Source organism: Centroberyx affinis, unplaced genomic scaffold (assembly GCF_046629955.1).
Source record: "Centroberyx affinis isolate AG114_WGS23_722 - 3 ecotype Tasmania unplaced genomic scaffold, CSIRO-AGI_Caff_v1 ptg000117l_1, whole genome shotgun sequence".
NCBI lineage: Eukaryota > Metazoa > Chordata > Actinopteri > Beryciformes > Berycidae > Centroberyx > Centroberyx affinis.
The window spans coordinates 97,501-165,000 of record NW_027278818.1 but is presented as its reverse complement, the minus strand read 5'-3'; the positions used below and the strand labels follow the sequence as shown (position 1 = coordinate 165,000).

General features: G+C 40.8%; 4 protein-coding genes across 8 annotated transcripts; 3 read left to right on the top strand and 1 right to left on the bottom strand.

The window, feature by feature from the left end:
- The first annotated feature begins 21,670 nt into the window (after nucleotides 1-21,670).
- Nucleotides 21,671-25,539, top strand: alkbh7 (alkB homolog 7). Its single transcript, XM_071527868.1, has 4 exons — nucleotides 21,671-22,073; nucleotides 22,748-22,921; nucleotides 23,560-23,684; nucleotides 24,530-25,539. Exons 1-4 carry the CDS (start codon nucleotides 21,786-21,788, stop codon nucleotides 24,648-24,650), a joined length of 708 nt encoding a protein of 235 aa, XP_071383969.1. The 5' UTR covers nucleotides 21,671-21,785; the 3' UTR covers nucleotides 24,651-25,539.
- An 86-nt stretch (nucleotides 25,540-25,625) lies between these two features.
- Nucleotides 25,626-34,570, top strand: LOC139651015 (GDP-L-fucose synthase-like). 3 transcript variants are annotated; one of them, XM_071527857.1, is made up of 11 exons: nucleotides 25,626-26,022; nucleotides 26,336-26,518; nucleotides 28,080-28,132; nucleotides 28,332-28,489; nucleotides 29,298-29,371; nucleotides 29,799-29,932; nucleotides 30,064-30,128; nucleotides 32,012-32,078; nucleotides 32,615-32,694; nucleotides 33,652-33,751; nucleotides 34,261-34,570. In XM_071527857.1, the coding sequence occupies exons 2-11, from the start codon at nucleotides 26,364-26,366 to the stop codon at nucleotides 34,314-34,316; spliced, it is 942 nt and encodes a 313-aa protein (XP_071383958.1). In that variant the 5' UTR covers nucleotides 25,626-26,022; nucleotides 26,336-26,363; the 3' UTR covers nucleotides 34,317-34,570. The 3 variants fall into 3 exon arrangements, with proteins under 3 accessions (XP_071383958.1, XP_071383950.1, XP_071383943.1); XM_071527849.1 differs by having other exon boundaries at nucleotides 25,632-26,022; nucleotides 26,346-26,518; nucleotides 28,018-28,132; nucleotides 28,361-28,489; XM_071527842.1 differs by having other exon boundaries at nucleotides 25,632-26,022; nucleotides 28,018-28,132; nucleotides 28,361-28,489.
- Nucleotides 34,571-34,954: 384 nt separating this feature from the next.
- gtf2f1 (general transcription factor IIF, polypeptide 1) lies at nucleotides 34,955-45,906 on the bottom strand. Of its 3 annotated transcripts, none has more exons than XM_071527892.1 (14): nucleotides 43,617-43,685; nucleotides 42,830-42,900; nucleotides 42,511-42,557; nucleotides 41,636-41,708; nucleotides 39,849-40,042; nucleotides 39,126-39,296; nucleotides 38,334-38,542; nucleotides 37,869-38,025; nucleotides 37,684-37,739; nucleotides 37,075-37,206; nucleotides 36,854-36,927; nucleotides 36,247-36,388; nucleotides 35,909-36,047; nucleotides 34,955-35,703 (listed from the first exon to the last, which is right to left on the bottom strand). In XM_071527892.1, exons 2-14 carry the CDS (start codon nucleotides 42,839-42,841, stop codon nucleotides 35,499-35,501), a joined length of 1,611 nt encoding a protein of 536 aa, XP_071383993.1. In that variant the 5' UTR covers nucleotides 42,842-42,900; nucleotides 43,617-43,685; the 3' UTR covers nucleotides 34,955-35,498. The 3 variants fall into 3 exon arrangements, with proteins under 3 accessions (XP_071383993.1, XP_071384001.1, XP_071384009.1); XM_071527900.1 differs by having other exon boundaries at nucleotides 36,857-36,927; XM_071527908.1 differs by lacking the exons at nucleotides 42,830-42,900; nucleotides 43,617-43,685 and adding an exon at nucleotides 45,886-45,906 and having other exon boundaries at nucleotides 36,857-36,927.
- Nucleotides 45,907-46,388: 482 nt separating this feature from the next.
- Nucleotides 46,389-60,610, top strand: LOC139651048 (adhesion G protein-coupled receptor E2-like). Its single transcript, XM_071527880.1, has 23 exons — nucleotides 46,389-46,404; nucleotides 46,524-46,562; nucleotides 46,671-47,039; nucleotides 47,220-47,351; nucleotides 47,524-47,670; nucleotides 47,826-47,951; nucleotides 49,420-49,563; nucleotides 50,390-50,536; nucleotides 50,685-50,831; nucleotides 50,921-50,958; nucleotides 51,587-51,667; nucleotides 51,941-51,970; nucleotides 52,115-52,280; nucleotides 52,728-52,841; nucleotides 52,944-53,119; nucleotides 53,261-53,473; nucleotides 53,626-53,829; nucleotides 54,701-54,942; nucleotides 55,054-55,120; nucleotides 55,679-55,770; nucleotides 58,284-58,443; nucleotides 58,694-58,759; nucleotides 59,095-60,610. Exons 1-23 carry the CDS (start codon nucleotides 46,389-46,391, stop codon nucleotides 59,140-59,142), a joined length of 2,964 nt encoding a protein of 987 aa, XP_071383981.1. The 3' UTR covers nucleotides 59,143-60,610.
- Nucleotides 60,611-67,500: the final 6,890 nt, after the last annotated feature.

The window sequence follows — 67,500 nt, the reverse complement described above, 5'->3', positions numbered from 1 at the left end:
GTCATGCAAAAATGTTCAAGAGTGAGCTTTGTATTTATTTTGATTGGTAGTACAGCAGACAGGCATGAGTTTGGTGGATGTGAGAACTTTAGGTTTTGCTCTTTCTAGATGTATTTGTCTATCAGCGCATATATTCGTCTAACAACATTAATTGTTTCATATTCTGTACCTTAGACTGAACTAAAATCATTCACCACCAGTGGCGGTTCATTAATGCGGGGCGCTTGGGCGCCGCCCCCCTCCAACTAGAGAAGAAAGTCTACTTAAACATGTTAAACATAAATTAATTAGATAATGCAAAATAATTATAAAATAAAAATTGTTTACTCGTACAATGCGCCTGGTAGTTTGTCAGCGCCTGTCAGCATTCATTAAAAATTGGTTCCAAATTGTATCTGTGTGAATACATATACTTCCTGGGTCGCCGGCCAAATGAGTGTGTATGTAAGTCCTTCAACTTTTGGCAAGCAGGTGACCTGAGGCTGCTCTCTAATTGGTTGCTTCAGATTTTCCATGGGACGCAGCTCTCTGCGCCCCAGACTTCACTTTTATTCGCAGCGAATTGGTATTGTCTTTATGTTTTTTGATCTGATGCGATTAGACAATTCTCTATGCTATCTTTCATGTTCACACCCGCCATTAATATAACTACAGGAAAAGCTTTATACCAAGCAGCTTGGCCCGGACAGACCCGATATCAGCATCAAACAGACAGAGGGAGAGCTACACCTGAGTATTCTGCAGAAGCAGGTATGAAAACAAGCACAGATCCTGTAGAGACCCACGGCGCGCGTGTACAATTCAACTCAGTTCAATTCAATGCATGAAGCACTGCGACACTGTTATCGGATAAATAATTCCGCTAACGTTACTTAAATACCACAAGGTAAAAACGGTACCTACTGTTAAAGCGTGTAGGGCAGCAGACGAGCTTTCAAGTTACTGTTGTTTACAAATCCGTTACTAACTAATCATGTGTGGCTGCTCCATTCACAATGCAGCATTTTGTTTCCGTTCCTCTGCTGATGGCCAAGGTGACAGGTTGTGGACTGTCTTTTTTTAATTTTGTAAAAAGTACACTGTCTGCCCAGCCCTTGGTTAGATTGCTAGTTGGTTTGGTGGCAGCCCACTCGCACCTATGGATATGTGCTTCCATTGATTTTATTGCCTCCATCATTTATTTAAAATATATGTTAAGAGTTTTCCTATAATAATTAAATCGCCAATTAGGAAATATGACTTAATTTCGCTATATTAAACTCAGAGTGAATTTATAATTTAGACTAATACGTACTAGTAGTTTGTATTATTGTATATGTTTTGTCAATCAATGAGAGCCATATAGTCCCGCCCCACTCAGTCAGCCGATTACTGGCCGCCACTGTTCACCACCTACTCCTACAGATACACTAAGGGCACGGATGCAGCATAGCTCTATGGGTGCAAGACACTGTGGTAGGACTATCAATATTGCAACAAGGCTTTAAACACCGCCTCCCATATTCCATCTTGTGCATAAAATATTACATTGCATGCATCTATGAAGGTACATGTCATTTTTTTGCTGTGATATGTGTAGCTTTACTGAAAACCAAATACACTGACATGGTTAACGTCATGGGAGGCTATAAAACAAGCTACTGTAAATACACATAGTTTTGGATGGGAATCATGGATGGGGACCAGTGTGTACCCAATTAATGTGTAGCTGTCACATGCTGTCTTTTGTGTTTTTGCTCTGCCTATCTGTCCCAACTGTCTTCTGTTTAATATAATACTTTATGGATTGAGCAAGCTTTAACCTTAGAAAGCATGAGACCCATATCAAAAATGCATGGTGGCTACATCTCATAAAGTATGGTGTATCTTAATCCCCGAAAAGCGGTGTACAAGGATAAGATCTGTAAGACACAGCAGAGGGAGGTTGACTGGCCAGAGCAACAGCTGACTCCGGATATTGAAGCCAATAGTCCTGAATGGTCATTTGATCTCTCATTGATTCTCGGTCATATAGGAATGGATATGGAACTAGGGGATTAGGGCACTTTTACACACACACACACACACACACACACAAACACAGCACATATCAACTAATGGCATGCTCAAAGATTATGTTGAATGAACACACACACACACATATACACACACATACTATACTACTACTATACACTTAGACCCTGTTTTTCCATGATTCCGCAATCATAGAATTTTTCATGGAAATCAAGCTGCATCACTGAAAATGGGTTGTGCCACAGAAAAACTGTAAAGTCAAGGAATCATGCAGAACATCGTCCACTATCACTGTCTCTATAAATTAAATATTTATCACACATTATAGGCCATTTCAACTTAAAAATGTGTTTATTATTATTATTTCTATATCTTTTGATGGATTTACTGATTCATCAAACAAAATTCATAACCTATGATAAATGAATGTGTTCAACCTGCATTTCATGAAATTTTGTGTTTACCTTTTTTCTAAAGACCACAGAATATTACAGAATTTTTTTTTTTTTCTAAATGCACATTTTTTACAGGTAACCCATGGATTGTGATTATTTTTTTCTATGGAAAGCAGGACAATATAACATATAAAACACATTACGTGTATTGTATTTCATAATGAGCTCATTGTTACTATAGATAGCTGGAAGATTTATCGACTTCCTCTCCATTTACAACAGCAGGGGAAAAACACGCTATAATGGACATTGATGACGCAGACAACACCATATGGTGTGTGTACGTGTGTGTGTGTGTGTATGTGTGTGTGTGTGTGTGTGTGTGTGTGTGTGTGTAGTGTAGTGTACATGCTTATGAGTGTTTGTATTGAAATTAGTGTCCTGTATATATATAGGGGTCTAAACAATTAACTTAGCCGATACGTATACGAAGTCACATAGAAACAACTGAATACAAGACAATGCACTTACAGTAAACATGCACACACTGTCATATGCACACACATACCACCGCCTAAGGTTTTCAGTAACTCGAGTGTATGACACCAGATATGGGGTTGGCAGGATCACAAGGGGGAGTTAAGGTCAAAGGTCAGTAAGACAGTCGATCCGGGACAGATTCCATCTCTGAGGTCACACAGGATGGAGACAGAATTGGCCATAATTAGAAAAAAATAAATATATTAATAAATACAAAAATAAATGAATGCATAAAAGAAATGCAGAGAAATCTGTCAATAACAAAATGAAAAAATAAAAGTGAACATAATTCAATAAATAAATGAGTAAAACAATGCGGAAATATTTCCCTACTCATTTATTTCAATATTTGTTTCTGTATTTCAATAAGATTTTTCAGTGGCCGTGGTGTCAGACACTCACTGCCTCTACAGGGAAAAGCATGTAATCAGGGGAAGCGTTGTTGTCCTCTGCAGTAGCAGCTGAATCTGTTGATTCTCTGGATATCACAAGGTTAATCATCGCAGCATTTGGCCTGGCCAGTCTGCTTGGCAGCGGCCAACTTATAGCCTAATTGTGAAGTTATGTCCACGATGCGGCGGGACATGAAGTTTGTTGCAGACAAACTTGCTTTGTTGTCAGCCAAGTAAGGCAAATTCAATATATTTATTTATTTTTTAATTATTATTATTTATTTATTTATTTTTATTTATTCCTGATTACGGCCAATTCTGTCCTCCATAGACATTCATCTCGTTTCAACTTCCCCTAAAAACTGCCAGCAAGATTTATTTAGTCAGTCCATGAGAAAATATTCTGATAATGTGACTTAACATGTTACTTATAAGCACAAGTACACTAAGAGCACATGATAATCATTATGAATCAAAAGTGATATAACATGCTGTAATCCAAAAAATGTAAAAATTCTGGGGGCTGAATACTTTATGGAGCAGCTGTATAGCTAATAACAAGCTCATAATACTCTCATAACAGATATGTCATGACAGATTATAATACATGTACTTTTTCTGACAGGATTATGATGTAGGGATGGTGAATATAAACTTTGAATAATCATATAAAGTAAATAGGATGCTTCACAATGTATTTCAAGTGTTCTGTATACAGTACAGTGTTGTTCATCAGAACTTCAGACTTCTGAACTGACCAGTCTATCAAATGGGTGTAATAAGCTAAAAAAAAAAAAAATACAATGCAGAATTTCAGAATGTGTGCGTGTGCATGTTTCATGTTGGGTCCAAACTTTGATCCAGAAATTAAATGTATTCCAAATGACACCCACTCTCAAGGTGCTTGGATGAACACGGGATAAATAAGGTTCTTAGTATAACTGAACTACGCCTGTACCACAAAATACTCTTCCAAATTTGCTCAGGTATATTGCATGGTATTATTTCTGCAATTATAGACAAGGAAAAAATACTGCACACTCAAAGAAGCCGCTCCAAAAATAATACTTTTTTGAAAGGCAATATGGCCAAAACATTGGTATGAGCATTAAATCTTTCTTCATTAAGCTGTTTCTTTGAGTGTGCAGCATTTTTTTTTCCCATTTCTATAGTAACTTTGCCACTAGCAGCACCTCACTCGGACACCAGTGTGCGTTTATCTTTCTTTCAATTGATTATTTCAGTAACTGTCATTGAATTAGGTATATCTATCCATGCACATTAAATCTTACCAAAATGCGTTTCTGAGACTTGATTAATTCTTTATTCATATCTGAAAACACATTTGTCGAACAATAATGCTGTATATGGGCCTACTTTAAAATTCAATAGATTTACCCACACCCACAGTCAGTGAGAAAGGTAAATGCTGGTATATATCTTATTTGAAAAAGGCACAGTTTGTCTGGTAGGTTTAGGGGCTTGGTTTCAAACACGAAATGTACAGTCACAGACTTGAACTCTGCAATGCTAATTCTAATTAAACAGCCAAATATCTGTGTACTGTATCTAAATGTGGATGTGAGAGAATAGTTATTTATATGATACTCCCATGGGCCCAGAGTCAGTTCACAACTAAATAAAGCCGCAGGTCATAAATCTGCTGAATAGTAAATCCACTGAGACTCATAAATCTGGTGAATCAAGCAGTTATTTCAATCCCCATTCACTGAAACATCAGTCAGTTTAGCCATAAATCCACCAAATCAACTGCACAAATTAATCTGGCAAATCATCTTGGCAGATGATCTAATGAATCAACTATCAAAAATTCTTCAAATCATTGCTTATTACATTATACAGTTCTAGCAACTGCCATGAATGACCATGTCAGCACAGCACAGCACAGCTCAGCTCAGTTCGGTCTGGTTTGAGCCAGCAGTGTGAAAGCACCCCAGCTGATGAGACACCGGAAACCTTCACACAGTCGCATCCACTGTGGTGCAGTGGGGTCTGGAGTTACCTGAGATGACCTTATGATTGATAGGTGAATCAGTGGCGTTACTATACCGGCTCTAGCAGAGGGAGGATTCACTCAACTGACTCACGGTTTAGCACATAGACAATTTAGCAAGACCTAATCCTGTCGATGGGCAATTAAACATGAATCAGGCAAGTATGACTCAATCATTCACAATAAATGGGTGACATTATAAGTGGTTATTAACTATCTCAAGACCTTTACTGGCAAAATTAATATTTCAGAAGATGCAGTGACTTTCATTTTTTAAATATCTATTGATGTCAATTGATGATTCAGGTTAAAAAAAATCTCAAAATAGCATTTTATAACGAAATCCATTTTGTGTCTCAATCTAACCTCAGCTTGGTTATTTGTCATTTCCCACATGATGCTGTACAATATACCAAGATAGCCTTTGTCTCAAACGTACTCAAGGTTGCCCACAATGGACTAGTCAATGTGTTGGTGTTGGGACTTAATAGCGCCTGGAGAACAATGAAAATTTCCCTGATAGGCACATTATGGAAATAGCCTACTGAAAGAGAGAACAAGGACACAAGGGAGTAAGAGAACGAGAAAGAGAGAGAAGAAAAAGACATCAATTGGATATAGGAGAAAGAAAGAAATTAAGAGAAAGGGGAAAGGAGACCGCGATGGAGTGGCACATAAAAGAAAAGGGTGACAGGAGGTAGAAATGTATGGACAGATTCAGAGAAAAACATAGATAATATAAAACCCCTTCTATAAAGCTTTTCAGACCATCAGAGACCAATCATCATGTTTCCACAAACACACTCAATAATCTCAGCAGAGCAGGAACGTTACACATCATCCAAAAGTCGTCAACCACTACTGTTTTAGCAATTAAATTACACGCCATTGCAACGTATGGTGATTAGATAAGATTTGAAGAAATAGTCTTCTGAAATCTTAAATTTGACCAATATGCATGTTTCAATGTCTGAAAGCTTCTCAATACAACCTAAGAAATTACTAACAGAAGACATCTAAACCTATCCATTTCACAGCCACTGAAGCCACTGAAGCATTGCACAATACACCTAAATACATACACACACATGCACACACACACACTCACACACACACACGTCATACTTGCATACAATATAGTACCATCAAAATGATTCTTCCAATTAAGTGTATGATGTACACCCACCATACACACAAACAACACACACACAGAGACACACAAGCAAGTATGGGCATTTGGCTTATGCGCATATGGGCATACATTTTATGTTCAAAAATGAGAAATCCACCACTTGAAAATAATTTTACAAAATGATTGGCAGCACTAAGTTTAAACAAATTATGGTACTTTTTTAAAGGATGAAAAAGCAATTTAAGTCTTAGGTTGACAAAATGACATCTTACAGTATAGATCATCTATATATTACAGATATTTAATGGATACATAGTGCTTTGGAAATGAACTCTTCAAATATACAAAATCAGATTTCCTTACACACAATCTCTCTCTCTGTCTGCCTCTGTCTCTCCCTCTCTCACTAACACACAAGTCTGTATTTAGATAGTGAATAGAAATGATTGAGAGGCACTATAAGTAGCTCCTGCATTTCACCAGAGCAGTCCAATTAGTGTGTGTAGTTATGTCACGGCTCAAGGATCAGGATGGATCAATACAATCATTACTCCGATTTCCTCTCTCATCATTAACACTCTCTCACATGCAAACGCACATGCACGTGTGCATGCATTCACACACACACACGCAATTCTCGGAACAGAAAATGGAGAAATCACTCTCCATTTCTCCCCAGAATGGTGCAATGTGCTGGAATCTGAAAGATGAAATTGCAGTGGCATGCTGGGATTTTAACATTGTCACACATAGTGGTTGGAGCGTGTGCACACACACAAGCTTCCATGGATGCATCTTTGAATGTACTTAACTACACACACACACACACACACGCACACACACACAATTTTAAATGATGGCACATTCATTCAATGACGCCTGCATCCAGTATGATTAAGAGGAGTAGTCTCCAAAATAGAAAACATGGAAATACTGTCGATGAGGAAGTTAATGTAACCTACAAACACCCACACAAACATACTTGTTCACACACACACACACACACACACACACACACACACACACACACACACACACACACACACAAAAGCTCCCATATCAGCATGATGCAGGTGTCTTTCCAGATATGGTGTGTGTGTGTGCGCCACTAATGGGACACACACACACACACACACACACACACACACAACCAAATAGTATAGCTTCTCTCTCGCTCTCTCTCTTTCCCTCTTGCTCTCTCGCACCTTTCCTCCCCTCCCCCTCTTCTCTCCTATTTCTCTCTCTTCTCCCGCGTGAGGCGCTGGGCCTACACTGCACATGCTGACATCAGCAACCAGCAGCGCGCCCCCCCCCCCCCCCCCCCCCCCCCCCCCCCCCCCCCCACACACACACACACACACACATACGATATGCGCGCAAGAAATGTATCAAGCTTGTCACACGTTATCGTGACAGCGAATTACCGTAACAACTGTGATTGATAGTGATAAACAGCCTCATAATGGGGGCTGGTTCATAGGCCTGTGGTGGTAGTACCAGTAATTGGTCAACCGCCATTCATTAACGTCCCAATACTATAAATAACATGCAGCAGCCTATTTCGTCTATCGCCTCCGCCTATAGCTTAACTTACATGCCACTTGTCATTATGACTTTCTGTAAGGCCTCCCACCCATGGAATAAGAAAAAAATATGAACCATTCAATCAAACAGTTGTCTGCACAGTAAGCCTACCTGTTCCCCCGGCAAGGCCTACTGTAGCAGTGTCTTACTCACTGTACACCAATGACAGAAAAGGATATGGCCATTCGGTGATCTTTTTGGCGTATTTTCTCACGAAGTTGTCCTCGCTGAAGATGAACAGCGAGCGGTTGACGGTGAAACAGTTCTGGCGCACCGGGATGGGGTTATAGAGGGCCATAGTCCGGGCTCTCTGCGCCATAGACTGCTTGTACATTCTCTGGGTCCCGGGCCCTCCGGGAGGACCGTGGCCATGGCCGTGGCCGTGGCCGTGGCCGTGACCGTGTCCGTGGGGTCCTCCTTGCCTGCTACCACCGCGGCCGCCCGGGCCCCCTCCGCCGGGCCCTCCGCCATACCTGGCCGGCACTTCATCTCCGAACCGCGCCATTCTCTGGACACCGAAAGCCAATCTTCACGAAGCAGCGGAGAAGGAGACCAATGCTCAGCAGTGCAGCCACACAACATTACATCCCATCTGGATCAGGACGGTTCATATGCACAACGGGTTGCCTTGTAAGCTTATGCTGAACACCTGCACCCGACGAGTGGAGGGCAGTAAGATGCGGCCCCTGGCTCTAGCAGACGAGGACGCCCATGTACCGTCTCGTTCTCTGTGCGTCTCTGCCAGCGGCCAATTGTGGGTGTGAGAAAATTAAATGTGCGGTCGGTTGGCTGGCTGGTTGCACTGTAGGCTAGTGCTGTGGGGTTTCGGGATCTACTTTCTTAGTCCGTTCTTATGTCCATAAAAACCAGCAATCGCCCCAACATACAATCATGGGGAGACTGTAGCGAGTTAACATCAATGTTTCATGTTCTCCATGGTTCATGCCTGTATCACCAGCGCGCACCACAGCCTCCTGCACCTTGCTGGGCGATTCAATTTTTTACTGTCATGACAGCATGTAATGACAATACAAACGCCCCCAACAACACACAGGCCTCACTAAATCAAACTGTCAACTGTCGAAAATAAATCTCAAAATGATAAAATAAATAGCCTACCTACGCGGCGGTCAGTGCCGTTCAACTTGGCATTTTAGAATTAGACGCGTTTCTGAAGACTTAAAAAGGCAGTGAAAATGAAAAAGCTACTATTATTTATTTATTTTGAAACATCCGCAATGTTTGGTACAGTGTGTGGCGATAATGTGGCTCCTGCCACCTAACAGTCGTTTTACCAATGCGCTCTGACAAGCCTCGACACCAGGAAAATTGTGACATTTGCTGATAAGCCTTATTTCAGAGCGCACAATCTCGAGTAGAAAAGAGACAGAAAAAATACCGTTTTCCTCTCAATTGTCGGTGTCAACGCAGTCGAGCGCTGTAGATGAAACAATTTTCTCAAACGAATTCAATGGCATCCCCCCTCGCTACAACCATCATCTTCTCTCCGTCACCTGCGCGGCCATCCAGAAGCTGAGCAAGGGACACATGGACGGCATCGTCAAAGACGAGGATATGACGGCCGCTTCTCCGCCGTCTCACACCCTCTCATGATCTCCGTTTGGCTGTTCGAGGTGCGGTGCCGACAAAGTCCCTCACCATCCCCGCCCCGCAAAGTCTACCTTCGTCCGCACTGAAAAGCCCAAATGTCCTGGCAGAGCGTCCTTTCTGTCTCTCTCCTTGGAAAAGTGCGTTCCTCTCGGCCTCCTCTCTCTCTCCGTCCAGCGGCCCCTAGGGGAGGAGAAGAAGGACGGATGGATGGATAGATGGATGGATGGATGAATGGAAGGATGGATGGAGAGAGAAATGAAAGGGAGGGGATGGGCTGTTTCTTTGGAATTCAGGCAGGCGTCTGCCTATAAATCAAATAAGCGGACCGAGCGTGAAATCGTTGTCTTTCAGCTTGTGGTGTGACCTATAATGAGAGCCAGATCGGTTCTGCAGCCGCAGCACATGACGCACGCAGCCCGTCCAACTTCCAGACGTATGCACTCCCCTGCCACGGACGGAGGCATCGTCTAACGCCTGTTTATTTTAAGGAGCTTCAGGCTACAGCCCTACCCAAATGGACTCGACCTCTCCCAACCATAGCTTATCCATCTCCGAATCAAACGCAAATAATGCGTAAAAAATATAGGCGACACACCGCATGCATGGCACAATTTGATGAGGTGAAATCGGCAAGTGTGTGTGTGTGTGTGTTTCCTTTCCTCCCCCCTGTGTGAATCTGTTTTTCATGAAGACTTAGCAAGTATTTGCTTGTCATAGCCAGATGCGCGTGTGTGTGTGTGTGTGTGTGTGTGTGTGTGTGTGTGTGTGTGTGTGCGTGTGCGTGTGCGTGTGTGTGTGTGTGTGTGTATGCAAAGATACAGCTGCAACCCCAGCTGAGAATGACTGCGCGTGTACGGGCGTGTGCGCTAAAGTAGATGCACGGCAGACTGTCTATGTACACGCGCACGTCTGCGTGTGTTTGTCAGGGAAGAGAGAGGGGGGTGCAGGCTATTCTTAGCAACAGACATTTGGAAATTAATGGACGGAGAGAGCTCTCTCCTCCCTCCCTACCCGAAACCGAGTCGAGGCTCTTCTTCCCTGGCTCCCTCCCTCCTATAGCGGCTCCTCTCATCGGTCCAGCAAAACACTGGAGCCTGGTCAAGGTGCGACCACAGTCTGCTTCCTCTGATCCCAAAGCAGCGCATAGATGCTCAGTGGCATAACACACACAGGCAACACTGAAAGGCAACGTAGATGGGCAATTTCGCTAAAAATTAAGACCAGCAGTATTGTGCTAATATTTTGTTGCTTATGCTTATCCATAGCCTATTAATTCCGTACCAGTTGTTGTCAGTCCTGTCATTTATTTTTGAGATAATAGTATCCATCTTTATTTTTTATTTTATTATTATTATTATTATTATTATTATTGCTTCTAATGGTAATTTGTCTGGGCGGTTTCAGTCAGAATACACAAATTTGCATTTGCTTCATCATTTTAAATGTTAATTTTACCAGATTACCTGATTTATATCTGAATAATAAGATGGCAAAGAGTAGTCTGATATTCGAGGTATGTCTTGAGTCAAACCCAAACACACGATGGTGAATACAGTAGCCTATCCCATGCCACTTAGTCCGCTGAACCACGGAGTAGGCTTCCCCACAGGTGAAGATGTGAAGAGGAGGCAGTACGGTCGCCCTGCCACCCATGTGTGTGTTAGCCTGCCCCCGACGGCACAGAACAACATTCTCTTCATATATTATGTGTTCTAATTGATTGACTCCAGAAATAGCCGCCTCTGTGAATGGGAAATGATCATACAGGCACAGATTTAAGGGTGACCGGGCAAATTAGTTCACCTTTTTAAGACATCCAGTCAAAAGAGAAGCCTTCCAAGTGCGAACGCCGATCGATAACAGCACGACCTTAAACGTCTATCCGATATCTCAGGAATGGATCGTTTGCTTTCAGAGTCCACTTAAGCAAGACTTCCTGCCACGAGACTGAGACTGACCCCACACAAAGGGCAAGAATTTTAATTTCTGATCATAAACTGAACTTCAGTGATAGATAGATAGATAGATAGATAGATAGATAGATAGATAGATAGATAGATAGATAGAGCACTTTCACTTCCTCTCCTTTTGCATGTGGGACATTCCAGCACCACGGACAGCTCCAACTGCAGTCTGCCCAGTCCCAGTAGTGTAGACAGCATATTACCATCGTACCAGCATCGCATCAGTCCCAAGGACAGATGCCACACCAACACCATATCAGCACCACCTTATTTTATTACCACTGCCAATGTGAGCATATCAGCAAACCACTGATATCCGAAAAACATGAGCATTATGGAAAGTATCATACCACTAATCTTAACATCACATCAGGACCATGGACAGCACCATGCCACCAACCATAACATCACTGTATGACAGCATCATGTCAGCACCATGGACAGCACCACATCAGGACAATATCAGCACCATGTCAGCACTGCAGACAGTCCAATACCACCAGCCATGTCAGCACCATATTGCCAGCTTCTCCAGCATCATGTCAGCACTTTAGCCAATACTAAATCAGAACCACAGACCTTATAAAGACCAATCGCACATGCCCAGTACCATAACAATAACCACATCAGCACCACAGCTGGTATCATAATGAAACAGATACAGTGCAACTCTCTGTCTACATGACTGAACTGTGTGTGGGGCGGCGGGGTGGGAAGGGGGAATCTGAGCTTCGGGGGGAGACTCACATGCTTTACATGCCTCTCGCTCACAGTTCCTGGATGAGAGATGTCAGCTCAGGCAAAGTGGTATGTCAGCAAGACCCACCTTGGTTCCACTGGTTTCTCTGCCTCCTCAGGTGGCTGGTGCATGCCTGTCGTATCCAGTTGTTGTCGTGTCTAGCCCCCCCCCCCCCCCCCAGCCATGCTTGCCTGATGCTAAAGACATTGCACGCGCTTCAGCAGCCATGTCCCATTGATGGAACATAGAATGGGATAACTGTCAAATTCTACGACTTTTTACCACCAAGACTGGTACCAAGACTGCAACTTCAGGCCTATATTGGTTAGTGGTGTGAAGGTAATGTTATGATAAACTGTGTGTGTGTGTGTGTGTGTGTGCGTGTGTGTGTGAGAGAGAGAGAGAAAGGGAGAGAGAGAGAGAGAGAGAGAGAGAGAGAGAGAGAGAGAGAGAGGGTGTGCATGTACATGTTTGTGCAAATACTGTATGCACATGCGTATGATTGTTTATATCTTGTGTATGTATGTGTATGTATTCACAAGTGTGTGTGTGTGTGTGTGTTTACACCAGAGTGTGATGATCTGTGAAATTATCTATTGCCCTTCAGAGTTGGAGCCTTTGAAGAGGAGAAGCAGCCTTCTGTCCAAACCCCATGATTCCACACAGCCAGCCCATAATGCAATAAAACTAAATGTAATAAACATAATAATGTAATACAAATCTGATAATGAAATAAAAATCTCGAACTAATAATCTATTAACAGTTTTGGTTGAATAATATAACCTCAACTAATGTAATAACACTCTGAAATCTCTTCAGATGTTTTTTTTTTTGTTATTTATGTATTTGTTTATGTTTTATCCATTGCACATCAATTACTTCAGCCTTTTTGCCTTTGTAAATAAAGGTTCAAACTCTCATCCAACATTTATAGCCCCTTTTTTCCAGCTGAAAGTTAAATTGTCTCCTCTAGTTTCCTCTAGCCAAATCATCAGTTTGGCTGTTAGATGATCAGAGCTGGCTGATATTCATGTGGTATTTTGGCTTACATTGGGCTTTGTAAATGTTCTTTTAACAGCACACACACATTACATACATTCAAACTGTTCTCAGAAGAAATGTTAGGAGAAAAAGTGTGTGTGTGTGTGTCTGTGTGTGTGTGTGTGACTCTATGAAACAGCAATGAAACTGATTTGTCATATGAGCCACTGCATGTATATACTGACTGATGGCCTCCATCAAGTTTAAGTTTAATTTCTTATTCTGATACACACTGAAACAACTGCACCAACAGCCATGCAGGGTGGAATATACTACTGTCACATGAACAGACTAAACTGAACCACGTTATGACACTGTCCAGCCAGCTAGCCTATCTAGTTACAGTAGTATAGTAATCTAGCAAGAACACGAACCTGAAGGAACTTAACATACTGCATGGACACTGGTCCATGCAGTATGTTAAGTGATAGCAATGATGTCTTTATGGAAAGGCATGAAATCTAATGCATTGTATTGTGATCATTCAACACAATATACATTCTTCCTCTACATTTTCACATCTAGAGCATTTTGTGAGAAATGAATGAGAGACCTTGCAAATCACACACACACACACACACACACACACACACACACACACACACACACACAAACACACACATAGAGCAGAGACTCTGATAGTATAGCCTCTAACCCACAATGACTGGGAGACATATTTTGTGGATACATCATACTTTTTCTCTAGACTATAGCAAGAGGTTTTGGATTGTATCTGTTATTTTAAAATTGTACAATTCTGTCCTATTTGCTGCAAGTGTCTAATATCAGATTAATGCAACAAATGTAAGATGGACTTTACCTCAGAATACTTAAGCATAGTAAGGAACCATGGTTAACCAGAAAGTCTCAGTGGTTGTCAACTAATTCTGCATATTTTAGGTCCCATAAACTGTCAGTCCGTCCCTATTTACTTAACAGCCTTTACCCCTCTCCTAGAATAATCTCCTAGATAAATAACAAAACCTTTGGTTAGCAAAGACACTTGTACATGTGTATGATAACATATAAGCCTGACCACAACTCCATTTGAGAATAGCAGAGTTAATTTCAGATTACTTAATTATTATCAAAATTAGGATTAGGATTTTATTAGGATCCCCATTAGCTGATGCAGAACATCAGCTACTCTTCCTGGTGTCCACACAAAACATAAAAGCATGACAACAGATAAGACACTTACAGACAAAACAACCAAATGATATTAAAATCAGAAAAGTACAACTAACAATATTCTTTCTCACAAACATATTACTATACATATTCTTCTTCATATACACTTATATATATATATATATATATATATATATATATATATATATATTAATATGCACTAAATTCATAAGCACTGAATATACATACTAAGTGAAATCTTACAACATATTTATATACATATTGATATTCCTATCCAAAAGAAAAAAATATACAAAATGTGGTTACAGGCGTAGGGCTATTAGGTATTGCTTAAATTATTTATTTATTGTGTGCTTTAGCAGTCTGAGCTGGAAGTGAGTTCCATGCAACCATGGCTCGATACAATACTGTGCGTTGCTTTGATTGTGTTCTAGATTTAGGAACTCTGTAGAGACCCCTGGTGGCATGTCTGGTGGGGTAGGTATGTATGTTAGAGCTGAATGTGACTTGACTATACAAACAATTAGGAATTTTCAATACATTAATGTTTCTAACAAAAGCAAAGAGTGATGCTGTCAGCCTCTCCTCAACTTTCAACCAGGAGAGATTGACATGCATGTTGTTTACCTTAGACCTTAGTGTGTATCGAAGGGCAAGACGAGCTGCTTTGTTCTGAGCCAGCTACAGTTTTCCTAGATCCTTCTTTGCAGCACCTGACCATATCATTAAGCAACAGTCTAGATGTGATAAAACTAGAGTCTGCAGGACTTCTTTGGTCAAGTGTGGTGTTAGAAAAGCAGAGCACCTCTTTATAACAGATATATTCCTCCCCATCTTTACAACAAGAGAATCTATATGCCTTGTCCATGACAGTTTACAATCTAAAATAATACCAAGAAGCTTTGTTTCCTCTACTTGCTCAACAGCTACATTGCTCAGCATCAGATTCAGCTGGGGTCTAGAGCTCAAGCAGTGATTTGTACCAAATACAATGCTATTAGTCTTTGATATGTTTGATATGTTTAAATGAAATTAAATGAAAGACTTTAGTCCAAATTATTATTACTGGCAAGATTCATCAGCATTTATTTTATGGTTATTTCACATCATGTGCAAATATTAAGAAACATTTGAAGAGATTTCAGAGAGCTATTACATTATTGGTTTGAGTTATTACTTTATTCAGCCAAAAAATAGCTAACAAGTCAATAATGTAAACGCTGTTATTACATTATTAGTTCAATATTTTTTTATTTAATTATCATTTGTATTATATTATCAGCTTTATTACATTTGGTGTCATGACATTATCAGCCACTATTTCATTATCGGTAACTATTACATTATTGGCCTCTATACATGCCTTACTATAGGACAAATACACTGTGTCTATATTACGAGATAAAGAGGTACCTACTAACCCGGTGGTTTACAGGTGGGCTGAGAAAAGAAGGAAAGGAAGAAAAGAAGAAAAAGAAGAAAAAGAAGAAAAGAAGAAAATTATGTTAAAAATTATCTTTATAAAAGGAAACACATGTTGACACCTATTAACACTTTTACAGACTATTTCAGAAATATTGTGTGATGAACTTCAGGTAATGTTGTCATTTGTGTTTTTACACTGAACTCTTAATCTGTAGAGGGAGCAGTAGAGATGACAACCACCTCGTCTAAGTGGGGCTCAAAAAAAGTAACATCAATGATTCAGCACAGCAGGATGGGGAAAGGAATTAAGAATGATCAGGCATCTTAGTAACACCATATTCAATGTGTACACCTATTCCCCTTGTTTGTTAAACACTTAATGGTGTAAGCAAAGTGCAAAGTCAAAGGGGCTAATGATTTAACGAAAAATCACACAAATAATTTGATACTCTCCTACAAGCTACATGATGTTCAAGACTTGGACTCTTGAGGCCTACACCTATATTTTGTGGTTTTCACAAAAGGACAACCATGGGTGCCATTGCAGGTTTCAAACATGCTTATTCACTCCATCTTTAGAAGTTAAAAGTGAAGCGGCTTGGTCTCTGTGTTGTTTTTCTTTCTCTGTCAAATGTTCAAACTGTGGGTGCCTGTGCGGCTGGAGCTCTGAGGCGAGGGCCTAAAAAGGAGTGTCGTGACTCAATGATTCATAAGGCTGAATAATTCAATGGCTGGATGCATGTAGAGCACTCCGCCCCTGGTGAACCCGGTCCTCCACAGACCCACTGCAAAGCTAAACATCTGCAAGACTGGTCCACATATACACACACACACTGACTTGGGTCACTGTGGTTTACATATCCAAAGTTAAGATAATGAGATATTTTGGGTCAAAACATGTGTTCCTGTTGCCCTAACATGTCCCTTCATATAACTGAAGAGTGACAAGTAAGGTGGATGAAGATTCAAGTGTCCAGCCACAGAAATTGGGTCAGAATGTCATTGGTTGAAACATTGGCCAAACTTCAAAAGGCAGTGAGTGTAATGGACGGTTTGTGGCAAACTCATTACAGCAAAATGTATGTTTACTTTGAAAACATTACAGCAAAATATATGTTTACCTATTACCTTGAAAGGTTAACAAGAACATCCTGGTGGCTCACTGGAATTGGGCACATATCATGAATCTGGAACTGCTGCATTTACCCCTCACCCCCCTCTCTTTCATGTCAGTCTCCACTATCTAATAATGCAGAAACAAATTATTTGAAAGAAAACTATATTTTGTAATAAATATTCTAATAGGCTGACTGAAAAGCTAACTGAATGCACACCAGAATGCCTAACTCATCAGTCCTTATCACAGGTGTGCAGCAATAGCAGACAACCACACCGGGTTCCACTCCTGTACCTTATAAACTGGCCACTGCGAGTATTTTCCTATTGACACTCATACTTATTGTATGATTCAACAGAAGCCATAATGATGCCCGCAGGACTTGCTGACCAATGACAACGCAGCGAATCGTAGAAGCTTTGAATGAGCGCACCAACTGGGAATTAGAATATGAACCCAAACGCTCATCATGGCTGGATGAGTGGAATGCTGGGGGCAGCAATATGGCATCCAACAATGAAATGGGCATCATTGCACTTGCTACCCTTTCTGTGTGTGTGTGTGTGTGTGTGTGTGTGTGTGTGTGTGTACGTGTGTTGGGGAAGAGGGTATTTGAGTAAGTTTTGTTGTGGATGCTCACTGACCGAGACCCGCAGCATGCTCACAGAAGGACTACTAATCCTTGTATCTGCAGTGTGTGTGTGCGTGTGTGTACGTGTGTGTGTGTGCATGTGTGTGTATGTTAAATGTACTTAGTTTCATGTAGGGTTGGGCGATGTCTACCAAATTGGCATATGACGATGTCCACAGTTAAACATTGCGATGGACGATGATATCGTTGTTGTTGGGGGGGGGGGGGATTTTATAGACGAACAAGAAAAGATGTTCTTCCATACAAGGCTCTCATGTGAGCTGCTCTGGTACTAAAATTTGTATATATACTTTCTTTTATACTTTGTATGTATGTAGCCCATGTTGGATATTAATTACTATTTCTATCGGACCAACCCTAGTTTCATGCTTATTTGTATCATAAGTAAAATTTGTGTGTGTCTGTGTCTGCATGTAAGTGTGGTAGATAAGCAATAGCGCGGCACACACATATAAGTACACACACACAGCCAGTAGTCATGCTGCTGATATAAGCACAATACATTTTTAAACATCTAGAATTATTAACCTACTCATAAGTAGGGTACCGCAGCTGGTCCTGCACAAGCAGATTCCTCTCTTTCTCTGTCTGTTTCTCTATCTCCTCCTGGCTCTCTCCCGTCTATCCTTTTAAATCTGAACCGTCTCATACTGACATCAAACAACAGCAGCTACATTTTTTTTAAGGTTCACACGTTTCTTGTGAGAGCAAAGGCAGTGCTTCCCTTTTCAATTATTCCTACATTGGACACGCAGAAGGTCAGCCTTTGCTTCCACAAAGCAAAAGAGGGAGAGGACACGAGAGAGAGAGAGAGAGGGTGGCTAACCTGTCCTTAGTGGTAAGTAGGCCAACTGTTTCGCTGGGGGAATCTCTGGTGGGGATGAAGTCACCACTTTATCTGTTCTCAGAACTCCCCTCCTCCTTTTTTCATCCTCCATTTTTCTCTCAACCTCATTTACTCCTCCACCCCCCACAGGCTCCCATGTTCTCTCTGTCTTTATTCATCCCTTCAAGTTCGGTTTGTGGATAGTGGTGCAAAAGTGTCAGTATGGGCCAACTGAAAATTGTATTATACACATTTTTAATTGCACAATAAAGGATTGATAAAACGCAAACTATTCATCCTTTCAAATATTTCCCTCTTCTAACCTTCGCAATTAGCATTCACTATCAATCATTATATCATCAACACGAAGATTGAGACAAGTGTGTAAGTCTGCATTTGTGTGTGAATGAGCAGAGATTTAAGAAATTTCTGTTCTCGTCAAGACAGCCCGTATACAGATGGCTTTATTTACATATATAGATATGTCACTATGAAATGTCACTTTGTATTTTTCTTCTATCCCTTTCCTTCCCTCTAACTCTTTCCAACCCCTTGGCCCTTGGTCCTAATTTACGTAAAAAAAATATTTCTATACTCTCAAGTTTTCTTGTACTTCATTCCTGTTTCATTCATTGTTGAGAATCATTTCATTCATTGAGGAGAATCACTACCAACCAATTTAATGTTATAACCTCTTTGCCAAGAAACTTCTCCAAACAATATTTCTCCTCAATCTTTTCTACTTTTTCCTAACCACCTTCATCCAATCATTCCTTCATTCCTCTCTACCTCTATTCCAATTTGTAGGTTTCTCTTAAATTGTGTCTAACCTAGAAAATAAAACAAAGCTCAAATCAAATAAGAAGCAGTGAGGAGCATCAGATTCTTTGCAAACGGGGGCTGAGCGTCCTGGATCCACAGTGTACCTTACAATCAATACGGTAACACTTGTCACCTTGTCAGCATTCTGACACAGCACACACTTCCTGTTCACCCCTAGGTGGATAAACCAAGTAGGGGTCGGGCAGCATCACAACAGCAGATGCTACAGAATGTAAACAAATTCATGGCGCCCGTGAAGAGCTCCGATATGGAGATTAACAGTCAGGTTTTATGCTACCGGTTAATAAATCAAGTGCCGCAGTGACTTGAATAGTGTTGAAATAGTTACACTCTTACAAGTGAACTATCTAGGTGATTTTTCGTTTTTTTTCTGTCAGACTTATTGGCCATATACAGTATATGTACATTAAGATCTCAATGTTATTTACCTCTATTCATTCTGACCAGAATTTTGGTCCAATGTGCAGGAATCCTTTTGTAGGAATGATGGGCACATAGCAACCTCTCTCCTTGTTTATCCCTGCAATGAAGAACAATTGAAACAAGGATGGGTCAATTGTGTCATAGCCAATAGGGACTAAGGGTATGGCACATACTCAGGGAGAATGAGATTGCACTTGTGCAGCTTCTTGTGGGTGAGACGTTGCAAACTCATATGCTGCATGTTGTATCACCAATTTGGACTGACTGTGGTGATACTGACCCCTACTTGTTCTTCCCCTTAGATCCACCCATAACTCTGGTGCAACCTTGGAGCTATCAGTCATAACTCCATTGAGAAAAGGCCTGCAAGGGAAGAACTTATGTGGCGGCTGGCCAATGAGAGCAGCTGAGGAGACAGAGGGAAGGGTGGTGGTGAGGCATGAAACCCAGTCGGTCAGGCAAACAGTGGGTGACCTCTCCTTCCCTCTCTGCTCTCCCCTCCTTTATTATCCCTTCTCCTCTTTCACCTACCCACTTCCCCTCACTGCACATCGCTTTCTCTTCACATCTGTTCCTGTCTGGTCTGCACTCACTCTCTCTTTCCTTATTCTTGCCGCTCTTCTCCCTCTCTTTGTGTGTATGTATCCCAAAGCTATGAGAGCAGTAGCCTAGGCGGCAGGCTTGGGCTGAGTGAGCCTCCTTTGTGGCTGTGCATAGCGTGCAGGCCTGGATATATATACACACACGCGCACACACACACACACTGTAGCCAGCTGCTGGATAATATAATTGAAAACTGCCGCCACTGTCCACTGTCATCTGTTCTTCTAACCTTCACAATTAGCATTGATCACTATCATTATATTATCAACGCAGAGATTGAATGAGTGTGTAACTCTGTGTAGCAATGAGTGTGTAAGTCTGTATTGGTGTGTGAATGAGCTGGAGAACAGAGATTTAACAAATGTCTGTTCTCACCGAGACAGCTTGTATACAGATACAGATGGCTTAATACCAAAATCAAAATATGAAATACAAGTCAGGTCAGACAGGGAGAGGGAGAGAGGGAGAGGGAGGGAGAGAGGGAGAGAGAGATAGATACTGAGAAAAGAAGGATGAGGTAGGGAAGTAACTCACTTCCCTTTTAATCATGTGAATATATAATTCATGTTAGTGGGATTCTCACATACAAGCCTCCTGCTATATAGGCTACCATCATTTAAATGGTATAAAGGTATCAGGATATGACAAGAAAATAGTTCAGTCTCACAGCAGACCATTTTGGCATCTAACAATATATTTTTGAATGGGTTAAATATGCCTGAGCGCCATGAAAATGATCCTTCTCCTTCATCTAAGACAATATCACAAAAGGTACGTGTAACACTGTAGTGACACCTAGAGTCTAACAGGAGTATAGCCTAGCATGGTTTGGCACTCACCTCCTCTTTGCCAGGCTACTCTGTATCCCATACTGTGTGCCTATTTTTAGGCAAAATTTTGGGCTTTTCAGTAAAGGTTGTAACGTTGTAGTTAACATTACCTTTTGATTGTGGTTTCTTGTTCTCAGCTTAACATAATAGCCATACTACATTGGCCAGCACTTGAAAGACGATTCATAGTAGGTTTTGATTTAGCAATCCAAACTTAGACTAAAAATCTTCTGTATTTTTTTCACATTATTTTAAAAAGATTGTCAAATGAGCTCAGGACACGGGCATTGGTGACGATACTGCAGCGCATTCCTTGCTGTTTTAGCTCGAGTCGTTGAAAGACTACGTCCCCCACAATACTTTGCGTTTCGAACATGGCGCCTCACATCGCAGCCTGACTTCTGTCAACAAAATAATAAAGCAAAACCCCGCTAAACGGGGCTTTATCGGGCTGGGTATCGACGCTGAATGATACTTACAACGGAAGAATGAAACTATTGCTAACAGTTGTGAAACGAATTCATAAAGCACCTCTGTGCAATGCCCCGCGCTGTCTGAGCTACGTTGCCAGGTCGTCCGGTCCTGCTAACAGCGGCCTGTTACCTTTCCGGGATGAAGAGCTAATAGTCGGTTCCAGTCCGGAGCTGGTCCAGAGGCTCAACTCACAGGTGGAGGTGAGGACGGAGTTCATCAGTGAGGAGGAGGAGGGCGCCCTTATGCGAGAGCTGGAGCCAGGCCTGAGGAAGAAACGGTACGAGTTCGACCACTGGGACGATGTAAGTTAAGTTTGACAAGTTGACTTTGATATGCTGGCTTCAGTGTGACAGTACTTACCTGAAAATTAATTACACAATTTCGCATTTAGGCCTATTGGTGGTGGTGAAGTCGTGGCTCTGGCTGGCTTATGTTTGTGATAACTAGTGTGTTGACTACTGTTAAACTGAGTCTTCAAGTCCCCAGTTCTGATTGGCTCGTCACGTTCGAGGTCAGTTCTACTGGCTCACGGACTATATTTAGGTACATGGTCGGTACCATCTGATGGGAATAATGCTCATAGTGATTTTTGGCAATGTATACATCTCTATAATATATAATAACGTAAATGTACACCTGTGACTATAACAGTTAAGTTAAATATATGAGTCACCACTCATACTGGCACTTAAGCATGGCTTGGCAACCACTTTGTTTAACTACTACTCAAACATAATTGCCTAGTGGAAGAACACTATTCGAATACTATTACTTAATTGTAGAGTAATTGTAAACCTACAATTAATAACAAATACAGGTGTCTTGACTCACAAGACCTCTTAGCTGTTATCTAATCACCATAAAGCAAAACCTTGTTGTGGCTTATTGCATAGAAACAGCATGGTTGTGTTTTAAGAGCCCCTGACACTGACCTGACCTGACCTGACTTACGTTGTGCTCACTAACCCTCATTTAGGCTATTCACGGGTACCGAGAGACCGAGCGTGTGACGTGGGGGGCGGCATGTGAAGGGGTCTTGAGTCGTGTCAGATCTGTGGCGTTTGCTGAGGACAGTCCACTCCTTGGTCCCGTACACATCCTAGATCTGGACAAGGCTGGCTACATCAAACCCCACATCGACAGTGTCAAGGTAGGTTTCTCTTCCTACTACATGGAAGCCTGTGCAGTGCTGAAGAACCGCTTCAGCAAATACATTTTTCACCCCATTTCTAGAGAATAATTCCTTGTCAGTTTAAGTCAGTACAGGATTATCTTTAAACTAGCTAACAGTGGCATTGAATAAACCTTGTGAAATGTTCATTCATTTAGTGTTGAATTGATTACTTCAGTAAGCCTTTCCCTTAACATGATCAAAATTCTGGAGAAATCCCTGCACCAGTTCTCAGCATGGGGTCAGGTCATTTCCAAGAGTCCATGAGAAGGTGCATGTATAGGTGCAGCAATATCAAGCAAAATTCAATGTTATTTCATTTCATCAACATTAGAGTAATGGCAGTATGTATATGAATGGCTGTTTTGAACATAGGTTTCAGGCTCCCCACTGTTATTTCCCTCTCACATTAAAGGGATTTCATTGTGTTCCTCTGGGGTCCCTGGGGCAAAATCTTCCATGAAAGGAGTTCCCATATAGAAAGTGTCTATTTAGGGTTCCTTGGCATCAAAACATTTGGGAAACCCTTTCTTAAGGGATATTATGCTGTTGTTCCAGTGTGCTTTATTCCTGTCCACCTTCCTGTCCCATCTACCCACCTTCTCCCCCTTTCTCAGTTTTGCGGCAGCACCATTGCAGGGTTAAGTCTTCTGTCAGACAGCATCATGCGTTTGGTGAAGGAGGGTGCCACCAATGAATGGCTGGACCTGCTGCTGCCCCGGCGCTCCCTCTACATACTGAGGTTTGGAATATACTGCAATTGCTTCAGAAGAATATGTTTTGATTTGATTCTCTGGAAAATAAATTTGATCATTTCTAGGTCTTGGAAAGTTTGGGAGTTGCACAAATGCAAAAGATCATTGAAAAAATGTAACCCTGCTCAGACACAATTCACATCGGGTTAAAAAAAAATGTAGGTGTAGACCCACTGTCAGTTTTTCAGCATACATCATATGGAAAATTGATCAAAAGCTTCAAAGCCAGCAAAGAAAGTCTGGTGAAGTCTGGAAAAAGTACGGAATTTACAGAACAAACCAAAAACATGCTGAAGAACTCTGACCCCAATACTATGGCACGCAACAAACTGTGACAGTTGTGAATAGTTTCTGCCTGTAGCCTGTATCCAGGTACACTAAAGGAAATGGGCAAAATATTTGAAAAACGTTTTAACCAGGTCTGATAAAGCTGAGCCAGGTTGGATCCCATCTGCCACATCTTGATTCTTTGCCTCTTCAACCAACATCGATTTCAACCTCAACAGTCTTACCTTGATGAAGAGACCAGGGACAGTTGTTTCTTTGCCTTCTGTCATTCTCCTTCATTGTGTGTTCATGTGTTCATGAGATGCATGAATCCATGTGAGGCATGTAAGAGCTGTGTCTAAATGTGTGTTGTGCTCTGCTATCTGTTAGTGTTAAGAAAACTCAATCTGAACAGAACAGAAAATTAATGCAGTGAAAGGCAAACAGAAACCTCGGACATTTTCATCATGGAGTGTAGTTATATTATAGACAGGATAACAATGATCTAACAACAATAATCTAGTAATCATCCCTCCCTCCCCCCGCTTCCCCCGCACCCATGCAGGGACCAGGCCAGATATGCCTTCACTCATGAGATCCTGAAAGATGAGGAGTCCTTGTTCCGCGGACAGAAAGTGCCTCGCCAGCGCCGCATCTCCGTCATTTGTCGGAACCTTCCCGCATGAACCAAGAGCGCCCAGGAGGGAAAAATACAAATACCCACAACACAGACTCAACTGGGATATTAAAGGGGCACAACATGAACTGAAAGGACTGTGTTGGTGATCTCCATTGATAGATTACATGTATAAAATATTTATATATACATCTGTTGGCTCAATATTTAAAGGTGGACTTGATTGTGGGATTGCTCGTAATATGGTGTTCCCCACTGGGAAATATCAATGACAACACCACTGTTGAACACCACTATTGATTCTGAATAGGGTTTAAAGATATTGTCATCACTGTGGTGTGTTACTCTAGTTCTGTATAATACAGAGAAGAGCTTTGTAGCACTCATTGTTAAACTGAGCATTTCTGAACAACTTTACTAAAATAAAATCAAAGTGAAATAGGAAGTATATGTGCTGCTCTCATATTTTCCAAAACTGGGACTTCAATGTAGTCTGTAATTTAGAAGCATGCAGTGCGTCTAGTCTATGGATGTTTTCATAGTCTCTTACTGGTTAGAGGCAAGACTACAACTTGAGGTTGCTAGGTGGGGACATGAGCAAGGTCTGCACAATATTATAATGAGTCACCTCATCTTGTGTATTTCTCATAAACATTTATGACTGGAGGCAGGTAGAAAAAAAAAAACATAACTATGACTTTACCTATCATGCACTCATATCATGGACATGCAACATAACTAAAAAACATTCCCAAAGCTCATCATTCCCATGACAGAACTATTCCTCATAGGTAGTAGAGAATTCTATTGCAATTAGGTTTTGATCCACACTCCCCCAGAAATGTACGTCAAGCAACAGGGCAAGAGTTAATTCACTTTAAATTAATTCAGAATGCAAAGTGAAACTACTATTAATTGGTTAATGATAGGGCATTCGTTCTCAGTTATTTCACTGATGATAGGACAAACCTTTTCAAGAAAGGTATTAGGTTTTTTGTTGTATGTAAATTCACCAATTGTGATCAAAACCTCAGCCCTCATATTTAGATGCATCTTTTTCTCAAACTGTTTGCCTCATTGTGCCATAATCCACACATTTTAAAATTATGAGCTTCAGTCAAAAATGGATTATGACTAAACATACCAGCAGATGGTAGTAGCCGATCTTCTCCATGGTTCAAAGGACTGGATCACCTGGTAGGAGGAGTCAGAAGTTTCCCCCTACACCTATAGTTGCCCCAACCCTGTTCATCACTCCAAAGTGAGGAAAAAAAACCTGAAAGCTTTCCAAAGTATGCACAAGAATTATGTGAAGTACTTGTTAGACAGGATTGCCCGGTGAGACACTGACAGTCCAGTTTAGACACTTTAAACACTTTTCCCAGAGACGTCCACACTTACTTCAGCCCTCTAACACACAGGTAAGGAACATGAAGGCATTAGAAAGGTGACACTTTTTATGCAGATTTGGGAATTATTCTAAGGTTGTTTATTGACTAAATGTTATGATTTAGTATTATCTGTTTGCAGAATGTGTATGTCTTTGGTTGAGAAGTCCTAACTTAAAGTATGTGGATATATGAATATCTCACATTGTCTAGTTTACCCGCTTTAAGGCAGCTACTTCTTTTTTTAATTTATGTACTTATTTATTTGTATTATAGCAATAAAGTGAAAAAATTATTCAATTGAATTTCATGACACCTCTTTTCTGTAACTGATTTTCACTCTCAGTCATTCACAGCCAACACAGACATAGAGGATGGGGTCAGTAAACAATGCAGGGCCGATGCGTGTCCTTGTGACTGGGGGATCTGGGTTGGTAGGCAAAGCCATTGAGCATGTGGTGCAGGAGGAAGGTGGGAAGCATGAGGAAGAAGAATGGATTTTCCTCTCTTCTAAGGATGCCGATCTTGTGTAAGTTGCTTCACTATGGCAGTTCTACCAAAGAATGGCCTACCAACTAAATTGTTTATCATTGATGTGTTAAAGGATAAGGCCAGTGTTTTTTAATGCATTGCTTACCGTCAACAAATCCTATGAAAATAACAAAATCAACAATGCATTTGTTCTACTCCTGTTACTTTCTGACTCCCCACATACCGTTTTTAGCCGTCAACCCGGAAGTCACTGGCTCCAATTGTAAGCTAAAAACCTTGAAATACAGCTCACAAAGACATAGTTTCAGTTTTAAAAATCGCTAACTGTTACCAGGAAAAGTCAGACTGTTGTAGTTATTACCAAATCAAATTCAAATGGGAACAAATTCTTCATTACGCCGGGGACTATTTTTGGTGCTACGGAACTACTTTCCTGAGATAGCAAACTTGTTTACAGCCGGCTTATTAAGTTGTCTGAGGAAAAAGTCGGCTGGCCCGGTGCATCGCGATGATGAAATATGCTGCCCAGAGCAACGGCATGGCTCTTTGACGTGTTTTTAATCGTTTTTTTAATACAATGGAGTTCTATGGCTGCTGGGACATGGCTTCATTGGGCACCGGCCACATGGATGAGATTTGCTGGCAAAAAAAAATCATTGCTGATTTTGTTATTTTCATAGGATTTGTTGACAGTAAGCAATGCATTAAAAAACACCGGCCTTATCCTTTAAGACACTATTAGATTGAACTGTTTTCTTTTCTACTCAGTCCATCTAAAAAAGATGAAAATCCAAATTAGATTGATTTGTGACATTCTTCCACCTCCCGACAAGCAATACAGCTGATTTGTTGTGATTGGATTGAGGTCCGCTTCTTTTGAGCAAAATGCACTGTAAACACTCTAGATAGTTCTTGGATAATTGTACCTTTAATCTGAAGAGAAGACCAAAAGCCTATTTAGCTACTCCAGCTTTATTTGCACTATGTTCATTAGGAACTACAGTACCTCGCCTTACAGGACAGACAGCATCCCTCACAAATGAGCATACATCCAGGAACAGCACAGAACAGGAAGCTGCAGACCACATAGGGGTAGATTTTGGGGTGACAGGGGCAGCTCCCCAGCAATATTGGGAGGTGCACTGTCCATTGTATTGTACACAATACAATTATGTTAATGCAAGGTGTGTTTGATAAAAGCGTCCACCTGCTGTGCTTCTTCTCAGTATGCTCAGACGGGGTTTTTATATTGCTCCCTATCTGTTTATCGTATGTATGCCATGTATGCCTTCTATGCTGAACCCCTGCTGCAGGGAACACCATGATTATAGAGCCATTATAGCAAAGTGAAACTAACTGTACTACCATTACAGTCAATAAATGGTTAAACCTTTTTTTTATTCATCAAGGGAAGAAGTGCTGAGCATATATGCTCTTTTTCAGCAACACCCTCATTCATGCAGGCTACTACCATCCAAGGTGTAATTGATTACTGTATAAATGTGGTGCTATAACTATGTACTATAATGTCAACAGAGATGTTGGGCAGACCAGGGCTGTGTTTGAAAAATATCGTCCCACTCATGTCATCCACCTAGCTGCAAAAGTGGGAGGACTGTATCTACACATGAGGGAGAACCTGCACTTCTTGGTGAGAAAATGCAGCCTTTCTGTGTCCCATCGCAACTGAAAGTGACTTTCTGTTGCAGTTAAAATAGGCTAAAAATAGAAATTGTTTGTGAACTGTTGCAGTAAAATCAATGTCAAAGCCACAGTGAAAATGAGGCTGATGTTGCAGTATTTGAGATGAATGGACAATATCTACATTGTCTTTTCACTTTGATGGACAGTGAGTGACAGCCTTCAACGATCTTCACAGAGGGACAACCTCAAGATCAATGACAATGTGCTACAAACGGCTCATGAGATGGGTGTCACCAAGGTAGTGTCCTGCCTGTCCAGCTGCATCTTCCCTGACAGAACCACCTACCCCATTGATGAGACCATGGTGAGTTTAACAACTGATAGGTACAACCTTATGAGACAGAATTGAATTGAATACAGAATTGAAGATATAATAATACTCCAATTGATTAGACTGTGGCGAGTTTGAATTTGAAGTTTAGATTATGATACATTGCCTCATATTTTACTGAAACCGACTTTACTGAAAACATTATTTTTATATCAGCACTCAAAAGAATGCCGCTGTGTTTTGACCTGTGGTTCATGTCATTCTTGGAGTTAATACCTCAGGCTATTTTCTGGCTTTTTTCAATATTTTTTCCAGAATTGAGAAATGAGGGAGCTATTTTGTGCTGACTAATCACTACTACAGAATTGTTTGATGTTATTTTTTTTCCTGAAAAGTTGTTCCAATATGCCATAATAGAACCCATGATGAAGAGCTTCCTCCTTCTCTATGGAGCTACTTTTGAGAACCGTAGTGTCACCTTTTTTTCTTGCCTTGACATTTCCCTTAATTGTAGGGAGTTTCATGGAGTTTTGAAGAATAGAACAATGACTGAGGTACTGCTGCACATAATCAAAAACGGTGGTATTGTCGAAGAAAGACAGTTGAAAGACAGAAAGACAGACACTTGCCTGCCATTAATAAGCTCAGTTCTCCTAGGAGTGAATAGATATGATTATTTTATTAGGTGTCTCAGGTTTTGGACCACACAATGACATTGTACCTCGACAGTAATTATCTGGGTGCAATGTTACTGCACAGCTACGGAATTGAGAGAAACATTAATTTATTATTTTGGCAAGGGTGGGGTTTTAACGTTTGCTGTAATCCTCAACTCTCACAGATACACAATGGGCCGCCCCATGACTCCAACTTTGGCTACTCACATGCTAAAAGGATGATTGATGTTCAGAACAGGTGAGCTGTGCAGTGCAAACAGGGGTGTGGTGTGGACAGATGGGGGAATCTGTCATGCATTCATCCTCAACAAAAACACTGAAGAAGCAAAGCCCAGAGAAGTATGCTCAGTATTCATGTTGTCTTTCGGGACCTTTTGTTTAACTTTTGGTTGTGGCCTCAGTTGATCTGTGACCGTGAAAACAACCATAATGAATCATAATTCACGGAGCCAGGTGCATACTGTCTCCTACAGACCAGTCCTATATGCCAATTTCCTAGTGCAACGTGGGCAGTGGGATCAGCGTTCTAATTAAAATGTTGCATTCTATTAATTGCCAGTCACAACAAAGTTTTGGGGGTGGACATCTCTCCAAAACAATAATGTAAACACGCTTCCTTGTGTGTGTGTGTGTGTGTGCGTGCGTGCGTGCGTGTTCATTTACAGGGCATACTTTCAGCAGTATGGACATCGCTACACGGCGGTCATCCCAACTAATGTGTTTGGCCCTCATGACAACTTCAACATAGAAAATGGCCATGTGCTGTCAGCACTCGTGAACAAGACATACAAAGCCAAAAGCAAGTAACCTACCCACTCGCCCAGATGTGCACACACTCACACACACACACGCAGACTACAAGCACTGAATACAGCACACATACAGCAACATGGTAATGCAATGTCTTCTTTTCCCCTGTCCCGCTCATAGAGGATGGGACTCCTGTGAATGTGTGGGGCTCTGGTTCTCCTAGAAGGCAGTTCATCTATTCTCTGGTACAGTACTGCATCTGTGTGCTAGAAGTGTATATATACAGGAATTTAGAATGCGTGTATTGACCTCAGATTCTGTTAGGTGTCATTGCGACTCTTCTATCTCCCCAGGGAATTCACATAGATATCTACTGACTCTACTGATGATGTCATTGACCCAGTCTGTAGTTATTTATCCGTATGCAAAGACTGGGCAGTTCCCACAAAATATGTTAAGATCTTTCCAAATAACAAGCCATGGATTTCTAAACATCTAAAGACAGTGTTGCTCAAAAAGAAATATGCTTTCCAGAAGGGTGACATGACTGCTGAAAGGGAGGGCAGAAAAGAACTATGGTATTATATATAAGATATAAGATAAATTATATATAAGATATATAAGATAAAATAGAACCAGGGCTGAGCAGCAGCAATCTCAGGTCTGCATGGAGAGGCATGAGGAATATGACTGGGTCACATGACCAAAGAGGCAGTAGGGCTGTACGTCTAGATGGTTTTAACTCTGACATACAGCTGGCAAATGAGCTCAGCAGCTTTTATCTCTGTTTTGACAGGTTTTTTTTTTTTTGGGGAATAAATGAGATATGCAAGAAAACCATAGCTCCTCCCAAGATAGACTTTATTTTTGTTCCAGTAGAAAAAACGAGCATCCCCAGGGAACTAAATGATTTCAGGCCAGTGGCATTAACATCTCTGGTTAAGAAAACTTCTGAAAAAAGGTCACACATTATGAGCCAACTTGGGAATGTCCTGGATCCTGTGCAGTTTGCTTATCAGGCTGGAAGAGGAGTGGAAGATGCTACACTGACTTTACTTCACCAAAGACTCTAGGCTGCTGTATATTGACTTTTCTTCAGCCTTCAACACTATCCACTATTTACTTGCTGAAAAGCTGCTGTCATAGCCTAGCTTAGACCTGAACACTGTGCGCTGGGTAGTGGATTTCCTTACAAACATGTCTCAGTGTGTTCAGGTTCCACTGGTTCTCCCCAGGGTTGTGTCCTCTCTCCACTATTGTATTATATATTTTGTATACAAATGACATTTAAAGATAGATATTTTATCAAGTTTGCAGAACATACTGTCATCCTTAGTCTATTACAGGAGGAGGACAGTGAACATGGCCCAGTTGTTGAAAACACCAGTGTTAAAGGCAAGGTCATGGAGTTAGTGGATAGCTATAAGTACAAGGGTACTGTTGTTGACAATAAATGTAAATTTGAGAAGCATATAGATGTTATCTGTAACAAGGTGCTACAATGATGGTTTTTCTTGCGTAAAATGAATTATTTGAATGTATGTAGTAAAGCCATGACATTGTTTTATTAAAGCTTTATTGAATCTGTTTTAACTTTTTGTATTGTAGCTTTGTTTGGCAACCTGAACATGTGCAATAAAACTAGATTGGAGAGTCTGGTTAAAGTAGCCAGCAAGATTATTGGGGTGAGTCGGACACAGCTAACTGTGATCTTGGAGTGGCAGGTGTTGAGAAAGGCTCATGCCATCCTTGACTGACCTGGCCGTCCCCTCAGAGAGGAGTCTGAGCTAATGCCATCTGGCTGACTATAGGCTGAGGCTGAAAAGAACAAAAAACAGAACAGAAACAAAAATTTGCCCCCACAGCAGTGATAATGCTTAATCTGCATGTTGGTGTACCCTCTGTCTCTGTAGCGCATTTGCGATTTGCAAACTGGTTTTGCATTGTTGTTGTTGGACTCCACTCTGGCTCTTATCATTATATTGTTTTTTTGTTGTTTTTTCTATCTTTTACTGATGTAGTGGATGTTGAGCAATGCCTGCTTGTTTTTTAAACTCTGTCTGATTGATTGATTGATTGATTGATTGATTGATTGATTGATTGATTGATGTGTCTGTGTTATTCTCAGGACCTGGGCCGCCTAATCGTTTGGGTACTAAGGGAATATAATGAGGTTGACCCCATCATCCTCTCTGGTGAGTAGTGCCTTCGTAGTGTGACTCTCAAACATTAACTAATCAAACAATTTCAAACATTAATAATGAACCTTTAGTACCTTTGTACCTTAAATTCGTTTTTTTAGACAGTTTTTACCATTTACCAGGCAGGTAATATTTAGCCGTCTCTGTTTATGTTTTCTAACTTTCTATCTCTTAGTGGCATCCCATTTTTACCATCATCCTGTTTTTAGCTGCATTTATTCTTTTAAACTGGACATTATGAACTCAACTAATAAAATCAATTTTTTTTTATTCTAAATGCATTACTTATTAAGAGCATTAATTTCAACCTATTACATGTGCTTCTGGGTTTGTCATTGTGTGTGATGTGTGATACAGAGGGCAAGACTGAGAAAGTTATCAATTGAAAACAATTAATTGTAAATATGTGTGGCATAAACACACACGTACCATGACAGAATGACATATACACACACACACACACACACACACACACACACACGTGTATGCAACCATGCTTCCTTTGACACGTTGCCTTTTTGATTGCACAGTGGGGGAAGAGGAAGAGGTCTCGATCAAAGAGGCTGTGGAGATGATTGCACAGTCTCTGGACTTCAAAGGCAAAATGCTTGTATCCTTTCAACATTCCCCAGCGCTGCTACAGCCTGTCCCCATTAGCTCTGTTCAACATAACTGGGGCTGGTATGATTTGGGTCTCCACTGAATAGTCAGCTCGCCAAAATACAGTGACAAGCACACTTCGTGCCCCATGACTCAACAACTTGTGTCAGCGCTAGTGCAATAAACAGACAATTGGCTGTTTCATTCACAGTTTCGTATTTAGTGAAAAAGATAAAAAATTTAATACAGCTAACTATTGCAAAGCATTCTATTTATAATCAGTAACCCTTGAAACCTTTATATCTGAGCTTGTATCCAGCTTTGACCACATCTGTCCAGTCGTGGTCCAGCCTGGTTCTGGAGATAGTAGCAATGATCACTTTGAGCCATGGCTTAGCTAAATCCTGTAAAGTGGAGATAAGGCAATAGTCTAATGGGCTGTGCAGTTTCCCAGAACCATGCAAATGCCATCTTTGTTATATTATAAGTAAATTGACTAAGGTCTTGGTCTTGAGATGCTTTACTGAACCTGGGTCGTGATCATAGGTTTTGCCCAGGGACATTCAGTATTTTGCCAACATTCCTAAGACATAGAGATACAAATGTGTGAAAACTTAATAGATCAGTGGTGTTCAGATCAACTCATTTGCTACTTTTGTGTAACCATCAACAAAATCATCTGTGTTCTTGATATACTGTATTACTTTATGAATTTCTGGAAGCTTTATTTTTCAGAATAGGTTAATAGTGTTTTGGAAGTAAAGCCTAAGTAAGTTCTAACAGGTGGAGTTAAGGGATATTGTTTTCATCTTCCACATTGGTTTTTAGAATTTGATGTCATGTACATATATGTAGCCTCTGGATGCGCTGTACACTCCAGGGATGAAGAAACCAAAGGGTCATAGATTTGAGGCTCACTCAAACCCTCAGCAGTACCACCTGACCTCACCTTGACGCCTCACATCAGTTTGACACCACCATGTCTGATGGCCAGATGAAGAAGACGGCCAGCAACGCCAAGCTAAGACGCTACCTCCCCAACTTCACCTTCACGCCCCTTCAAGAAGGTCAGAGTTCACAGTACATCTTGACACTAGGGAACCTATTGTCAGAGCAAAAGAAAAAGTACAATGCTGCTGTTGTGTGAACACTTCATAAGTCAAATTTTTAAGTGTCAAAATTGAAAATTAATTTGAATTTAAATAGAAAGTTACATGAAAATTTGAGAATGTCATAGAATCATAACCTAAAAGTCTGTATCATTTAAGAAAATACAATGGCATTGATCTGAACTTGTCCACCCAAGGACAGGACAGACGAGGATAATATTAATATCAGTTATGTCCTATTTATGAGCATTAATGACTACACTGAAAGTGATGATGTGTCTCTTATAGTAAAAAACAACACCCAAGAAAACAATGTGATAAGTCAAACTAACAACCCTTGGGCAAGCTTAGTCCCTGCTTTTTCCCCAGCCACTCAACACACAAATGAAGGAGGGATTTGAATGATTTTTTGCATGCAACCCCAGCCTGCTAAATATAATTTGTTTTTTTCTTCACTTCCCTTCTAGCCATTAAAATGACCTGTGACTGGTTTCTGGCCAACTACGACATTGCCCGCACATAAAGTGACCAGGCACTAAGCTGAAATGACAAACTACTGCATCCTGTTAATGTTAATGCCTTGAGTTCTGTGGTTAAACAAGGTCATATCACTCTGTGCAATATTGTAAGAGGGTTTATTCAATGCCACATTATGTGCATAAACTGTATGTACTTATTTTAGTCTAATGTACTCAAGCCATTTAAAGCTTTTGATTTGTCTGCTCCTGTATCAGTGTGGTGTGCAACATTACAGGATTGTAAATCAATGCCACAATTCTGAACATAAAAATGCATTCAAAAAGTACAAGATTTTCTGTAGGCTGTTTTTTTTTTCCCCAACACAAAAATATAGTGTGCATATTCAAATTTCTACTCCAAAATGACAGCAATACTCATGCATACTGTATGATGCATATATCATATATACATTTATATATGAAATGTATACAGAGTAGTAGCTTAAATTCATACCAAATTTCAGGGTTTATTTGATGTTGATCATCTCCTTTTCTTCTTTAAATAAATACATTTCAAGAATTTTTATTTACTTATTTAGAGAAATTTATCCCAGTTACAGGTATAGACCAGATTTGTGGTTCATAGTGTTGGGTAAGTTAGCATCACCTATGTGGTACCAAGAAGAACAACTGGACACAGTAGCACATTTTAGATTTTATTAGAAAAGTGTCTAGCAAAGAAAAACAAGTTATAAGACTTTTTTTCAAATCACCAAGTTCGAACTTTAACGGTTTACATGTGGAGAGAAGACCATACAGGGTTTATGAGCAGTGCTTTTCACTCCATATGAAAAGGTTTCTGTTATTTACTCTAGGTTTTGTGGTTATAGAAAACAAATCCAAGATGCTTAACAAAATGTTCTTTGATAAGTGTCACCTGCAACTACAGTTTCAACCTCAGATCCCACAGCATCTCATACCACAACCATTTTAAAACAGACACAAAAACACACTCTTCCAGTGGTCGGGGTTTTGTGAGAACACCAAGAGATACCTCCATCCTTGTTTGAAATAATCTTGATCTGAGAAAGCTAGAGTACAAGGACGCAGTCAGTGTTCAACAAGACACTGGGTCTTACCCCCTTTTTTTCCATATTGTCTTTTATTTTATCCTTTAGAAGACATCACTGTCAGCCCCTCACCTCTCCATTTTTCTAGCACCACCCCTCCATCCCCCTGTCCTTCGGTCACTCAGTGAGGTAGAAGTGCATTTTGTCGTTTACGTTCTTCCGCTCCGGATTGAGGCGCTTCAGGATCTGCGCCAGCACATTGACCGTCTGCTCGCTGCTCAAGCCTGTGCGCTTGGTCTGGAACTTCTTCAGCAGGTCTTTGGTGGTCATGGGTTTGCGGATCAGGTAGCGCCGGACCGCGTCCTCTGTCAGCTGCACGTCACTGTGGGGTACATGGATGGAGAAGAGATGATTTTGAGGGGCAGAGGAGAAGCAGAGTAGTATTTTTACACATTTTTGTCTTTTGATGTCAGCATTTGCAACTCTAATATATCTGGCAGTCATCTCAGTCTGTAAATTGTTGAGAATTAATATGTTTATAATGCTTAGAGACATTAGGAAAGAGAAAGATTGTTTAGCTTGTGTACCTGGAGCTGGGGGTGGATTTGCCCGACGGGGGCTGGGGTGTGCTCTTTCCAGAGGGGGCAGGACTCTGACTGCTGGGCTCCATCTTCAGCCTTTTGGCAGCCGGTGAGTCAGTGCCAGGACCCTGGGGCTGTCTCTTACCTGTAGGCAAGTGAGGGAGGGATGGAAGGGGGAAAAAAAAAAAAGAGAGGGAGAGATTTCAGGTCACCTAATCTGGACTCTGGAGATTAGGAGAAATCAAAACATCTGTCAAGTGTCTTTCATTTACAAATTAATACTTTGGCTATGGAGTTATATATTATATAATTTGGTGTGGGTATGTATGTGTACGTGTGAACACCTTGCTCCAGCTTGCTGGCGGCAGCACGGAGTGTACTGGAGGTGGAGGCGGAGTCTATGGACGGTGTCCCGGGGCGACTGCCAGTCCTGGAGCTGCCGCCGGAGCCACGCCCCCCTCCACGCTTCGGAGGCGTGCGCTTCTTCTGAAAGAGGAGAAGAGAAACAAAGAGGAGTTAGTTGGGGTAAAAAAGAAAAGAAAAAGCACAACACGTGTACTAGACAGAATTCAGAAAATTGGAGATCATGAGATTACTGTGACAGAACTACATTAGCGATGCCTTATTTTCAGCCCATGCGACAGCCAATGAAAATCAACATGTTACATATTTAACACCCATCCTGGTTATCCACGCCTACGTGCAAGTTGTACTACATGTCAGAACGGCAGAGAAAGAAAACATTTTCTAACAGAACTCAAATGCAAAATTGTTATGGGCTAACAGTAGAGTATTTTCTTATTCATAAACGTGAAATTATGCAAATAATCAAAAGTGGAAGGCCTTGATGCAAGAACACAAACGGTAAAGCTGGCCAGGTAATGCAGGTTTTTGAATAAGAAAACACTATACCATGCGCCCATATCCAGTCATACACACACTCACTCTTACCACCATGAACAAAGCAGAGGCCGCTTCTCCTTCGATGTCGCTGTCGTCTGAGCTGTCCGATTCTCCGCTGCTGTCTGTGACACACAAGTCCACACAACTCAACATAGTTTCACCTTAAGCATCAGGCAGAAGGCATTATCGTTTAACACTGCTCATATTCATTAGGTCCTCATTCAAATATGTATTTGGTCAAGTTAGTCATCTGTCCTAGAGGTATGTACCCTTTTTCTTCTTCTTCTCTGTTTGGACTGGGGTCTTCTTTCCTTCCTCTTCCTCCTCCTCCTCTTTCGCTTCCTCCTCATTCTGTTTCTCCTCCTCACTCTCTTCCTCGCTTTCAGATGCCTCGTCGATTCCTACAAACAAGGGGCAAATATTTTAGAAGGAAACCAGTGTAGTTGGCAATCATTCATTTAAAGTGCCACAAGTCAAAAACAAACTACATGTCCGCTGACATTTTGGTGAGGTAAAAGCATAGGCAATGTGCATTCTCATAATATTCATCATCTTAGAGAATTCTTGGCAATTATGTGATAGCGTGATGTCATCGGTCCAAAAAGGGAGGACTTTGCTGGTTTCATGGGACTGTAGGTGAGAACAGACTCACTTGCAGTGGAAATGGGTTCACGCCTGTGTGATTTATTGAATCCTTAAACAACCCATGATACAGTGGCACCACTGTCTAAAGACAATTTTATTACAATTAATGGGCATTAAAATTGCTGACGTAATAATAGTTTATATTATCTATATTTGATTATGTTAGACAAATTAACTCTCACAAATAAACGAGCACATGCACACACACGCACACACACGGACGGAGCTCTGACCTTTGGGGAGGTCCTCTCCTTTGCTGGGCTTTCCTTTCTCTGGCTCCTCCTCTGAACTGAAATTGGGGACAAAATTTAATGTGTGCATGTCACAAGATATGTTTAAAAAAAACCCAAAACAACAGATTTTATACAAGTGTCCATAAGGTGTGTTTGAGTGTGTGTGAGAATGCAATGGCTCTGACCTGCTTTCATCTGACATGTAGTCCACCTCTAGGCCCTCGTAGTCACCGTCATCACTGTCCTCCATGGCCTCGTTGTCACTGCTCTTCCTCTTCTTCTTCTTCTTTCCTTTCCCTTTCCCCTCCTTCTCTTTCTTCGCCTTAGCCTTGCCCTCTCCATCTGGTCCAGGGGATGGATGGACGGATGGATGGATGGATGGATAGAAGGTAGCAGAGGAGAAAGGAATAAGTATAAATGGGAGGGGAGCCCAGGCAGCAGCAAGAAAGAAGATCATGGAGAGATAAGTAATGGTGATGAGAGGGAGGGAGGGAAGAAGCAAACAACAGAACAGAATGAGGAGACATTTAAATGCTTTACTACAATCACATTTGAAGTAGCCGGTTTTCTTTCTCTTTAACAAACTCTCTCTCATAGGATCCTTTGCTTTCCTCCCTTTCCTAAGTCCCACCCCGTCTCTCTCTCCTTACCCTCTCCCATGCTGCTGTCGCTGTCGTCGCTGCTCATCTCCAAGTCGTCTTCCAGGTCGTGGATGCGGAGGTCGCCCCCTCGCCCACCGCCCTTCTTCTTTTTCTTCTTCCCCGCCTTCTCGGTCTCGTCTTCCTCGTCCTCGCCGCGCTCCTGCTCCCGCAGACGCCTCTGGAGCATGATGCTGAAGTGGTTCACCACCTTGTTCCTCCTGTAGTTGGGGGGCAGACATCATAAATGCAATGTCCAAAATTAACCTTCTGACACACCCGCCAAGGGCTGGTAAACAAATAAATAGTACCTGCCAAGAATCATTTTTACTGTCCAAAATATTTAGTATACATTTTTTCTTTTTTTTTTTTTTTAACTGATGTTAGGCATCCAGACAGCAGAGAAACAGGAGGAAAAGTTTAGTTTAGATGCCTGAGTAACAGGCAGCCAATCAAAAGCCTGTTTGATACAGAGCCACTGTTTTGCTCTGATTTGATCACGGTCAGGCACAGTGATCAAATCTGTTTGACAAAAGGCAAAGACCAAAGACTGTACAGAACCAAGGCTTTCCATTTTTGCTGCTCTAACTTTCCTGCTGTAACTTCCCCCAATTACTTACTGATCTTTTCCTTCACCGTTCCTCTCTTCTGCCTTCTTTCCTGCCCCCGTCCTTCTCACCAATTTCTCCTCTCCTGGCCTCCCCTTACTACCTGCTACATCTCCTCAACCTCCATTCTTCTCCTCCTCACATGGACTTTTCCCGATCCCCCTCCCTCCATCACAGACACCCAATCCTTCCTCACCTGCCCCACTCTTCCTCAGCTTCCTCAGCAGTGAGCGTGCGGTGCTTGGCCAGCGGTGTGAAGTTGTACCAGCCGTGGACAGGGAAGGCCTCGAAGGCCCCATCGGGACACTGTGTGAAGATGTAGTAGGATGCATTCTCTGTAACACCGCCCTTCTTTTGACCTTTGAACCTGTAAAAACCGCACACAAACACACATACACAGACAGAGGGAGAGAGTGGCTGTATTGCAAACAAAACAATGCATATCAGGTTCCTATAGTTTCACATGGGAATGTTTTGACCCAGAACGTATTGCTGTTTATACAAATGTGGATATGGTGTGAAAAGCACTTAGCGGCTATAGTTGCTTTGCAACTGTTTTTCCATCTTTCCTGCATAATATCCTGTACAGATTCCAAGTCTTTGGCTGAAACTGAGCCACAGCAAGAGATGCATGTGAACTATAACTCCCATACACTAGTACAAAAACACACTCTGGAGATTTACTGTTTAAGCTCTAAACAAGTTTAAAGAGGCATTTATGCATCTACTGCATGGAAAGATGGATTAGTGAGTCATTCCCAATGCATTCAAATATGAGTGCATTGTGCTCAATGTGTGAAAATAATTGTGTTTATGTATGATGACAGCATGCAAGCATATGGAGAAAGAAAGAGAAAGTCAGTGTAAGTTAGAGATAAAAAGAGTGATTGACAGAGTAAAGAAGTGTGTTTGTCCCCACCTCTTGCCAGCCTTGCCGTTGACCTTGAGGATCCAGGGCTGGTCCTCTACTTTGAACTCACGTGTCACGATACCAAACTTCTTCCGCCGGGCTTCCTCCCGCTGCTTCTTGCCAAACTCACTGCCAGCTGCGCCTTCCTGCGACTCTTCCTCCCCGTACATCCGCCGGGCGCTCATGTCTCTTTCCATACGAGCCTGGGGAGGGAACGAGGTAACGCTGCTTATGCTTCTTGAATTCAGTGAACTAGTGTATTATCGGTACTGTTGCTGAAATGAACTTGGCTTGAGCTGTGACATCTTGACCAGGGCCTCATTTCCCAAAAGCACCTTCCATACTGACAGGATCACAGGGCTTTAAAATACACTTAACTAAGTGCTGCTTTGAGAAACGCACGTAGGTAATGAACGAGCCTTCATAGGATTACACTTAAAAACACTCTTTACCTCTAAGAACAATCATTACTGGGAAATGAGTCCCTGAACATTTTACAAGGAAAGTGCTATACTTAAACTGCCCACAAGAGGGAATAATAAGCTATCGATCACTGTGGGGAACATTCATGGCCATGGCAGGAAAATCCCTGCACTGTGGAAAAAGAATCAATCTATTGAAGCAGCTCGGTGTGGACTATTTAATTTGCAAATATATGAGGCACCTTGGCAACATTATGATGCAGTGTAGGAATATAACACCAGTACGTGTCCTATAATGTGTCATAAGAAGCAAGTGTTTGCAATGGACATGTTCATTTCTCAACAGCACTGTGTAACATTTACTCCTGTGATGTTTACAACTAAAGGCCTTTTTCATTGCATTTACATTTAGAAATCCACAAGCAATATAGTCGCTCTGACATTATTCCTTTTTAATAGTCCATCTTGTATTTCCTACTAATATATTTCCTGCAATATATTTTACTACACCCCTTTTGGTATGGTTGAATTTATAGGGATACACATATAACATACTGTCTCAATGGAGAGGTTAACAGTTACCTGTGGTATCTTTTGTAGTTAATGCTCAGGTTATTAGGCATAAAACAATTTTGAATTATGTTATTTTTCTATTTTTTAGGGAGGCTACATTAGAGTTGTAGTGGGGCTTTGTTGTATTGGCTATTACATGGGCAGGTGAGAGCAGCACGCAGACTACAACATCACAAGATTTTTCAAGCTGTAACTATCTTTTAAATAGACAGCAGAACATGGATGAGACTAATTATTTTCTAATTTTGTGTTTAAGATTATGGCCACCATAATGCTCTAAAACATGCCCATGGTGTCGGTAAAATGTTTACTTCATTTCTTGATTTTGAAAAATATTTTAAATATTTTCAAAATACCAGAAACATTGATGATAAATGACAATGTCAACAAAAGTCAAATTGCTGTTGCTGACTTTTTCTATATTTTCTGTAGGCATCAAAAGTAGGGCTACTCAAGCTAATACAAACATTGTAACATTAGCCACTCACTCACTGTCAGTGAACTAGCTCCAGGGTGATGACCTTAATCTTATCTTGATCTTAATGACACGATTTACCAAGTATCAATTGAACTGTCATAGGCCACAGGATTAACACATGTAAATTCTTAAATTGAGGGGAATTCTCCTCTGAGAAAAATATACCCAAGTGTACATAAGCAAAGTGTTCATGAAAATGTGGAAAAATGCACATCATTATTGATGTTCTGCAGCCTGCCTGAAGCGTTATTAGAAATATTAGGAAGAGGGCCAGAGTTCCCATGGGATGTGAGTGACATTCATCTGTCTAAGAGTACACCCACCTGTGTCCAGGCGGAACAGTTGACTTTGTCTCCTGCGTTGAAGGCCATGATGCTGTACTTCTTGCTGGTGTTCCTATGGAATAGACAGACAGGCAAACAGACATTAATTCATTCATTAATTGTCTTCACCCGCTTATTCCTATTGAGGGTCACAGGGGACTGGAGCCTATCCAGCAATAGAAATAGCAACCGCCACTTCACCGCACTGCCCTCTGGGCGAAGGTACAGGACCCTGAGGTGCAGAAGGGCTCGCTTTAGCAAAAGCCTGATACCCGCAGCCATAGCAGCCCTAAACAGGGTGACTCGCTAAGGGAACTATGAGTCGTGTCTTTTTATGTTGTTTTTGTGATGATGTGTGTAAAGTGTATTGTTGGTTCTCCTTGTGATGTACAGTTTTGTGAAAAAGAATTTCCCCCCGGGGACAATAAACTAACTAACTAACTATCCCAGCATGCACTGGGCAAAAGGCAGGGAAACACCCTGGACAGGTCACCAGTCTATCACTGGGCTAACACAGATAGACAAACACTCACATTCACACCACTTTAGAGTCTCCAATTGACCTGACTTGCTTGCCCTTGGACTGTGGGAATCCAGAGCACCCATAGGAAACACACACAAACACATGGGGAGGGGGGAGCATGCAAACTCTGCACAAAAAGGGTGGGGAACTGAACCTGGGTCCTTCTTGCTGTGAGGCAGCAGTGCTAACCACTGAGCCACTCCACCAAATAACTGAATCGGTGATGTTTAATCATATTTTCCATGTACTAACACACAACGGAGCAGATATATACGACAAGGTACAGACAGACGAGAGTGTCTGACAAAGCATAGCTGCACTGTCGGGGTGGAGGGCAGGCTATGTTACTCACTTGGGGACTCGCACAGTGTATTCTGTGGCTGAAGAACTGCTGCTCCCCTGTAAGACAAAGACACAACCAGAGAATCACTTTATGGCTTTGAATTTTCTCCCATCTGGAATGTTAACTGAAGGATGTGTAATACCAAATGGACCTCTTTTCAATTTGATCTTAGCACTGTCTGTGGTGTTGGGCTGAGTTGAATAATAGAATAATGCTCTCTACATGCAAAGCATATGAAAAGGCAAGACACTTTAAACTGCAATATAGTTTACATCTCAAACTATAACACAGACTACTTTGCATAGAGTAAACTCCACTCAAAACTTACCAGTGACGTCATGGTTGTCTGTCTCTATATTCACTCTGTAGCTTATCAGTTGCTTTCACTGGCTAGGTACACTGTGGAAAAGAAGAGTAATGATATACTGAATCTGGCTCATTGTGAATTAAAGGACAAGCTTCCCCTAATGTATCAGTATATTGATCATGTTAATTCAGCAAAAGCAGTTAGCTGGCTACTGTGCGATGTCTAACGTAAATTATGTTGTAATTTAGCGAGAGCAAGTTAACACCGTTTAAATTCAGCATGTATATGCCCTAGGTGAGGCATACAGCATTTACGTGTTATTACTGCTGTCTCTCATTGCCAGAGTTGACGGTCAGAGATTGTCTACTTCATTATAACTGCGCCCATTAAAATTATCTGGGGGCGTCAGTAAGTTAGGTCTGAGTTTTCTGTCTGAGGACCGCACAATACTAACGTTAGCAGTTCAATTTGCGTGTTTAAATGAAAATCCAACAGGACAAGAGACAATTCACTGCCTGCTTCTATCATTAACTAGCTAAACTATCAAATAATAGGCTGTAAGAGTAACATATCTAACGAAGCCTTTCATTGAGCGGGATTCTGTGTATAAACCCTCGACGTTAAGCTATTTTTGCTAACATAAACAGCAGGCACATCTTTAGCAAGCTGTTTGCTAGTGCTAACGACCCGTGGCCTATATAATCCAGCTTCAAACTCTGCGTAACACTTTAGCTAAATTAATTTATATAGGCATATTTATCTAGACATCCATAAACCTAGCAGAGTATATATATTAATTCACCCTCACCATGAATGTATTGAACTCGACTCTCACCGATTCACCGGTAGAGTGCTCGATCTGCGCAGTCTCCTAAACTAATCGTTCCCTCAATTTAAATGGTCGATGGAGAACTTAAACAAGAAATATTGGTTCCTAGCAGCCACCCACTTTCTTTCTCTCGCTCACTCTCTCTCAAATAGTAGGCCTTGTTGGCATTTAACATGTAATACCAAAGTAAGTTGAAAAAAATACGATAACAATAATGAGTGCAAAATAAAATTGCAAAGGAATGACAGCAACAGAAATTTAGATCTAAAGTCGAATCTGCATTAAATTCATGGGGGGACTGGAGCATGCATTTGAACTGTATGAGGAAGCCAGCACTCCATCAAGTTATCAACATGTATTGAATCAAATGTCTGTCTGTTTCTTATCAGTTACTACGGTTAGACAGCCTGCCACTGTTGTGAATCATGCCATTTCAAAAGTTCATGTATTTTTGTTTTTTATAAGCTATAATTTGGTTTTATCATTATGAAATATATAATCAGAAACAAAATGAAATCAGAAAATATTTGGAATGTGACACACAATAATAGCAATAGGCTAACATCCCTGACCTCTCGTTGTGCCCACAAAACTCATTGGCTGCAATTGTTCACACGACACAGAATCACTGAGTAAAAATGAATTTACATGTCAGGCGTTTGTTTCTTTCTTCTCCATTTGTATTTGAAGGGATTTGTATTTAAATGGAGCTTTAGGTGCACTAAGGTGTGACAGCTTTACAAGACAAATTGACATGACGTGTGAAGCAAGCTCAGCTCTCTCTTCTGTTGTCTTTCACTCTTTGTATCCAAATTCAGTCTGCATCAGACTGGTGCATGTCATTTAACAAGGGATCATGCACTGTTCGACACAACCAACGGCATATGTAGGCCTATGTTTTTTTTTTGTTTTTTTTTATCCAGGTAGCAAGGGATATTTGCTGAGTATGTATGTCTTGTAAGTCTATCTTCATTAGGACAAAAAACTGAATAATCACTTTGTGTATCACTTGCGTGTACAATGGTACAAACTGTAGCCTAACACACGATTACTAGCCACTATTGCTAGCATCTACTAGATATGTTTGTATGCAAATCAGATGCATTTACTGCGTTTAGCTGACCAGATACTAAGATTTGCTTACTAAAACGCTGACATCATCTTAACAAAAATATTTTTTTCAGTGGTGAAATGACCAGTTCCCAGTCAAAAACAGCACAAAAATTAACTGTCATTCTGTGCAAAAAACAATAAACAGATTTATATATATAAAAAAAAATGTTGTCTAAAATTCTGTGCAAAAAACAATAAACAGATTTATATATAAAAAAAAATGTCTAAAATTCTGTGCAAAAAACAATAAACAGATTTATAAAAATAAAATGAACTATGTCAATTGAATTCTGTTGAGACAGTTGAGTTGTACGTTTCGAAACACATCACCTGAAAGCCCTCTATATTCACATGAGGGTACTTAAGACAATTAGGTAGTGGTTTGCTTTATCGTAGCCAATATATTGTTCATAGACGACCCACCGTTTAATTTACCACTAAATCACCATCTCACTGGGCCACACTGGTGACGCGCTGATGGATATGTATGCTCTGAAAGTTGGTCACTGTGTTGCTCCTGCCTATGTGTTTGTAATCACCATTATTTTTAATAACACATGTCTGCCTAGCATCACTGTGACTTGGTCCCTTTCTGTGCTGTTACTGTGTGGATGTCTTTCTTATTTTCGACTACCTGTGGACTGTTTACTGCTATGGAACATAATTCTCTCCCTGAGGAGAATACAGTGTCACTCTCAATCAGTTGCACCAACATAGGTTTTTATTATGAGCAACAAATAATCATCAAGCTTTGTTACAGTAGGCTATGAGTGAAATACCTTTTGCGAAAATCTACTACTTACAAGACTGACAGATGGCAGCAGTCCAAACAACTAGCTCTCTTCCCTCCTCTTGTCTTGCCATGTGCTCTATTATTCTACATGTTTTCCCATCATGAGTCAGTGAATTTGCATCACTTTTTGCATCTCTACCAAATGTTCTAAAAACAATTTTTGGGTGCTGAGCAAATTTCTAAGATGTATACCTTAGACAGTGAGGATTGATGTTTTGCAGAGCCGGAGAGGGAGCTGTCATGATGAATTGCTCTGTCCTGTCACTTCTCCTGGGTGAGTGAATTCAACTTCATTCAGTGTGTGAGAATCTCCAAAGTTATGGACTGATCAAGACTTATTACATTAGAGCCCATGGAATTCATTCAAAATCCATTTCAAAATGTATTGTGGCTAATTTGAAAATAATGCTGTTTTTCTTAATTCATTAAAAGTTGAGCAGTATGATCCTGATTCATGCAGGATCAAAATCAATTAATTATTTGTTGGCAGTTTTTAAAAGTAGCAAAAGTGTTTTAGCTGAAAGTGTTGTCTTGACTCCAAATCAATTAAACACAAAGGCAAATCATTCCAACCAGAAAATGTTATTAGATAATAATTTTTAGGGGCTACTTTTACATTCATTTTATTAATGCATATATTTTTTTTTATTTTGTAGTCATCATAATCACAGTTCAGCACTGAAGTTATGTTTGATATAAATGTCTTAGAAATAAATCGGACTTCAGTTTTTGGAGTGGCATTACTGGTACTTCATGATACCTTGAAAATTAGTTATTTATAGCTTGGGTCCTACAAATTCCTTATATCTCTTCATTTCAATAACTAAATAAGTCAATTTTCTCATATGACATTTAGAGAGGGTTAATGTTTTTTTTCTAGAATTGTTATTTGTTATGTAAAGATGTAAACTGTAAAAGAATACTGACAACTTGTAAGGTATTCTTCCTCTCCATAACTCTCCATTGTCTGTTTTTCTCAGGTTTACTCTTCATCCCTGCCCATTGTGAATTTCCTCCAGGTATAGATGATGTTCACTAGCAGACACAAAAAGCTTCTAGGCTCCATAGGTGAAATGACAGTCATCCATGCTCATCATTATTGACATAATTTTCCTTGTTCCATGCAGGTTCTTGTGATGGGTACACCAACTTAACTGATTCGTGGCGGAACCGAGCCTTCAAATCAACTTCCTTCCCTGGCTTCCCCAAAGACGATGCACATCTTGTTAACAGTTGGTGGCGCTTCACAGGGATTGGTGGAGACAGAGTCATTAAAAGCTGTATTGCAAGCAACACTGGTGGCACCTCTTACCTCATTCATTTTCCATTTGCACTTCCAACTACTGAGTCTATGACACCAACAACAAAGACTGCATATGGAGATATTGGAGGCTGCAGTAATTATGGTATTAACGTGGATGTGGCCCTCTGTCCCGGAGGATTCTATGTGTACAAACCATTAGGACACCCACATGGCAATATGGGTTATGTGATCTGTGAGTAACAGCTAATCATTGTTTTCTGCTGTTTTATATTGTGTGTCAAGATGTAGCAGCCAATGAGGTATAACTTCAACTGTAGTGAGTGACCTGCTTCCATCTTTTCATGATGAATATGGTGTGTGTGTGTGTGTGTGTGTGTGTGTGTGTGTGTGTGTGTGTGATATCCCTATTCAGATCATCAAGTCTGTAACCCAGACTCGTGTGGACTACTTGCTAAGTGTGACAGTGATGGAGGCTGTGTTTGTGTTCCTGGGTATGAAATCCCTCCAGAACACCTCCCCACTCCAGACTCATATGGCTGCGTTGGTAAGCACATTTGTTGCATCTGAACTATGGTAAATCACAATGTGACCTATGGTCAGTGCAATTAACTTTCTTGCTAGAAGTACATCAAGAGGCTTTATGCATTCTTACAATTTGCAATTTGTTAGCAATATACACACCGTTTTAAAATTGTGTCTGTAACATCTCCTGGCAGACATAGATGAGTGTGTGAGGACTGCAGGTATCTGTGGTTCTGACTCCAATTGTATCAACAAAATTGGAACATACAACTGTACCTGTCTGGTGGGATTCATAGCAACAGACCCAGCATCACCACCTGGGGGGTCCAACCCATGCACAGGTAGCATTTAAAAAATGTCCCTGTCTCTGTCTCTCTCTCACAATCTCAAACTAATGTTTGTTTCTGCTTGGCTGCAATTACATTACTTTTGTGCAGGTTGCTAGACTGATATACAGGTTGGCACGACAGTAAAGGTTGTCTCTTGCTCCTGACAGATGTTAACGAGTGTCTTGACAACGTCTGTGGTGATGATGGGACCTGTGATAACAACCCAGGAAGTTATGCCTGCACATGCAATAAAGGCTACCAGCTTGTACCTGACTCATCTCCTGTTTGCCAAGGTCTGTTGACAGTACTGACATACTGTACTGTAACTGCACTTGCTAGTCAAAAGTAGGTTCAGCCAGGGTTTCCAAAGCAAGAGTTGCTACAAGCCTTTATCTAATGTAATGTAATGTAATGTAATTTATTATAATCAATCCAATCCAATCCAATCTAGTCTAGTCTAGTCTAGTCTAATCAAATCTAATCTAATCTAGTGCAATCTAGTCTAGTCTAATCTAGTCTAACCGAATGGAATGAAATAGAATAGAATAGAATAGAATAGAATAGAATAGAATAGAATAGAATAGAATAAAATAGAATAGAATAGAATAGAATAGAATAGAACAATTTTGTATGATATAGTATTATGACATTATGATAGTATTACAATGGAAATCGTACATTATGCAGTAGCACTAGCTGAGAATAAAACTTTACTGTCACTGCCCATGACCTGTATTTGCTCACCTGGAAGCAGACTGTGTTAAGATCTCTCAATGTGTCTCAAACACAAAGGATACAATTTTTTTTCATTGCTTGCTCCCTACTCCCTCTCATGATGATTATGGTGAGGGTAGAGGGTTAAAGTATAAGTTTGGCGATTTTGGACCTATACATAATTTGTCTCTTACATACTTATAATACTTGGACCTGCAGAGAATATTGATTCACAAGTCAGCTGTCAGTTGAAACATCCTGCTCCCATTGCTAGGCCTCAGTCCAAACAGGGTTTGTCAAAATATCTCCAAAAATGCCATTTGTAGGCTCCACAGGGGAGTTGACAGTAAACAGAAAAGTTGTAAAGTACATAATTAAAATTACCTCTAGTTTCATGACAGTATTCCGCCATTACGCACACTCTCACTAATCTTGAAATCATGGAAGTATTTTTCTCTGTGGTAGCACAGACTGCAGTGGGGTGAAGGTGTGTCACTGGCAGTGTGATCTAATTTTGCGGACAGTCATGTCCGATTGTAAACAACTGCACTTGGAGCCAGGTAGAAATGGTGGAAATGGTGCCATGCTGCTGCTTTCTGAGCAAATTTGCCTTTTTATATATATATTTTGACATACCCCATTTGGATTCATTGTTAACAGTAACAGGCTATAGCAATGGGAGTGGACTCTGGAGCAGGTCCAGGTGTTACAGGTATGTAAGAGACAAATTATATATAGGTCCAAAATCACCAAATGTATCCTTAAATTATGTAACAGCAACTACCCAAGCGACTGTAGGGACTAGATGATCAATTTTTGATATGCTTCAATGGGTCCATGACATCTAGGTCAAGTATTGTTTTAGAATCATATTTCACAAACGGCATAAAATGCCTCGATTTGAATAAAAATACAAGTCACAGGACCCATTTTGTCTTTTCAGGTTTTTCTTTGAGTAAAAGTGATGAGTGGAAAGAGCATACAATTTTATCTTGTCCTATATTATGTCACAGTTTCATTAGAACAGTGTCACTGTCCCTTCCTCAGATATCGACGAGTGTTTCAATTCTACCGTCTGTGGTCCTGATTCTGTCTGCATCAATACACCTGGAGCTTATATCTGTGCATGTCTTCAGGGGTTCACACCAGCTGAACCAGACAAAGAACCCAGCGAGACCAACATCTGTCAAGGTATTTGCAGAGAAGCCTGCCTGAGACCCTGAAAGTTAACATTTATCTGTGCATGGATTTCCATTACACTTTTGATGACTTATACTTTAGATTACAATATAAACACCCAACAAGGAATGTAAGAGTCACAATAAGCAAGAGGTTAGTAATATCTGAGATGGCAGGTTGTAGCATTGTGAACAAGTTGTAGGACCTGAAGAAAACTTAGGGAGCAAAGTCAAGCAGAGTTTCTGTAGTCCTGGTGACAGGAGTCCAGGTGATATCTAGAGCTTAGATAAGAAGAAGTGTCCTTGAAGAGCAGGGGTCTGTGTCAGCATATGTAATAGGGTTGAAAGCTATTGTTTTGGATGTAGCTCCAATATGGGCTGGCAACAACTTTTGGGAGTCTAGGATGTTGGTTCACAAAAGTAGGGTCCCAGGACCCCCAGGGGTCTTTTAGGAGGTTCCATAGGGTCCCCTGATAAGAGAATGTATAAGAATAAGGTTTCATTCTCCCCTCCACTATCTCCCCATTTACTGTCCAAATACGTATACAATTCAATACTCAAAAACACCAAAAATCTTCCCATATATGGTCCCTGGGCCAAAATAATATGAATTGGGGTTTTTTGGTGTAATGTACATATGTCAATTTAGGGGTCCTTGACATGAAAATGTTTGAGAACCCCTGGACTTAGATTTGCAGCCTGACTCCTAAAGTTGTTCTAGGCTATTGACCTCATCTGAAGCGTGCAATATGAAATGTGTAATACCAACTATGTGGTCATAGGTGAGTAACAGTAAATTAGAATAACTTTTTCAAAGCATGTATCATGTATTTGGACAGATATTGATGAGTGTGTCAAAGATGCCACAATCTGCGGTCCTGATGCCAACTGTACCAACGCAATTGGGTCTCACATCTGTACCTGTAACACTGGTTACCGGCTAAACAACCCAGATGTGATAGCCAGCTTTGCAAACCCATGCACAGGTGTGTGTCATAGTTCAATGTGTGTGACCTATGCTTTTACTATTTTGTGGTGTCCAAATGTGTCCCATAAGAATAGACAGACCAGAATAGTGGTCACTGCTGGCCCATAAGAGCTGGCATGTGTAAATGTGTGTTTTCTCCTCTACAGATATAGATGAGTGCAGTGAGACACCAGGTCTGTGTGGTCACAAAACTGTGTGTACTAATGTACCAGGGACCTTCTACTGTTCCTGTCCTGATGGATTCTACCCTTCAACTGGGATCTTGTGGAAGATGGGGGTCACGTTTTGTCAAAGTGAGCACAGTCAAATTAAAAGAGAACAAAGATTTATGAAACATTTTGTTAAGGGCATTCATGTGCTATGTATGCTGTCATATTGACAGGTCTTCAAGATATTCTTGATGAGATAAAACCTCCAGAGGTAAGTACTGCTGGCATCTTCAATTTGAAAGACTACAATTAATTAATCATTAATCATGCTATGCAATGTAATTTGAAAATGACCCCAGTACACTCAAATAATTATAGCAACAATGTGTGTTTTAGGATCTTTCAGAGGAAAATCTGACCTGCTAACTGTGTAACGGGCTTGCTAACTGAGAAGTTAACAAGCCTGTTACATTATCCAAACCTCAGAGTAATCTCTTACCATTGTGCAATGAAAACATTGGTTGCAATGTCACCTTTGTATGTTCAACATTTAGTATGTATGTGATTTTGAGATGATACAAAGCTAGCCTGTACCTTCCACTTAACATAGACATGCTAAATCATTAGCATGCACTGTAGCAACGTAAACACATTTTCGACACACAAACGTAAAAATATGATCAATTATCAGTCCTATTAAAGCATGACAATAATGTTTAATGGTTTAATGATGATTTAATTTGCCAAAATGTCTCTGTATGTCTCTTTAATTATTTTGTCCTCTGCAAGCTACAATCCAAAAGTACATAGATGAGACGTAACTGTGTACAATCAAAAGATGTACAAGATGTACAATCCAAATTTAGATAGAAGAGGCTGAGTTTGTGTATTTGTTGCAGGGCCAGACAAAAGAGAGAGCTTTTCTTGGTAATATGGATCAACAACTAAAGGACAACACAGGCATCACCTTACCAGAAGCGGTCTGTACAAAAAACTCTAATTTAATCTACAGTTTGTGTACCATTGATAATCACTACCTACTTATTACACCCTACCAATTTCTAGGCATGTCAGGGCATGATGATTCTACTGGAGTTGGAAACAGAGATTCAAACATGGCTTGCTCTCTGTGTTTACGCTTTCTGTGAGAGCATTCTTGAATTCTTGACGTTTAGTGTAAAGATGTGATGTGATGTGGTGAGAAAACTGCAAGTACATTTTACCTAATTCTTTTCCCTCTGTCTTCTTTGCAGACAGTGGCAAACAGCTTCTCTGCATCTATGGTACTCAACATCCAACAAATTTCAATAACATTACTACCATGTTGTCTTTAGAGAGAACCTCTTTCTCTCCATATCTCTCTATATGTTTTGTGTGTATTTGTCAGCCAGTTCAGTTATTCATTACAATGACTTACATTTTTCAAGGAAGTGTCAGGTGTTGGACCACGGGCCAAGACAACCAAGATGGTGAGTAGTGAAGGCGATGGGGAGACCGGCAGTGTGATCCTGGGCATCTCAGGGCGTTTGGTTTCTACCTTGATAGAGCCAACTCAGAACCAGACCAACAGAACCGTGCAGACTTCAACAGTGGGTAAGAGAAATTCCTCTTAGCTAGACCAGTGGTTCTCAATGTGGGGTCCGGGGACCACCAGGGGTCCTTGAGTAGGTTCCAGGGGGTCCACAGCAAATTGATTAAATTATTAAACTTCGCCATTATTTCATTTACAAGAAGTTAACACAATTAGAGGATGTAGAAGAATGACTATTTTGATCATAGTTTCACTGTTATCTTTCTACCTACAATACAGATAGTCATGGAATTCCGGACAAAATCATATCTAACAATAAAAATATTCTCAGATTAAGGTCAAAATCTGAGAATCTTGAGACAAAATCTCATCAAATGGGGGACTGTGGATCAAATGTGGACTAAATTAGGGTCCTTGATATGAAAAAGATTGAGAATCACTGGCTTAGACATATTTGAGTTCTAGGTGGATATCAATTCAACCTGTTGTAACTCCTATCTATGTGCCAGATTTGAGTCTACAAGCTATTGGTCCAGGGAGCAACACTGAGAACAGCACTTCCCTCTCAGCCAAAGGAAACACCATGGAGATCAACCTGCAGGCTGTAGCCAAAAGCAACAATGGTGAGAGAGAGCTCATGATGAAGAGGATGATGATGATGATGGAGATTACCAAGGTAAAGATTTTTACAAGTTTGTTTATCTCTATCATGTGGACATTCCCAGGTTCTGCAGCAGCTGCCTTCATGACACTCAGAGGGATGGAGAATCTTCTTAGTCATCAATACTTTCAGACAGAGAACAAGACAGAGATGTACTCTGATGTCATCACTGCAATCTTGCCCACAACAAACCACACCAACCTCTCTGAGCCTGTCAACTTCACTATCCAACACAAGACGGTGCTCATTCAACAAACCCATTGATTATATACCTACCCATCCACCCATCAATCCATCCATCCATCCATCCATCCACTTCTCTAACAACACAAAGGTATCTTTTGACATATCTAATAATCTTTGTTTCTTGTGGTTCTTCAGAGATTACCTGACTCTGGTATGGTGACCTGTGTGTACTGGGAGGACAAAGGAGAGAAGAAAAGAGAGAGACAGGGAGATGACAAGGGAGGAGAAGAGGGAGAGACCATGCATTGGTCAGTAGAGGGCTGTTGGGTCGCATACTCTGATGAAAACTACACAGTGTGCAGCTGCTCTCACCTTTCCACCTTTGCCCTCATCCTGCAGATTGGGGAGGTACAAAAGATTTGTGTTTACATGTACCAATGCAAGGTTAGGTTGATCCATGGTTGATCTGAGTCTCTGTGTGTGTGTGTGTGTGTGTGTGTGTGTGTGTGTGTGTGTGTGTGTGTGTGTGTGTGTGTGTGTGCATTCCTCTGTCTTCTCAGCCTCCACCAGAGGATCCTTTCCTAGAATGGCTGAACCGAGTGTGTGTAATTATCGGGCTGTTCTTCTTTGCTTTGGCCATCCTCACCTTCCTCCTGTGTAGTTGGAACCCCAAGATCAACAACACAGCCCGTCTTCACCTTTGCATCAGCCTCGGCCTATCCCATCTACTGCTGCTGTGGAATGACAGATATGTCAAACAGGAGGTACGATAAGGCTAAGTTACAGATACTAGTTGATTCTCAAGTATAAGTGTCCTGGGGTCCTCAGTCCATTTCAAAGTTCAATGTTAATGGGTAATAGAGGAATGACTCAGTGTCATCTGAGGAGCTACTAGAGGGGAGTAATTTTTCAGAATGGTTGAGGAACTAATCCAAACCCTGACGTTTTATTTTATCAGGTCTCATGTATTTTATAAATTTGACAAATGAAGTTAAATAATTTTCTGCTGAGTGTGTATCTAGTTGTGCATGGAGCTTTTCCTGGCTAAAGACACATGTGTGCATGAGACAAGAGTAGACCAGACAAAATCCTTGACACTTAACTGACTTGATGGAGCTCTAAACACTCTGGATCAGGACTTGTATTGTAGTACAATGTAAATACACCGGTTTAACTGCATTGATACTTTTACTTAAATGAAGCCATTCAAACTTAACAACCAGTAAGTACAATGTACTGTCCTACAGTATTTGTATGGATTAAACAGGCATTAGTATTTATTTTCCCTTATTTTGTATTTTGTGGCAAGTTTGCCAGTGTTTATCACTGACTAATTTGTAAACACATAAGACTAAAGGTAAAATTGCACCAAAGTTCTATTGAGTGTGATTTTCCTACAACCAGTATTACATCGTGCTGCAAAGATCAGCCAATAGCAGATGACAATTTCAGTAGCATGCTTTTTACCATTAGATGTCAGGCTTTACACAGATTTGGTTTTGGTTTTACTCTTTAAAGGACACCTATTACAGAAGTCACTCACTAAACTAACCCACACATGAATAGACAAAGAGTTTCTATATCTATGCATGTTGTCAAACTATGGACAATGGCAAAGGCTATGTATATCAACAGCTGGCCTGCACTGTCATGGCTGGGCTGCTCCACTTCCTGGTTGTGGCCAGTTTTGTGTGGATGCTGCTTGAGGCTCTCCAGCTCCATCTGCTGGTCAGAAGACTCTCCAAGGTGCAGGTCATCCAGAGGGACGGCCTCCCCAAGCCGCTTCTCTACCTCACTGGCTATGGTGTTCCATTTGTGATTGTGGGCATTTCTGCACTGGTGTATTCTGATGGCTATGGCGCTACAAAGTCTGAGGTGTGAGTAGCATAAACAGTGATACATACACTCATTGCTTCTTCCAGATTAATGTATGTCTATTTATCCTGCACAATGGTTGGATAAGATTGTGTTGTGTGATTGAATTGCAGGTGCTGGCTGTCAAGAGATCGCAACTTCAACTGGGCTTTAACAGGGCCGGTTATTGTTGTCCTTGCAGTGAGTGTATTATCATATCAGCATCTATCTATCTATCTATCTATCTATCTATGGCACAAATGTTAGATAACAAGCTAGCTAGCTTAGCCCTCTGATATTGCATTTATCTTCTTAGTGTTCAGCTTATCATAGATGTTTACAACTCAACAACTGGACAATTACTGCTCCGGTTATGTTTGCCAAGCTGTCATTTTCAGGTGAAAACTAAGCCAGAACCCCACTAGAAATCACATTTTAATATAATTTAATCCAATCAGTATAGCACTTTGTAACTTTTTAAAGAAACATGCTGTACACGTAGTTATTATTATCATTCTTACTGTAATATTTTCTTAATATAATAACCAAATACAGGACATTGAGAAACTGCAGAAGTATAGCAGTATCATAATGTGCAGTTGGGAATAAAATACATCCTGACAGTTAAAGTGTTCAAACAAATGTAATGCATCATACATATGTTGTCATATGTTGTCACAAATGTTGTCATTCTTTTCTCAATGGGGTGATTGGGTCAGATTCAATATCTACTCATTCTCAGTGTCTTTCTTCTTTAAGCTTAATTGGATCTTGTTCTGTGCTACTTTATGGAGTCTGAGACCTACCTTGGCCAACATGAAGAGTGATGTCTCTCAGTCCAAAGACACAAGGTGTGTGTGTTTATGTGTGTGTGTGTGTGTGTGTGTGTGAGAGAGAGAGAGAGAGAGAGAGAGAGAGAGAGAGAGAGAGAGAGAGAGAGAGAGCGAGAGAGAGATTGTGTGTTACAACAATGAGAAAATTGTCTTTGTAACTAGAATACATTTCCTGGAGAAAATGTGTGGGCTTGCTGTTGCTAGGGTATTTCTAGGTGGTTGCTAGGGTGTACTATGTGGTTGCTAAGGTCTTTCTAGGTAGTTGATAGGGTGTACTAGGTGGTTGCTAAGGTCTTTCTAGGTAGTTGATAGGGTGTATTAGGTGGTTGCTAGGGTGTGTCTAGGTGGTTGTTAGGGTGTCTCTTGGTGGTTGCTAGGGTGTTCTATGTGGTTGCTAGGGTGCTTCTAGGTGGTTGCTAGGGTGTTTCAACTTGGTTGCTAGGGAGTTCTAGGCGGCTGCTAGGGTGTACCAGGTGGTTGCTAGGGTGTTTCTAGGTGGTTGCTAGGGTGTTCGAGGTGGTTGCTAGGGTGTATTCGGTGGTTGCTAGGGTGTTTCTATGTGGTTTCTAGGGTGTACTAGGTGGTTGCTAGGTGTTTGTAGGTGTTTGCTAGGGTGTAGTAGGTGGTCGCTGGGGCGTTTGTAGGTGTTTGCTAGGGTGTAGTAGGTGGTTGCTAGGGTGATTCTAGGTGGTTGCAAGGGCTTACTAGGTGGTTGCTAGAGTGTTTCTTGGTGGTTGCTAGGGTGTACTAGGTGGTTGCTAGGGCACTTCTAGGTGGTTGCTAGTGTCTTTCTAGGTGGTTCCTAGGGTGTTCTAGGTGGTTGCTAGGGTTTACTAGGTGGTTGCTAGTGTCTTTCTAGGTGGTTAGTAGGGTGTTTGTAGGTGGTTGCTAGGGTTTACTAGGTGGTTGCTAGAGTGTTTCTTGGTGGTTGCTAGGGTGTACTAGGTGGTTGCTAGGGCACTTCTAGGTGGTTACTAGTGTCTTTCTAAGTGGTTGCTAGGGTGTACTAGGTGGTTGCTGGGTGTTTCTACGTGGTTGCTAGGGTGTATTAGGTGGTTGCTAGGGCATTTGTAGGTGGTTGCTAGGGTGTATTAGGTGGTTGCTAGGGCATTTGTAGGTGGTTGCTAGGGTGTAGTAGGTGGTTGCTATGGTGTTTCTAGGTGGTTACTAGGGTGTAATAGGTGGTTGCTAGGGTGTACTAGGTGGTTGCTAGGGCACTTCTAGGTGGTTGCTAGTGTGTTTCTAGGTGGTTGCTAGGGTGTAATAGGTGGTTGCTAGGGTGTAGTAGGTGGTTGCTAGGGTGTACTAGGTGTTACTAGGGCGTTTCTAGGTTGTTGCTAGGGTGTTTATAGGTGGTTGCTAGGGTGTACTGGGTGGTTGCTTGGGTGTTTCTGGGTGGTTGCTTGGGTGTTTCTGGGTTATTGCTAGGACGTTCTAGGTGGTTGCCAGGGTGGTCGAGGTGGTTGCTAGGGCACTTCCAGGTGGTTGCTAGGGTTTTCTATGTGGTTGGTAAGGTGTACTAAGTGGTTGCTAGGGTGTACTAGGTGGTTGCTAGGGTGCTAGGGTGTTTCTACGTGGTTGCTAAGGTGTACTAGGTGGTTGCTAGGGCATTTGTAGGTGTCTGCTAGGGTGTAGTAGAGAGAGAATATCAAATATGTAGGGTTTCAAGATTGAGCGATTAAGATTCTGTCAATAAAAAAAATGAATAAATAAATGTATAAAATAAAATTTAAAAAAGTGTATTGGTCACTCACTGTTCCTCAGGTTGTGGCAAGTTTCTACAAACTGTGCCGCTGGGTCTGCTGTGTTTCCTTTTCCTAATAGAAGTTGTAGCTTTGATTGATCATCAAGCTCTCTGAAGTGGGTGACTTGGGAGTTGAACTTGTTAAAGTAGATTTCTCTGGCTGAGTTAAATTTTTCACATTTTAGGAGGAAGTGCATCTCCTTCTCGACCTCACCTGTCGAACAGTGACCACATATTCTGTTTTCTTTTGGTTGCCATGATTTCTTATGTTTTCCTGTTTCGATTGCCAATTGGTGGGCACTGAGCCTGTACCTGGTGAGGATCTGACTCTCTCTCTCTCTCTCTCTCTGTCTCTTGATATATATATATATATATATATACACACACAGTGTATATATATGTATGTATACAGTATGTGTGTGTGTGTGTGTGTGTGTGTGTGTGTGTTACAACAGTGACAACAATTGTAATTGTAATCATTGTACAATTATGTTACAGGTCATGTTTTATACTGACTATGATCTCTCTTTTTATCTATATTATCACAGGTCAATACATTTCTCTCTCTCTCTCTCTCTCTCCCTCTCTCTGTGTATGTATGTATGTATGTAAGTTACCACTATGTATGATATGTTCTATACCTTTTGTGGACCACTTTCCATTGGTAGAGTTCATGATTTACTATACGTCTGAAGTGTCACTTAACTGTCTACTGGGTAGATATTTTTTATCTACCTACATTGTTGATACATTGTTGAGAAAAGCCTATAAAATGTTTTGTTTGCAGATTGATCGTGTTCAAGATCGTGGCCCAGTTTGTTGTACTGGGCTGTACCTGGATCCTAGGCCTGTACCAGACCAACATCTTCTTTCAGTTCCTCTTTATCATTCTCAACTCACAACAGGGGACCTTCCTCTACATCGTCCACTGTCTGCTCAACAAGGAGGTAGACTTATCCAGATCATTCCCCTCTCCTCTCTGTCGTCCCTAACAAATTATTTCAGATACTTTACTACTACTATTACTTCTACTAGTATGAAGAGAATATGAATAGAGAATGTTAGGGTTAGGGTTGCATTTGTGTTGATGTGACAGCTCAACACCTCAATCATCTTATTGTGCAGTTGAAATGTGTTTAACCTCTAAAAACAATTAAACCTAATTTTTGTTGTGTGTTATTTCATTATGTTTGCTAGGTGCGAGAGGAGTATATGAAATGGTTGACATGCTCTTTTGGAAAACGCAATACTCAAGGATCTGTGGTGAGTTCCTATAGACACAATACATCGCTGGGGTGGGGGGGGGGGGTGTTAAGAGTAAAAAGAGAGTGATAGAGTGATAATTACAGGGATTAATGAATGCTTTATCTTGAGCATGCAGCATGGATAAGCAGGAAGCAGCTTAAATGCAGAGCCATCAACTCCAGACATATGTATTTCTATAATTGGTTAAATGTTGTGATGAATTGTCATTTTGCTTAATAACCCTTTTTATTAGGTACTGGGAATAAGTGTAGTGACAACTGTAGTGACTAAGTCAACGTATTCATTATTTTTTTGTTCAGTGATTCTCTTAACAACAATGCTGCTTTCCACAGAGAGATGCACCGTCAGTCTCTGAGGACTTGGACAAGGCTGAAGAATAAACAGATCAGGGAAGACAGGATGATGGGTAATGGTGATGAAATCAAAAGGAAAAAAGAGATGAGAGACAGACAAATTCCAGTTACATGAATGTAGTGTATGAAATATCTTTGAATTTGAATGTCCACATCTTGATTGTATCATCATTTTTGGACTTGAGCTACTTCTCAACAAACTTCTGTTTGGAAAGTAAGATCTTTTTAGATCTTTGGTAAGAACTGCAAGTAAGAACTGTCTGACCACTGTGGCAAAGTGTCAATCTCCCTCCAATAACGTATAGCAGGCAGGTTTATTTGAGTTTAAGTTTTGTTTTGGTTTCATTATCACTAGTGTCTTTAAGCCAGTGTTGAGGTGGATGTTACTTTATATAAATTTAGCTAAAGTTGAAAGCACACCTTGCAGTTTCATGTGCTACTCCCTGATGAAGGTCACAACATGTTTTTTGTTTGTTTGAAGAGTGCTGTGAAACTCCTTGTTCAATAAGTTATCCATTAACAATACAATACATCTGTTAACACTGATATAACTCATGTGTCCACAGGGATTCACAAGTTTGACAACCATATGTATTGGAAAACAATAAGAAGCCTGATGGTTTATGATGGTTCACATGTCTTGGTAACTAATAAGAACATTCATACATTAGGCCAAAGGAAATTAGATGAACTAAATACTATTTCTTACTCCTATAGATTCTATTTAAAAATTGGCCTATATCTCTCTTCATCTCTGCTAATTTGTTATCTTGAGCCTGTACAATCATGTTATCACTCACAACCCCTGTTGGTCACTTTCCACACAACACACAAACACTACAGAGTAAAACAGCATCCAGATCTCTGTTGTCTCTCTCTATCTTTTCCATTTACATTGTTGTATTTACAAGGGGGCTGGATGCACTGGGGCATGTCCAGCTTTACAAGACAAATTAACGGGATGGGAAAACCAGGCAAACTCATTTACATTGTATAGATTTACATTGCGTTTAGGTGATGCACTTATTCAGAGTGACATACAGTGAGGGCAACAGCAAATTAACTCCCAACAACCAATACCAAGGAGCCTGAGTCAAGGCAATATAATATAAACAATCTAGTTTCATTCTATGTATATAAAGGAGGTCTGTAACAGATTTGATGCATGTAATTCAGGAAAGTATGCACTAACGGGCAAAAGGGTGAACTGATTGGTTAAATTCCACTTGATTAAGAAGGGTTAGGTTTATGATATATGGATAATCCATCATGAAAATCCAAGTAAGGGTTAGGGTCTCTGAAAATAAATAAATACAAAAAAATTTTTTTTCTTGTCACCTGTAGAAACATTGTGAGTATAATTACTTATGTTTACATTCATGCCATCATTTGTGTGTGATTTATTTGATGTTTCATGCTAGCTAAAGAGCTATGGCTTACCTATTGTTTCTGTCACTATTAGCGATATTGCTTATCTCCATTCAGAAGCCTATGTTAGATGTTGTCATTAAACTATTCTATACATTGCAGCACTATTTCTGTATTAGATTATTCAAATGGTAATTATTTTATTCATTTTTGTAGTTTTACTCCATCCTGTCACACGTACAACAAAGTGGTGGTGCACAATAGATCCATCATTCATACAGCAGTGTTTGGAAGAGTTTATCTATCTGCCTAGCTCATAAATAAATTCTTTAGTGGGAGCAGAATATGTGTTTTGTAAAACAAACTCGCTCTCTCCTTCTTTCCCTAACATCCAAGTTTATACACAGGCACTCACCCAAGTTCAATAACACAAGGGATAGTTATATTAGATCTTAAGTATTGACAAAATGTCAGAAATGTACTGCACTTTCCTTCTACAATACATCCTGCTGGGTTCACTGGATTCCTCATCCTCTCTGGAGCGGATATTACACCTCACCCATTGAAAGTGATGGATCATAGACATCCCAGGTCCTGCCTGTATTTTCAGGAACATCCCAACTACCCACAGAGTGCAATTCTGGTATCAAATACTTGCGGGGTGGACTTAAGCCAAATCTGAATTAAAGGAATAGTTCAACATTCGCACCATTTTTAAAATATCGGCGCTAGGATAGAAGCCACAACAGCTAGGTAACAGATCAAAGACCAGAAGGGTAATGTTAGGTCCAAGTGAGACACTTTCTGTAGGGCAATTTCAGTTTGTATGACATAGACCTATGAGTAGCAGCGTAAGCAGTAAGTGGGGAAGATTGCTTGTGTTGTCGTCGAGCAGAACACACAAGGTCTGGGTGCGTGCAATTCAGCTCTGCCACAGCTACTTACAGCTGTGCGATGTGTACTCAGGTTGCAGTAATTTTCCTAATCTTATCAGCAGCTGTAAACCTGTTAATAAAAATACAACACACATTTTGTACACCCTGTTAATAGTGCCTTCAGAAAGTATTCAACCCCCGTGAAAGTCAATACTTTGTAGAATTACCTTTGGCAGTGATTACAGCTCTTGCATATGTTTATATCAACTTGGGAGATCTGGATTTTGCCATTTTCTTCCATTCTTCCTTGCTGATTTGCTCAGGCTCAGTCAAATTGGATGGGGAGTGGACAGCAATCGGACAGCTATCTTCATGTCATTCCACAGATTTTCAATGAGATTCATTCTGGGCTTTGGCTGGGCTACTAGGACTTTCACATTCTTGTTCTGAAGTCATTCCAGTGTTGGTATTTGGCTCCACTCATTGTTCTCTCTATCCTTACAAGTGTCCCAGTCCCTGCCTTGGAAAACCTGTGGAGAGACATCACTTCCACAATTGGAAAGCTTGAAGCTCAGTTTTGAAAGGTTGTAACTTACCATGCATTATCTGCTGTAGTGCCATTGTTCCACCACAAGGCTGCAGCACTTAATTACATATGTCGACTCTCCAGTCCAGACATTTGACTTCCAGGACGCTACAATAAGTCAAGGTTGGAATTTTAAAGACAACATCTAACTAAAAAACAAAAAAGGTTTCATATAAAGTGTTAAAGCTAAGACTGCACTTTATTATTCATCTTTGTGGGAAGAGGTCTTGCCTCTCAGGCCAAAACAACAGGAACAATGACATGAAAACACAATAAAAACAAAATCAAACGTATATGCTGCCATTACTAAAAATACATTTGCTGTCTGTATATTTTTAGCCCATATACATACAGCATCACTGGTTACCATACATAAAGCATATTAAGAAATATGTACACACGTTCTCTCACGTGTAAACAGTTACTTCAGTAAAAATATATCCATAATCACTGTGATTCACAATCCCTCGTTAGGGATGGGATAACCCTATTGCACAGAATCACCTATATCAATCTATATATCTATCTATCTATCTATCTATCTATATATATATATATATATATATATATATACAGTATATATAAAATACAGAATGAAAAAAAAACACTTGTGTACTTGGGAAAAGTGTGAAACAAGTCCCAGAGTTATCTTTTGAACAATCCCTTTAATGCTAACCATGAAGGAAGAGCAAGAATGAAATTCCCTGCATCCTCATTATTTATTATGAGACATTAGTTTTGGCCGTCCCAAGACAGCCTGTTTGTGGTTGCAGCTGACAAAGCAGAGGGATACTCATGACAAATACCTAGTGGCAAAAGAAGCCTATATGGCCACTTCCCAGCCTCATCCTCTTAAGCTTGACCAGAAAATGATGCGTGACTGACTAACCAATAGACTGGAGTTACCGGGATGGCAGTTGCCCAAAGGTTATTGCCTGGTCCAGACCTTTGAATCTGCCCACTCCACCGAGTTGACTGATTCTGGTCTGGCATCGTGACATGAAACAGTGGTGTCTCGGTTGAAAAATGATTGGACCAATGAGTGCCGCGGGGGACTAACAATTAGCCAATCAGTGCCATGGGCGGGACTACCGCCGTTGTCAAGCTGTTGTCAAGCTGTGTGCCGGAACCAAGGATGGCGACCGCTATAGACAAGATAGACGCTGCTATCGAGGCTGTTCTAAATCGATTAAAAGTACCAATTACTTTGAAATTTGAATGGCACTCTGCTTTGAAGGCATTTATTCAAAGAGGAGATGTTTTTTCGTATAAGTGTCGACTTAAAATGACGTTAGATTCAAGTGGATACGTTGGTCTCTAGTGATTGGTTAGGGAAAATCGAATCCCCCTCCCCCACGGAAATCGGTTAGAGTGGAGGCAATGTCAGACTGAAGATGGAAATGGAGTGTCAAACGAGTTGACAATTCTGTCTGATATCAGGCAACAAAGGTTAGGGAAGCCAGCTCAAATCCCCACTGTGAAAGTTTGGGCAGGGAGAGTGAATGAATAATGCTCTTCCCTCCCTCACCAACTCCAGCCTAGGTGCCCTTGAGCCGGGTACTGGCCAAAGTACAGTTGTGGATGAATAATTGTTTGAATGATAGTGATTACGGCTGATCATTCTTAATGGTCTGTTCAACTGACTTGGTTTGTGACAGTCTTGGAATCCATCCACTTGAGATCTGCGCAGCCCCTATAGGCTGGCTGCCTGTCAGAGACACGGGCTATTCTCTACTACAGGTTTTAAATATAAACTGGCATTAGTTGTAATGTAAGGAGTCCCGGAATGTAGGAATGCCACAACTTGTCAGGCAAAAAGATAATTGTTTACCTGTTGCCAAAACCAAAAAGTTTGTGCAGTGCTAACTTACATTGTACTGTTATTTTCATTCAGACCATAAACTAACATCTGAGCAGAGGAACAGAAATTGAGAAAGCTTTAGCATCTCACCTCCTTGAACTAATTGTTATGGTATGCAAATTGTGATATTGGTGTGCAGGAGCAATAGTTCACACACAGATAAAGTATAATAAATAAAGTAAATAATAACCCCCACACTCCCTTAGAATATATATATATATATGTGTGTGTGTGTGTGTGTGTGTGTGTGTGTGTGTGTGTGTGTGTGTGTGTGTGTGTGTGTGTGTGTGCATGCTTATATGTGCAAGAGACTGTGTGAGATCCTGTATTTAAGCCTTTGTATTTTCTCCCTCTTAATGTTACTAATAATAACCCCCCACTCCCATAGAAATGTGTGTGTGTGAGAGAGTGTGTGAGGGAGAGAGAGAGAGAGAAAGAGAGAGAGAGAGAGAGAGAGAGATTGTATGTGTGCATGTGCGTATGTGTGTGTTTGTGTGCTGGTATGAGTGTGAGTGTGTGTGTGTGAGACTGTGTGCATTTACATGCTTGTTTAATGTTGTGTAGTGTCTGTACGGATCAGCTGGAACACTGCGTTCTGTCTGCTTGAGTGCCGATTGCATCCCAGTTGAGTCTAGTGATGCCCTGAACTATATATGGCTGGCCGTGCATGAGGCCACTGATGATATAGTCAGCATTCACACTCTGAATCTTGGACATTGATTAAGTCTAGCCAAATACATGATGCTGTGATTTCAGTCAAAGGTGTGTTTGTTTATCAACCTTTTAGGAGTCCTGCCCAGAAATCCTGTAGAACATTGTACAGATAATTCCAGACAGTTTCTACGACTCAGTGTAGTAGATTCCAGTTACTGCTGATTCCTAATGGACTTGATTCAGTTTCTACACAGAAGTTATTGTCTGTGTTCTTCCCTGAGTGCCAAATGGTGTCAAAGCATGTCTAAATGGACTGCAGACAATATGTATGAGATTTAATGTCCTTTGCTTGGCTGGAGCCATAAAAGACAATGATGTTAATTTGTGAATCCCACAGCATTTGTGGATTGAGAGTGGAGTCGCATAATCACAATTGTTGTAAAGACACATTTTTAAAAGTCTCCAAGATCAATGTTACAGGCAATCATACCACCATGGATTCTGACATGATATAAGCTATAGTACAATCTCCTTCTAGGATAGATAAAAATAAAGGACAGAGAGAAGAGAGAAAAATGAGAGAATGCTGTGCTCAGGGTTACAGTGTCTCTCCTCTCGCTCTCTTTGCTCCTCACTACTACACTTGGTTACCATGGAAACACTCTTGCAGCGTTTGAGTCGTGAGGCCAGTCGGCTGAGATACCCCGTTGGGTAAACAATCCTGCGATCTGAACTGAATATGTTGGGTATGCGTCAGAGTTTGTCAAATTATTTAGAAATCAACCCGAGGTCATGAATGCCACAATGGTGCCAGAACCACGGGTGAAACTGAGACAGCAACTGCAACTCTAAACCTTTTCTGGCATGAGATCTAAAAAATGTCATTTTTGATGTCTAATTTCGATGACATTTAAACAACAGATATGAACCTTTTTAAACAACTAGGCTAGAAACAGAAATACACAGAGACAGGTAGCTGACATCTTTCTCTTGGACATTATCCGCCAATCCAGTTATAGCCTAAGGTTACCTACTTTTCCATCAATGTAGCATCATACTCAACTTCATCAGCTCCTTAAAATGAAACTAAACACTTCTAAACAGATATATATCACTAGTGTATGGTGGTAGATGATAAACATCAATCCTGGTCATAATCTCTACATTTCTAAAGATGGTAGAATGGTATAGCTTCTACTATAGCCTAACTTAACAGAACAGTTTGCACACCCAGATTTTGTTGAGCAGACACTTGCTGTCCGTAAATGTCGAGACTTTTTGTCACAAGATGAGGTTCTTCATCGTCTATGAGGACAACCTGATGTAACATTTACAACACTGCCCCGTATGCACAAAGAGTTGCATCATCAGTACGACCACGGGTGCACTGTTACATGTTGACGAGAGCTGCTCTTGCCGTGAATATTCATTCAAGTGGAGCAACCTGCTCTTGTGGAACATTCAAGCCTCAGTAGGATCCCAGCTGGAAACCCTCAGTCATCCTCCTCACTGCATCCTCTTTTCTGAGGATCTCAAATCATGGTAAATAATGTCATGTGTGACTTAGGTTCAATGCTACTTCTGTGGTCTAATGTGTCTGTGCTTTAGTTTGTGAGAGAATTCAACCTTAAGTTATGTGTCAGTCATTGTACTGCAAACATCAGGAAAACCTTCTTCTTGCTATCATCAACTGGCCACATCAAGTCTGAGAAAGAGAGTTAGACATAAAAAGATGATTTTTGCGAGAGAGAGTATTAGCCAACTCACGTCTTTGAGAGTGACACTTTGAGAGAGGCTGCACTTGATATTAATGATGTTGTTATATTGCAAAAATGAGAGGAATAATTGCTGCTGGAATCCAAGGAAAGGCAGGAAGGCAGAAAAAAGAATAAAGAGAGATTGTTCATGTGAATAAACAACACTGATAAGCTAGGCTTATCAAAGAAACATAAACTCTATTGCGGGGGGAACTATCTGCAGTGGAAAACCAAATGGTACTACCAAAAGCGAGTAGAGTCGAGGCGAGGCGAGTTGAGTTGAGCCGGTACCATACAGTGGAAAAGCGGCTTATAATTTGAGATATAGCCTCAGAATAATGTGCCTTCCATTCGTTACCATAACTATTATGGTCAATGTAATTTGGTCTATAGTGATTGAGACTGCAAATCAAACTTTTCCCTGTGCCTGCATTAACTGGATATTCAGTTGGATATTTTGTTGGCCTTGTGAAACTGCCAAATGTTGTACAGTGTCCTACATTTTTTACAAAGGTTTGATCACCTCTGGCCACCTATCACACACACACACACACACACACACACAGGTACACACACACACACACACACACACACACACAGGTACACACACAGTCCCACAATGTGTTGGCAGTGAAGCGCTGTGGCAAGAGGGTCTATTTAGCTTGTCAGAATCAAGATGCTCAAAAGTGAGACTGGAGCTGATACTAACAGCTGATAGTCACTAGTAAGAGGTGTAGTGCCTACCCTTGCGGCTGGGTGGAAACTGACCCCTAAAAAAGCAGTTCAGCAAGCAATTTGAGCACTTAAACTTGGGCCGGAGGGATCTTGTTGGGCAAGTGCAACAGGGTCATGGAGGCCTTGGTCTGGGGGTGAACAAGCCTGCATGGAAAAAAGCATCACCATTGGAGAAGAGAACACTGGTTGTCGGGGAAATACAATACAGCACCAGAAGGAGCTGGCAAGGTGTGCTGAGCTAAGCAGGGAAGAAACCCAGTTGGAAGGAACTCTGGAATAGGGAGGCATCTAACATTAGATTCAGCCTATACCATAACCCCAAAACCTCGACCACTGACTAGGTGAAGACCCTACTTGTCTTCATCGTAATGCTTAGTTAGTCTCCCAAGAATGATACACTTGGCAGCATTATCAAGTGTTGATGTCCCTGGCAGTAAAGGAGCAGAAATAATTTTTTTGTTTAGTTGTTCTTGGAGGGGAGAACACTATTCGCTCACTTACCCCAGGCAAATTTTTTTCCAGTTGGTCGGGGAATTCAAACCAGCAACA

What these genes read in the sequence shown, in the direction of transcription:
- alkbh7 (XM_071527868.1), top strand. Translation starts at nt 21,786, where the DNA reads ATGAAACTATTGCTAACAGTTGTGAAACGAATTCATAAAGCACCTCTG. An exon ending in CCCACATCGACAGTGTCAAG is followed by an intron (nt 22,922 to 23,559) that starts GTAGGTTTCTCT and finishes CCCCTTTCTCAG; the next exon opens with TTTTGCGGCAGCACCATTGC. An exon ending in CGCTCCCTCTACATACTGAG is followed by an intron (nt 23,685 to 24,529) that starts GTTTGGAATATA and finishes GCACCCATGCAG; the next exon opens with GGACCAGGCCAGATATGCCT.
- LOC139651015 (XM_071527849.1), top strand. Translation starts at nt 26,364, where the DNA reads ATGGGGTCAGTAAACAATGCAGGGCCGATGCGTGTCCTTGTGACTGGG. An exon ending in ATGATTGATGTTCAGAACAG is followed by an intron (nt 29,372 to 29,798) that starts GTGAGCTGTGCA and finishes GTTCATTTACAG; the next exon opens with GGCATACTTTCAGCAGTATG. An exon ending in GGCAGTTCATCTATTCTCTG is followed by an intron (nt 30,129 to 32,011) that starts GTACAGTACTGC and finishes TGTTATTCTCAG; the next exon opens with GACCTGGGCCGCCTAATCGT.
- gtf2f1 (XM_071527908.1), bottom strand. Translation starts at nt 45,906, where the DNA reads ATGAATTCCATGGGCTCTAAT. An exon ending in CGACAGCAGCATGGGAGAGG is followed by an intron (nt 38,026 to 38,333) that starts GTAAGGAGAGAG and finishes CCCCTGGACCAG; the next exon opens with ATGGAGAGGGCAAGGCTAAG. An exon ending in AAATCCACCCCCAGCTCCAG is followed by an intron (nt 35,704 to 35,908) that starts GTACACAAGCTA and finishes TGTACCCCACAG; the next exon opens with TGACGTGCAGCTGACAGAGG.
- LOC139651048 (XM_071527880.1), top strand. An exon ending in CTTTGCAAACCCATGCACAG is followed by an intron (nt 50,537 to 50,684) that starts GTGTGTGTCATA and finishes TCTCCTCTACAG; the next exon opens with ATATAGATGAGTGCAGTGAG. An exon ending in ACAGCTTCTCTGCATCTATG is followed by an intron (nt 51,971 to 52,114) that starts GTACTCAACATC and finishes ACATTTTTCAAG; the next exon opens with GAAGTGTCAGGTGTTGGACC.